At 35.9% G+C, this 72089-nt stretch overlaps 3 protein-coding genes and 1 non-coding gene across 8 annotated transcripts; 2 read left to right on the top strand and 2 right to left on the bottom strand.

Moving 5' to 3' along the window:
- The first annotated feature begins 10297 nt into the window (after window positions 1-10297).
- On the top strand, window positions 10298-12557 carry LOC111878500 ((+)-neomenthol dehydrogenase). Its single transcript, XM_023875009.3, has 5 exons — window positions 10298-10456; window positions 10986-11232; window positions 11310-11375; window positions 11509-11688; window positions 11765-12557. Exons 1-5 carry the CDS (start codon window positions 10434-10436, stop codon window positions 12140-12142), a joined length of 894 nt encoding a protein of 297 aa, XP_023730777.1. The 5' UTR covers window positions 10298-10433; the 3' UTR covers window positions 12143-12557.
- Window positions 12558-36902: 24345 nt separating this feature from the next.
- Window positions 36903-46127, top strand: LOC111878504 (uncharacterized). 4 transcript variants are annotated; one of them, XR_002845814.3, is made up of 5 exons: window positions 36903-37111; window positions 37663-38744; window positions 38837-38964; window positions 39495-39555; window positions 46055-46127. It is a non-coding gene; the product is annotated as an uncharacterized LOC111878504 (transcript). The 4 variants fall into 4 exon arrangements; XR_006190319.2 differs by lacking the exon at window positions 46055-46127 and adding an exon at window positions 44640-44658; XR_002845810.3 differs by lacking the exon at window positions 46055-46127 and adding an exon at window positions 39963-41262 and having other exon boundaries at window positions 36904-37111.
- Window positions 45849-49889, bottom strand: LOC111878502 (putative threonine aspartase). Of its 2 annotated transcripts, XM_023875012.3 has the most exons (12): window positions 49668-49889; window positions 49081-49131; window positions 48785-48905; window positions 48562-48646; window positions 48395-48476; window positions 48151-48274; window positions 47773-47873; window positions 47556-47695; window positions 47370-47481; window positions 47199-47303; window positions 47026-47135; window positions 45849-46124 (listed from the first exon to the last, which is right to left on the bottom strand). In XM_023875012.3, exons 1-11 carry the CDS (start codon window positions 49812-49814, stop codon window positions 47037-47039), a joined length of 1167 nt encoding a protein of 388 aa, XP_023730780.1. In that variant the 5' UTR covers window positions 49815-49889; the 3' UTR covers window positions 45849-46124; window positions 47026-47036. The 2 variants fall into 2 exon arrangements, with proteins under 2 accessions (XP_023730780.1, XP_023730779.1); XM_023875011.2 differs by lacking the exon at window positions 45849-46124 and having other exon boundaries at window positions 46927-47135; window positions 49668-49888.
- Window positions 49890-52646: 2757 nt separating this feature from the next.
- On the bottom strand, window positions 52647-55211 carry LOC111878501 (uncharacterized). The gene is made up of 5 exons (XM_023875010.3): window positions 54625-55211; window positions 54068-54266; window positions 53879-53943; window positions 53520-53730; window positions 52647-53153 (listed from the first exon to the last, which is right to left on the bottom strand). The coding sequence occupies exons 1-5, from the start codon at window positions 55152-55154 to the stop codon at window positions 52791-52793; spliced, it is 1368 nt and encodes a 455-aa protein (XP_023730778.1). The 5' UTR covers window positions 55155-55211; the 3' UTR covers window positions 52647-52790.
- Window positions 55212-72089: the final 16878 nt, after the last annotated feature.

Below are 72089 nucleotides of genomic sequence, written 5' to 3'. Positions count from 1 at the left end.
GTGCTTCATTGAGGCTTGAACAAGTCATAGCTCGATTATTTACTCCACAACATCCTGGATACATAAATAATAATACAAACTTCAGCAAGGTTGTATGTAGTACAAAGCGACGATTTGTTTATTTAAATAAAATAAATACTTTATATTGCAACTCATGAAAAGATGTTGGTCATCAGTTATGTATTATAAGTAAGTTAACATAAATAATTAGACCGATTTACAATTATACAATTTCATGATAATTACACTAGTAATATTTTTGGGTTAAACATCTTTTTGCAAATACTCCAAATTTTATCTGTATATTTTATATAAAATTCACTAAGTCAAAATCTGTGGAACTCACCAACAGATTTTGTTGACGTATTTTAAATGTGTATTCTCATGTAACTAAGAAGTTGGAGGTGAACCATCGATTTCAAGGAGATCGTAGTTCCTTTCATTATTATGAATTTGGTCTATTTTAATGTTTTGTATTTGAATAATTACTATATTGTAACAATGTTTACAAAAACAAAGTTCGTAATATAATAATTTATGAATGTTCAATATATGTGGTTGACTGTGGTTCCAATTGTAAACGTCGCAACCCCGACATTTCCGCCGTCGGTCGGGGTGTGACAGATTGGTATCAGAGCTAAAGACTATAGAGAACTAAGTATTTTTCCTAAAAATACAACTATAGTCTAGGGCTTACAGTTTGTTGGTTGTTTCAGGTACTTTAGGATCTAAGGGCAAGACCCCGAGAGGCTCAGGTTGAGGCTATGAAGAAAGAGCACCGGAAGAGTGAGTGTATAGTGGGTCAGGTGGCTTCCATCGATTATGATAGTCAGGGGTTATTGACTCTCCATCTGAGGGTGTGGGTTCCTTACTGGGGTGGTGCGCGAAAGTTTTTGATGGAGGAGGCGCTCAAATCGAGATTCTCTAATCATCCCGGGTTGACAAAGATGTATAGAGATATCCATCCCGATTATTGGTGGCCGTGTATGAAGAGGGATGTAGCTTGGTATGTGGAGAGGTGCTTGACTTCCAGGAAACTCAAGTCCGAACATCAGCGACCTCACGGAAAGATGCAACCATTAGACATTCCCATTTGGAAATCAGAAGAGATTACCATAGATTTCATTACGAAGTTACCTCAGACAGCACGTGGAGTGGATTCGATTTGGGTCATCGTGGATGGATTAACCAAGAGCGCACATTTTATTCCAATTCAGGAGAGTATCTCTGCAGAGAAGTTGGCCGACATATACATCAAGGAGGTTGTGGCACGACATGGGGTTCCGGTTTCAAACAGGGACGTTCGGTTTACTTCCAGGTCTGGAAGAGGTTTCACGAGGAGTTGGGTACTCGTCTGCACTTCAGCCCGACTTTCCACCTGCAGACTGACAGACAAAGTGAGTGAACTATCCAGATCTTAGAGGATATGCTATGGGCGTGTGTATTGGATTTCAGTGGGAGTTGGGATACGTATCTCCTTTTGGCATAGTTTTCGTATAACACCAATTATGACGCCAACATCGATCGACCTCCTTTTGAGATGCTCTGTGAGAGGAAATACCAGACCCTGATATGCTGGGGCGAGGCCGGTCAGCGAGTCATAGGGAGTACTGAAGTGGTACTCAAGACTACTAAGTTGATTCAACAGGTTCAGGGTAGACTTCAGACAACTCAGAGTCGGCAGAAGAGCTATACTGACAAGCACCGAACATATTTCGAGTTCCAAGTTGGGGACATGGTTCCTCCTAAAGGTGTCACCTTGGAGAGGTGTCATCCAATTCAGGAAGAGGGTCAAGTTGGGCCCCAGGTACATCGGTCCTTTCAGGATTTTAGCACTGGTGGGCTGGGTAGCTTATTTCTTGGATCTTCCCGAGGAGCTTAGTCAGATCCATAACACGTTTCACGTATCTCGGTTTCAGAAGTGTTTGGTGGATAATTTTGTGGTAGTTCCACTGGAGGATATTTAAGTGGATAATCGCCTAAATTATATCGAGAGACCGGTGGAGATCTTTGATGGGAAGATGAAAACCTTGAGGAACAAGGTTATTGAGTTGGTGAAAGTCCAGTGGCAGCACCACAAGGGTTCAGAATAAACGTGGGAGCCTAAGGATATGATGATGGAGCATTACCCATATCTATTTGTGGTAGCGGACTTCAAGGACGAAGTTTGATTTCAAGTAGGGGATAATTGTAACATTCACAATTTAGGGTTATGTTCCTTTTAATACATATGTGTAAATTATTTTCATTATTGGTCCCTATCTGAGTACGTTGAGCATACCGGCTCGAAGTATGGATGTAGAGGCACCCACGTACGTTGGGCATACATGGGAGTACGTTAGGCGTACGCTAAGCAGGGGAAAACACTAATTTTTAGGGTTTGTTCCCTATTTAAGCAACTTATGTTGCCTTGGGTGCATCTTATGGTCAACCTCCACTTATCCAAACCCTAAGAACAAAACTATAATCTTCATTGAGTGATTGTGAGCCTTTGTGTGATTTTTGTGGTGTTTTTGTACCCCTTGAAGGAAATGAAGCTTGGTGGTGAGGCTTTGGTGGACTTGGAGCTTGAAGATCCAGGATCTTCATCACCTTTGCAAGCTATTTGAGGTATGAAGATCCTAACTTGATGGTTCCTTATGCTAGATCTAGTTTAGGACTTTATTTGTGCACTTTTGGGTCCTTTAAGCCTTGTTTGGGAGTATGGGCTACTCTACCAACTTAAGGTGATAGATCTAGGATTTTCTGAGGTCCCTTGTATATAAAAATGATAACTTGAAGGGTTTATCTCAATCATGCAAGGTTAATGTTCTTCTTAATGGAGTTAACATGCTAGAATTGGACTGTGGGGTGTTTTTAGCCATGCAAAGGCTTAAAGTCTTCGACTTTATGGTTTAGGACCTTAATATGATGTTAGTTTGAGGGTTGGATGTTAAGATCTTAAGTGGTTAAGACTTTTGCCCAATAATTTGGAATCAGGCCAATACGCGAGGCAGACTCCTAAGTATGCTGAGCATACTAGGTGCGAGCCCTATCTCCGGATCAATCAGATATATAAGGCATATGCGCCTAGTACGTCGAGCGTATGCTAATAAGTAGGTCGATGGAGTTGTGGGCTTGGTTTATTTGGGCTTTGATTTGATTTGGCTTGGACCCTTAACTTCCTTGAATCATTTCTGGACTTTGGGCCTTCTTGGATTGGGCAATAATGGGCTTTGAATGTCATTTAGGAATTTAGCCTTTTGGAGCTATTAGGTTAGGCCTTATCTATTGGGCCAAGTGAGGAAGGGGTAAAATGGTCTTTTACCCAGGACTTTGGACTGATAAATGAGATTCATATCTTGGTTTATGGCCCAACTTACTAATTGGGTTTTTTATTAGTTAACGCGCAGATTTTCTGGATCGGTAGTCCGAGCTTTTATTTGTGATGTTCGGCAGCTTGAGGTGAGTTTCCTCATTGTGCTTAATGGTTCGAAGGCACCAATTCCAGCCCATGGTTTGTTACGGATAGGATGCTAGTTGTTTGCGAGACTCCTGCATGTGTTGTATGTGATATGTATACCGGGGGAGGCCCGATGTCAGGTGGGACCTGATGAATGTATTGTATGTTATTTGTCTTAGTGATTATTGCATGTTTTTATGTGTCTATATGTTACCGGGCGGGGCCCATCACATGATATTAAGGGCTCGATGTTAGGCGGGGCCCGATGGGTGTTGGGCAATGGCCTGTTGTATGTTAGATATGTATGGTATGTGGCATTTTGGGGAACTCGCTAAGCTTTGTGCTTACAGTTTTTAGTTTATGTTTAAGGTACTTCCGGATACAAGGGGAAAAGCTTGGGGTGATAGAATCGCATACACTATATTGTTCCACATTTTATTTGACTATGATGTATTTGGATGTTTTGGTCATACTCTAATTCTGTTATGGTTTATGAACACATTTTGAATGATGGTTTTATTATACCAAAAATTCAAATTTCTGGTCTTAATTTTTGGGACGTTTACAAAATCAATTTTTTGTAATGGCCCGATGGGTGTTGGGCAATGGCTCGTTGTATGTTAGATATGTATGGTATGTGGTGTTTTGGGAAACTCACTAAGCTTTGTGCTTACAGTTTTTAGTTTGTGTTTCAGGTACTTCCGGATCCAAGGGGAAGAGCTTGGGGTGATCGAATCACATACACTATATTGTTCCACATTTTATTTGACTATGATGTATTTGGATGTTTTGGTCATACTCTAATTCTGTTATGGTTTATGAACACATTTTGAATGATGGTTTTATTATACCAAAAATTCAAATTTCTGGTCTTAATTTTTGAGACGTTTACAAAATCGATTTTTTCAGACTGTAAAAATAGGGATGTCACGGTAACAAAGGTCAAAGAGTGTGTCTGTGTGCTTTGAGTTGCATGTATTTGTGAGGTTTTTGGTAAATTTAAGAAGATGGGAGGGATTTGGGGGATTCTAGCATCTATGAAGCCAATAATATCAGGTTTTGTTTGGTTGAAAGCTGTGAGCTCCAATGTTTAATCGTAGCCTGAGACGACTGAAGCAATGGTGAAAACCATTTTTATGGAGATGATTTGCAGGTCCCAAAATTTTGAAGATATATATATATATATATATATATATATATATATATATATATATATATATATATATATATATATATATATATATATATATATATATATATATATATATATATATATATATAGAGAGAGAGAGAGAGACATGAGTCTTTGGTGTCAATTTCTTGATGGTATATCCCATACGCCTTTGTTCTTTATAGAATTTTGATACCTGGCCTGCTAATTGATTGAGAAAAGAAAAGGTGGGTCTCGATTTATTTCTCTTTTTTGCTACCAGATTACCCAAACAATGAGACCCTTAAATAGAGAAAAAAGAATCAGCAGCAGACCGTAAACATATTCTTTATGGACGCTTTATTCTGTCTCTGCTTATGAAAGGTCAAGCAGAAAAAATTGGCATTACTATGCGAAGAGCTTGGCTTCGAGAAATCGAAGGAACATGTATCACACTTGTAAAATCTGAGAAATATCACACAATTATTCTAGCATAATGAGTATTCAAGAATCAGTACATGAAATTTTAATGAATGTGAAAGAAGTCATATTGAGAAATAATCTCTATGGAACTTGTGAGGCGTCTATTTGTGTCAGGGCCCTGGATATGTAACTGCTCAAGATATCATCTTACCGTCTTATGTAGAGAATCCTCGATAATAACAACATATAGCTAGCTTGACGGGACCCATTGAATTGGTTATTGGATAACAAATACAGAAGAATCGTGAATATCTTATAAAAGCGCCAAATACCTTTCAAGAGGGAAGTTATCCTATAGATCATGTATTCATGCATGTTCGAAATGCGATCATAATATTCAGTTATGAAAATTGTAACAAAGAGATACTATTTCTCGAAATATAAACAAATGGAAGTTTATGAAGCCTTCTGGAATTCGATTGATTTATTAATTCCTTTTTTACATACCAAAGAAGAAAAATTAAATTTAGAGAGAAATCAACACATGGTTCCTTTACCATTTTTTACCTTTTATGATAAATTAGGGGTGAGTCTTATTCTTTTGTTTTCATTTTTAATTAATAAATTATTAAAGAAAATATAAAAAAAATACAAAAAATAAATTAAAATGGCAAAATCATCATTTCATGTTTTCCAAGGATCAAGACCACGAGAATTTCTTAATTTTGGGAGCAAAACCATGAAATTTTTTTGATTTTGGACCTTTCATGCAAGTCGGAAACTTTTTGAAACCTATCCACAGATTTTTGCAAACCACAAGGATCAAATTTACATTTTTTATACTTGTCTGATTCCTATATTGTTGTCATTCTCAAAGCATGAAAGACCAAATTAAATCGACTTGAAATGGGCTTACAAAATGAACTTGAACATAGTTAGTTGTTGGACTTGTAAACTCTTGCAATTTGATCTTCAATTTAAAACAAACACTCACTGAATTTTGTTTGAAATTGATGAAAAATTATTTTAACTCTTCAGCGCATCTTTAACAAAACTTGTACATTTCAAACATGAAAAACACCAATGATCAAACTAGTGCATGTGAACCATATTTGTCAATTCATTATAAAGGTAAATTGCACTTCATAAAACGAATACCACCACACCGTCAATTCCTTATAAACTGTAGATGTCATAATAAGAAGTCAAATTCCTATCAAAACCAGTGGGGAACCCGTAAAATATAAGTTGCACTTGCAATAACAATTGAAATAAAAATCGCCAATTCAATTAGAAAACACATCATTTTATATTTTAATTTTCATAAAAGAAAACCAACTCCCACCAAACTCATTGAATAGGCGGAGGGAAACCCATGGGACTCGGGTTACATTTGTGATGACAAGTGGTGATGCAACCCGTCAATTCATATCAAGTAACTTGTAAAAAGCTATATTTGAATTTCGTGAGATGAAAACCAACTTCCACCAATATTCGTCGCATAGGCGGTGGATATCTAAGAAACTTAGGTGAACTTGTAAAAACAAGTTATAAAGTCGTCAATCCCTTAAGAACTTTGGACTTTGTAAATGGAAGTCCAACTCTCATCAACATATCGAATAGACGATGAGGAACTCACCAATACATATCAGTTCTAACTGAATGAGAATGAGAAACATAACTAGGAGATTTGAAATCCATTACAAAATTTAATGTAAATTCGCCTTTTTAAACTCAAAAATCATATAAAAATTTTAAAATTAAGGATAAAGATAAGATTTTTAAATCATTTAGTAAATGAAAAAGCGAACACTACAAAATAAGTTTTTATTAAATTAAACGTAATTGATTGGCAATCCTTTGTTTATACCGATTGCATCACAATTCACAAGTAGCGGCTATGACTTTTCGACATAGTATGGCTTGTATTTATTACACATCTTTTGCAAATGCCATTTTATTACGATAGCTTGTCATGTCTCACAATGATGTGTGTAACACTTATATGTACTATATATTTGTGTTAATTACTTTTTATAACATATGTGTGTAATGCTCAAGAATGACATTAATTTTTTTTATTAATTAAATTTAGGGATGAGCATATGGATCGGGGAACCTGCCGGAACCGGAACCCGATGGAACTGGTCGGACCGGGACCGAGACGTTATTTTTGTGAATTTTTGGAACCGAGAACCGGTAGGAACCGGAACCGATATAACCGGCAAAAACCGGAACCGTATGATGATATTTTTCAAGGATGGGTTCCAACATTTGAAGACACGATAAGAACCTGTAAAACCTGGAACCGGTAGAACCGCTGGGCCAGTTTGGTTCTTGATTTTGGCCGAAGCCGGTTCCCGGGTCCGGTCCGGTTTGGTCCTTTTGCTCATCCCTACTTAAATCAAAACGATTAAATAACATTGCAATCTATGACATTATATTGATTACAAACTTAATTTTATATCCGTAATATCATGAAATTATAACTAATACATTACTTTTTTACGACTAATAAAACATCTTTTAATTCTTGTAACATCTACAAGATGATTATATTTTGACATAAGCATGTCAATCTCCTTATCCATACCACCAATCCACTTGTATGCATCTTTTTAGTTTTTTTAATGGCATCGACCATTCTTCATTTTCTTCCATATTTGATAAGAGAATAGTTGCACATTTGTATCATACTTTTTTCGAAGTACTTTTTGTTGGCATCTTCGGCTAGTCTCATCGTTTTGAATATGTAATCGGACATTTTAGTTGGTAGCATTTTATTTGGGTCATCGACAAATGGATTTATATCGTAACAAATATAACGATCTTTTTATTCACAATGTCAAATATCAACTTTAACTTTAGATTAACTAGAATGTTAGGATTAGCATTTTATAAAGTATTCAAATAAGGTGATAGTTGGAAGTAATGTTGTTAATTGTATTTAGAAATAAGATGGGATATTGAAAGTAAAAAATTATATAATTAATTGTAATTGTACTAAAAAAATCATATTTTTTGTTTATTTGGTAGTAGCACCTAAAATGGTCATCAAACATTTTGCAATGGTACATATATCATCTATGAAATTAATTGATGGTTGTTTTTAATTTTAAACATGGGTTGGTTTAGGAGGTTTTGGGGTAAACCCGAACCTAAATTAAAAATTTTGATTTTTTGTTTTTGAACCCATTAGGTGTAGGTTTTGGTTTCTTGGGTCGGTTTTTCGATTTTAACCATGGGTTTCGGTTTTTGGGTTTCAACTTATGGGTTATTCGGTTTCAAGTCAATAAGTAGATAGACAGTAACTATTAATAATATATTAAATGTACCAACTAATGGTTAATCCCTGACTTATCTTCTAGTTCTAATTCTAACAAAGTAATATAACAATTATTAATAGTATATTAAATGTATTAAAAAAGTATAATGTATGAGTCGGCTTCGATTCCTTGGGTCGGTTTGTGGCTTGTTAACTTTGTTTTACATATCGAGCCGGTTACAAAGGACCAAACCGAATAACAAACCAAATTTTTCGGTTTTACAAAATTCAAACCCAAACCTGAAACGACGGTTTCGGTTTCGATGATAGAAATAATATTTGCTCGATGGAATTATAAATATTTATCAAAAGACTCTTTTTGCCAAACGGTATTAGATGTCTTGACATCAATGGTCGGATATAAATAGAATTACGAGTAGTCAAGTCAAATTTTAGATTAGCCTTTGCAAAAACTTTTAGTTGAAATTATAATAAGGGATAATGACTTAAAAGGGTAATATACTTTTTTATTTGTACACATTTGATCATTGAGTTTTTTTTTCGTCCACATTTGCCCCTTCAACTTTTTTAACTGTACATTTAGTCCTTATGTCCGGTTACTCCAAGTAAGCCGGAAAAAAATGACTTAATAGGGTAATATATTTATCACTTTGTACACATTTAGTCCTTATTTTTTTTTGCATATTCAGTCCTTAATATTTTTCTTGTTGCAAAATAAGTCCTTGTTTTTGTACGCATTCAATACTTATGAAAGGTTTCTTTAGGTTTTTCTCACGACATCCTACATAGGACAAGTGTTCAGGGTTGTTCATGTTTAGGGCAACTGCGACCTCGAGTACTTGGTGCTTAGGTCTTGTGTTTTGAACATCGAATTTCTTCATACGATCTTAGATTTTAACGATTTTTATATCAATCCATTCATATTTGAGTTTACGTCAATTTTCTTTTAAATTACTCACGTTAAAAATTAATATATTTTTACTTACGATATTATAAAAAAAAATGTTCGTACATATATTCATAAAAAACACATGTGTATAAAGATCGTAAGTAAAAATATATTACTTTTTAACTGGAGCGATATAAACAAAAGTTGCAGTAGACTTAAATATAAACACGTGGATATAAGGATCGTTAAAATCCGAGATTGTATGAAGAAGTTACAACGTTCAGAATACAAAACCTAAACCAAAATACAAAACCTAAACAACCAAACAGCTTAGATTAGTCATGTTAAAATCTGAGTCGCGGCAACCATAAGTATGAACAGCTTCAAAAACATCATTAATGATTGTCCCACGTAAGATGTCGTGAGAAAAACCTAAAGAAATCAATCATAAGTATTAAATGTGTATAATAACAACAAATATTTATTTTGCAACAAAAAAATATTAAAGACTAAATATACAAAAAAATATTAATGATTAAATGTATACAAAGTGATAAATATGTTATCATATTAAGTCATTTTTTTCGATTTACCTGAAGTAATAAATTAAAAGACAAATACGAAAGAAAAAAAATAATAACTAAACGTGTATAGTTAAATATAGGGATGAGCATATGGACCGGGGAACCGGCCGGAACCGGAACCGGCACCGACACCGGAACTAGAACCCGATGGAACCGGTCGGATCGGGACCGGGACGTTGTTTTTGTGGATTTTTGGAACCGGGAACCAGTAGGAATCGGAACCGGTAGAACCAGCAAAAACCAGAACCGTATGATGTTATTTTTCAAGGACGAGTTCCAACATTTGAAGACACGACAATAACCGGTAGAACCGCCGGGCCGGTTCGGTTCTTGATTTTGGCCGAAGTCGGTTACCGGGTCCGGTCCGGTTCGGGCCGGTTCGGTCCTTTTGCTCATCCCTAGTTAAATAAGTTAAAAGACAAATATGAAAGAAAAAAAAAAATAATAACTAAATACGTATAAATCAAAAATATATTCACCCTTTCGATCATCTTATAAATATTTCTGTTATTTTATTCTTAATAACTTTTCCGGAGACTTCTCATTGACCAAAATTGTAAATCAATTGAAGGTCATCATGATAAATCAATCGAAGGACAAATATGAAAGGTCATCATTCTCGTTCATAAACGATAGCCGCCGAGAAATTCAAGCAAAAAATGGCAGAATCTGCGGGAAACAGGTAACTGCTATTACAGTGATTGTTTATCGACCAAGTGTAGTTCTTAATTTTGATCTAATCCATCATTAGCATTTGTACCATCTGTTGACTGTTCATAATTAGAATCTTGATCTTCAAACTTCAAACCTAATCGGCTAACATTCTATAAATCAAATATGTCGTCAAACTTTTCTGTTTTTTTAGCTTTGCAGCTGTCCCACAAGATTTTTTTCTTCCTAATTTGATGTTCTTATTAATTTTTCTAGTAATTAGTTACTATTTTATTGTGTAGTAGATAAGATCTATTTGACAGTAAAACGTCAAATTTATATCTAATTAACGAAGTTCAGGTTCTCGGAAGTTAGAATCCTGAATTTTCGAAGTTTAAACCTACTTTTCGTTTCAAATCATAAAATTTATTAAGTCTCTCAGTTTTCGTTTAGGTTAAACTTGTTCAATAGTAATTTCGTTTAACTATTAAATCTTTCCTAATCAAAAAATCAATTTAGCAAAGAATTGATGGTAAATGTGGGTGTGGGTGTGTATGTAGATGTGCAGTGGTAACAGGGGCAAACAAAGGGATAGGATTTGAAATTTGCAAGCAATTGGCTTCAAATGGAGTGAAAGTTGTGTTGACTTCTAGAGATGAAAAAAGAGGGATCGATGCTCTTGACAAATTCAAAGGAACTCATCTTTCTGATCTTGTTATATTTCATCAGCTTGATGTTACAGATCCTGCAAGTGTAGCTTCCTTAGCTCAATTTGTGAAAAACCAATTTGGAAAGCTTGATATCTTGGTATTATTCAAAACCCTATTACCAAATATGTAGAAGCAATAAGATTTTACTTTTCATGTGAATTAAATCATGTACAGGTGAATAATTCTGGGATTGGTGGAGTTATGAGAGATGAAGAAGCTTTTAAAGCTTCAAGTACCAAGGTAAGTGGTTTAACATCTTTTGTTTCATAGTTTGTGTAAACCATTTTATCATCTGTAAATATAATAGTTTTATCAAAGAAAAAAAAACTGTAAGTTGGAATATTTTTATGATTAAATATTTTCTTGAATATAGGGAGCCGGAAGTCAAACTGATTTGATAAAGACACTCATCGAGTCTAATGAGTTGGCTGTAGAATGTCTGGAAACAAACTACTATGGAGCAAAAAGAATGGTTGAACATTTCATTCCACTTTTAGAATTATCAGATTCACCAAGGATTGTGAATGTCTCCTCCTCCATGGGAAAGTTAAAGGTAAAAGTTTTTTGGGAGCTTAAATTTATAGCGTACTTAAATAACATAATTTAAAAGAAAAACATGTGTGTCTCAGGATTTGAAGAATGAATGGGCTAAAGGGATACTGAGTGATGTTGAGAACTTAACAGAAGAGAAAATAGATGAAGTGCTTAATCAGTATCTGAATGATTTCAAAGAGGGATTGCTGGAAACCAAAGGGTGGCCTACTACATTGTCAGCATATATGATTTCAAAAATAGCCATGAATGGTTATACGAGAATATTGGCCAAAAAACACACAAGTTTTTGCATCAATTGTGTGTGTCCAGGTTATGTTAAGACAGATATTAACTATAATAATGGCATATTAAGTACTGAAGAAGGTGCTAAAACCCCGGTTAAGGTTGCATTGTTTCCGGATGATGGTCCTTCTGGATGCTTCTTTGATAGAAATGGTGTCACATCCTTCTAATGAAAAGGTAACCCTAGATATACATAAGGGTAAATTACAACTTTGGTCCTTGGGTATAGCTGGTTTTTTGCAATTTTAGTCCCAAAAGGTTTTCACTTGCAATTTTGGTCGGTGCTTCAAGTGTTTGTAATTTTTTTTTTGTGTGTGTTTTCCAAGCAAAATGACTATTTGTGGTCCCTGAATATAACTGTTTTTGGTCACAGAAATATTGTTGTTTTTATGTGGAATAGGACCAAAAATGTTAAAGGAAACTTTATGGGATCAGAACTGAAACAATTGGCCATGCTCAGGGACCACATATGTAGTATACTCCACACATATGTAATGTACTCCACACATATCATGAATTAAACTGTATTCTTATTCTACCATTGCTTGATGCTTGATAGTGATGAACAGTGGTTGTTTGCATCTATTCTTTTGGGTATATATACTACAATAAGGGTTGTTTGTTTGGATGGATCGGTTCAATCTGATCCACTCAAGTGGATCCAAATTGATTTTGGTTTTCAAAAAATGGATCCGAATAGTTCAAACTAAATTCAAGTCACATCCAATTAGAATTCAGTTGGATCGGTTTTAAAAAACGAAGCATTTTAAAATTATAATATTACCAAATTTTATAGAAGATGCAAAAACAAATTGTTTGGTTGTGATTTAAAATTTATAAACTACTAATAAGTAGTATTATTGTTTAATATATTGTAGATAAAAAGTCATACTAATAAGTAGTATTATTGTTTAATATATTGTAGATAAAAAGTCATACAGAGAAAATGTATATTAATGTTTTTTATTAGGAGACGTTTTTTGAACCTATTTGAAAAAATAAATTACACGTAATTGGAAAAAGCCTTAATATTTTTTTTATTATTGTTATGGTCATAACTTTCTCGCAGAATTAACACTCTAGCCCACTTAACGAGTTTCATTGTTAACTTTGTTAACTTTTTTGTAAAATCAATCATAAAATTGAGTTTAAAGTTCAAATTTGGTTTCTCAGGTTTGCAAAAAGTTACACCATATGGTTTTAAATTTTATATTTTCGTTTTTTGTATACTTTATTTATTTCTTTATTTAATTTTATATATAAATTTTTTATTTTCGTTTTTTTATATATACTTTATTTATTTTTATTTTTTAACTTTATTTTTCAACAATTTGATTTTTTTTACCTTTTTACCTTTTGTTTTCTGTTTTAGTTATTTATGGTTTTTCTAATGTTTTTATTTATTTTGATTCAAGTAAATGAACTTGAATTCAGTATAAAATACTATAACAAGTTTTTTTAGAGGCCGACTATTATTATTTCTTTTGTTCTTTCTTTTTGTCTATTATCAAATAGAAAAATAATATCTTGAATTTAAACTATTGATATCATATATAGCAATATGATTTAATTTGCAGGTTATATCACACGTTGAAACATTAATTCTCAATAAACAAGCTATTTTTTAAAATTTTCATTTTTTCGTAACATAAGTATAATAGTCTAAATTCTTCTATTTTCTTAAACATTCCACGTATTAACCGCGAAGTATAGGTCCAGAAATATGTACCCCATGCAAACCTGGTCCAATCATCTATATTATCAGCAAGCTTGTATACTACCGTGAGAATGCCCGTTTTAACGTCCCGTCCGTGGAGACCTTTCAACATAAAAATAAGCTGGATAAGCATTACAACATCTTCATCCTGAAGTGACAAATAATTCGGAGACATAATGTCGTCTTCTAAATCTTTCCACCACAAACGTGCATCAGAAATGTCTGGGAACAACCGAGCACGAAGATTGAATTTGACCGGCCTTTTTCGTCATAGAGTAAATCCAAGGACCAACTTTTAAACCACAAATGATAATATATTCAGTTTCACCAAAATTCAATTGCATCTCCTGTATATCAAAAAGAAACCTCATTTCAAATATTTGTTGAGACCTTACTTCGTGCACCATCATCAAATGCACAAGTGCAACATCATCAAATGCACAAGTAAGGGATCACCATGTGGGATATGCATTCCTAAGAATATTTCAAACGGCGAAACTTCAAATAATAGTCGTTGTGATTGTGTTAAGCGCGGAAAATAGTCTTTAATAATAGTACCCACCACGCCTTTTAAAGTTAAATCCGCTTTTTGATTGAGATCATCGTGCTACAAAACATAACATTTAATTTTATATAAAACGTTAGTAATTGAAAATAAATAGCAACATATTTTTTAAATATAACTAAATACCTCATATATATAAAGGAATGTAAAAGGGCATATTTTTTTTTTTTGGAAAAAACATTTTTAGGTCATTCCGCGAGCACGCGGAGTGACCTCTAGCCTCCGCGGAGACCCAATTTTGTTGACTTAGATCATTCCGCGGAGGGAATACATCACTCCACGGAGACTCCTCTGCGGACTGGCGTATATCTCTGCGAAAGGGATCTTCCCCAAAATCGAACCTGTGAATCTTTACATCCCAAATTTGAATTTGTATATATATATATATATATATATATATATATATATATATATATATATATATATATATATATATATATATATATATATATATTTCCATGTAATCAATTGGGTTTTCGTAACAATTGAATCACATATGACATTAATCAAAAGAAGGGAATGTGAGAAATACCCGGGAGCCGAATCCATCAGCTAAAATATCGGGGAAATTGCCCTCCATCGGTGCCGGAATTTAACTCGAATATACTACAATCGCCGGCAAATGACGTCGTCTGATGTCGTTGTCTCCGGAATCCTCGATAACTCACAGTCAACGCGGAGGATCGTTTTTGCCAAAGCGGAATCGGGGACCAATGAGGGGGACCAAAGAGGAGGATTGAATTTGTCAACAACATGAGGGTGAAATTACAAAACTACCCCTCTCCGCGGAGGATTCATGGTTTTGCGGAGGGTCCTCCTCGGAACACACGTCTATATCCGGAATTTATATTTTTCATGTCTATATTTTTTAATTTACCCCCATTTTATGCTTATTGGCGGTATTTTCCCAATAATGTTTCCTCTTCAAAAAAAAACGCCTACAATTTACGATGCCGGCTGAGAGCACATTGGATAATGATTGTCTATTGGCTAAAACATTAGTCGTTCTTCCGTAGGAAAGGGTAAAAACTCAAACCCTAGTGTTTTTTTTTCTTCGGTACAGAAACGGCGTATTATATGTATTGCTTCAATATTGGATATACAATTAATTATTGATATGTTAGAATCTATTTTTAATTTTAAAAGAAATTTTTTAGATTGTTTCAATATTTTATGAAAAAAATTTAATTCTTGTTTATTAGTATTTAGATTTGAAAAACTCATGATTATAATTCTATAAGATCATAAATTTATTTTTGTTTGAGAAACGATGGTGATAGTGGCGTTTAATATGTCTATTAAATTTTATGATGAGTATGGAAAATGATATGCATGAATATAATAACATTTATAATGATGCATGATGAATATTTTTTTTTGAATGAAACGGATGAATACTCATATTTATAATAAAGATGATAAGAACGAAACTTAGCTCTGATACCAAAATTAAAGACACAACGGAATAATAAAAAATTAGGATGAAATTATACCTGAATGATGCGTCGGGATGGATTGACGATGGATTGTTTATATTATAAGAATGATTATATGAATAATTTTGGGCATGTTTGGATAGAGCTCTGCTATTCAGAAATAGAACGACTATTTCAACAGAGGAAGAACTTTGAGATCAACTCAAGTCTTAGACACTCAAACTTCACTTGTTTATTCATACAAGCAAAGACCCTATTTATAGGCTCAAGAGAGTCGGTTACATAATTGAGTTGCAATCGTTTGATTGCAATACGACATATATATTTACAATATAGCCCCTAGACTATTGACGGTTACACACTTTATTTCATATCCTAGACACTACTTTATATCAAATTTTCTATCGACAATAATAATCATACAAAGAAAAATTACAAATAATTATAATGACAAATAATTACAATTCCTTCCACAATGAAAGGTTGTGTGTCTTCAATAATTTCTTCAATACATCATTGCTTTCGTCATTCCTCCCGCCACCGAAAGGACATATATTTTTGAATGATGTGTGCTTTGGTCATTGTTGACGTTAGTCTTCCATGAACGGTGTTTATTCCATATTCGAGTAAGGATGTTTTTAGTTGTTGTGCTATGATGGCTTCCATTCTCTTGTCAATGTGTTTGCTATATGATTGTTGGCACTTTTGATATACTTGAGGTATGGATGAAATTGATGTAATTGTAATTGCCAACGAATCAATCGTCCTCGACAATAATCTTCTTGTAATTTATATCGTCAAAAGTGCCAAGTAGATACTTAGAATCAATCGTCCTCTTTCAAAAAAATATCGTCAAAAGCCAAGTAGATACTTAGAATCTATGCGTAATTCAAATCTGGTTTGAAGTAGCTCGACTTTCCATTTTTTCAATGTTCTGAGACATGCTAGTGTTTCTCGTTCATGTATGCTATAATTTTGCTCCGTTTGGGAAAATGTTCCCAATATATACTTGCATAGTTTTTGCTCATATTTATTTGTTTTTAATACTTCAGATGATACATCCGTATCAGTGTATGCTTTTGGTGATATTTTCATATCGTTGTATACTTTATCATTGTTTACTTCGGATGGTATTTTCATACCAATGTATGCTTTATCATTGTATACTTTTGATGAGTTAGATATGAGGTTTCCCTCACTATCTAATCTCAATAATACTTTTCCACATATAATTGCTTTTAGGCATCCTGCCCAAGTGTCATGTGATGCATCTATCTCTACAATTAGAAAATCATCGATTTTTGCATTATATAAGGTGGGGAGAACTTGAATTTTTTGTTTTATACTTTGTACCAAAATAGTATTTGTATTGGTCCAAGACCAAGGTATTTTTTATGATATTTTCTTTTGTAAAACTTTTCTTTATTTTGCTAAGTATTTCAAAACCCTTGTTGTGCAATATAATTTAAACAACCAAGAAATCGTTGTATTTGGTTTCTATTTTCAAGTTTATCAGGAAACATATTTAATTTTTCTCGTATATTGTCTGTTAACGATAATTGACCATTTTCTCTAATTTTTAAACCGAGATATTCAACCGTAGATTGAAAAAGTTTTGATTTCTTTTTTGATAAAACTAAACCCTTTTCTTTAATTCTTTGTAAAACCTTGATGTATGCATCAATGTGTGTTTGTTCATTTCCTTTTCTAAAAACAATTATATCATCAATATATGCAAGACAAATATGATCTAAACCATTTAAAGTTCCATCCATGAATCGCTGATATATTGCTGGTGCCTATTTTAAACCGAATGGAAGGACATTCCATTCATAGTGCTTATGAGGAGGGCATGAAAAAGCGGTTAGTGGTTTTGTATTTTCATGAAAGTGTAATTGCCAATATCTAGATTTTGCATCAAATGTACTAAAATGTGTATTTCCTTTTATTTTTTTCTAAAATACTTTTCGTGGTAATTTATATGAGTCTCCTATAGTAGCATCGTTCATTTTTTTATAATTAACTACCATTCTTCATTTTCCCCGTTTTATTTCATTATTATTTTCTACATAGAATGCAGGTGCAGAATGGGGACGTGTGCTAGGTCGAACGATTCCTTTTTCTAGTAGTTCGGTGCATTCTTGTTTAAATTCAGAAACATCTTTTATACTATATGGAATTTTATTTGGAATATTAACTTCATCTTTTGGATTTTTTACTAATATTATTATTTTTTGATTATTTCTATTTTTTAAATGATCTAGCGGGTTTTCACTACATACTTCTTCAAGTTGTTTTTCAGCAATTTCTTTAGCGAACGTTAATAATATACGAAGTTGAAAACCAACTTTTTGTTTGATTATTTTAGTAAGATCAAAATGTTTGATAATTGAAGTTTTTATAATACCTTTTGTTGGGTGATTGAGACTTATATAATCATTTGTTCGTATAAATGGTTGATATAATTTAAGGAAATTATTTCCTATTACTAAATTTATTCCTGAATCATGTTGATATATAGTTGGAGTTTTAAATGGTGCCTTTTCAATTAATATATCTATGTCTCTTCCTACGAACCAAATTTTGTGAATTGATTTATCAGCAATTGTATTTTTTAATGGTTTTTCTATATTTTCCCAAATTTTTAATATCTTTCTTCTTCCGAAACATAAAGTAGCTCATATATCTATATATGAAACTAGTTATTGTTCTTGTATTTTAGTTGTAATAAAGGTATTGTTTGGATTAATATTTGTTTTCTTTACTCATTAGAGTTAGTTTATAAATTTTTATATTTGTGCAAAGTTTCCATATTACCAAGTTGTGTTTGTTAAAATAGTTGAAACATTGCGTATTGTTTTTAAATTATGATTTTGTGATTTTTTGTATTTCTTAATTCCTTCTTGTAATCGAGATATCTTTTTTAATTGATTATTATAGGGCTAATGCCATAAAAACCCTCAAATTTTCAAGAAATGTTCGGTTATATCCTAAGTCCATTTTTATGTTCACAAAAACCGCACATTTGTACAAAAATTGTCATAATTGCCGTATTTTCCGATTTTACCCTTCTATGACATTATGGGATGTTTGGTTCTATGAGTAGAGTGTGTTTGGGCAGCATCCACAAACACCTAGATCACTCCTTCTTCCTTGCAAATCTTTACCAACTCACGAACTGGAATTATGAGGGAGGGAATGGAGGTTATGTGATTAATAATGGCCAACCTAACTTTCCTGTCATAGGCCTTACCCCTTGCCAAACCCTTTCTAAACTCGAAGATTATTTCTTCATTGGACTGAATAGGGAAAAGAAGATGTACCACAATGACGGAGCCATCTGCACATAGGTCACTTAAGCCTCGATGGATTTCTTCATGGCTTGGAAAGCACAATGGATCATGACGATTGTGTCTCCTTTGTGGAAACGACCTTCCGTGAATGCCCATCCGACCTGCTGGAGAACAATGGTTGCGACGGTGGTGGCATTGTGTAACACCCAAAATCAGAAAGGCCAGGAAAGGAAAGAAAACCCTAAGTCAAAGGGGCAACTCGTTGAGTCCAGGGAGGAACTCGACGAGTCGGAGCGGGATCCGGGGGATCGATTAAGTAACCGACTCGGCGAGTCGGCAAAGAGGACTCGGCGAGTCTGATCTGAATAGGGAACCCCTAAATCCGGGACTTTGTGCACTATTTAAGCATCCCATTCTCTCCCTTAGGGTTCCTTATAGCCTTTCTTATCCAGAATACGAAACCCTAAGCCTCCATTGTTGCACATTCAAGCTTTCTTGCCATTTTGGGTGATTTGAAGGAAGAAGGAAGAAGGGAACCATTGGGGATTCAAGTATTGGCAGTAGATCCAGAGTTTGTGGAATTTTCCAGAGCATTTGAAGGTAATGAGTCGCTACCTTCACTCTTTTGCATATAGATCAACCTTTAACATGAGATTTGGGGCTTTTAGGGCAAGTTTAAGAACCATTTCGAGTTAGAAGCCCATATCTGAAGTTGCTACTTCAGATCTAAGTGTATCTTGGCCTAGAGAATCATAAAGCATCAGTCTATGGGTTGATTGTTAAGCTTCTTTGTCTTAAACCCTAGTTTATAGTGTTTTGTTCCTAGATCTCCTTAGCTACACGTAAAGTTTGCCACTTTACGTGAAGAATAGGCTTTAAAAGAGTGGATCTACAGTTTGGATTCCATGCATGACTCAAAAGCCTCTGAATATGTGAAGGACTGAATAGACCCGGCGAGTCCTTCGAGTGGACTCGGCGAGTAGTATGAAGATGGAGATGAACTCGACGAGTTGGATGAACAATTCGGCGAGTCTGTTGAAGATTACCTTGGACTCGGTGAGTCTGTTCTTAGACTCGGCGAGTCAAGTCGCGAAACCCCAAACCCTTCGAGTTAAGACTTGGATCAGTGAATTGAGTGGGGACTCAGTGAGTTGGACAGGATAGGACTCGGAAATCGGTAGACTCGGCGAGTCAGGGGCTGATTCGGCGAGTCGAGTCGTGAATGAAAGGATTCTGAGCGTATGAACTCGGCGAGTCAGTAGGAAGACTCGGCGAGTAGGTTTGACCTAGAAGCTTGGCTTTGACCAGAGTTGACTTAGTTTGACTTCTAGAGTTCAATTTGAAACTAAGTGTTATATTGATATTAGTAGCTTGAGGAGCTAGTGGGGCAGCGGTTCAGAGAGTTGTCGGACAGCAGCCAGAGGTTTATTAGCAAAGTTAAGCAGTGCGAGGTGAGTCTCCTCACTGTTTGTATGGGTCTACGGCCACAATGCCGACCCATGTAGTTTTGTATGATAGGAAGACCCGGGGGTTAGCCCTAGGCATTATGCATGAAAGACCCGGAGGCGGCTCCTGGCACACATTATGTTATAATGTATGATAGGAATACCTGGGGGTTAGCCCTAGGCAATATGTAAGGAAGACCAGGAGGTGGCTCCTGACGCACTATATGCTATTGTGTATGGAAGACCAGGAGGTGGCTCCTGGAACATTATATGCGGAGTAGCCTAGTAGAGTAGTATGTATAGTTGTCTTTGTGATACTTGCAAGAAAGACCAGGGGGTGGCCCTTGGCACTTGTCTGTAAGACCCAGGGAGTGGCCCCAGGCTTGACCAGGAAGACCACGTGCGGCCCATGGCATAACCACAAGACTATGTTTGGCAAGACTATGTTTGGCACATAGCACCTTACTTGATTATGGGTATGTTGGTTATGTATGGCTCTTGGCTATGTATGGCATGTATGGATCAGTTGGTTTGTATGGTATGTGGTATCTGGGGAACTCACTAAGCTTCGTGCTTACGATTTTCAATTTTGGTTTCAGGTATTTTGTTTTCAAGGAAAGGAGTCGGCTCGATCGCAGCGCATCACACTATGTTTTCCGTACATGAGATCTTTAGGATTACACTCTGATATGGTTTTATGATAATATGTTTTGATTACCGACACTTGGTTTGTCACGAGATATTATAATGAATGTTTTTATACTGATGGTTTTATGTAATAACTTATTTAAAAAAATGAAATTTTTGGCCTTGAATTTTGGGATGTTACACATTGTCAATGATTGATACTTCAGAGACGTCAATGGCATTGATAATGTCCTTGATTAGGGTTCGGGAGCGAAGTATTTGGGTATGTAGTTGGTTGAAGAAGAAATCGTCGTCTCCATGGTTTCTAATTTCACCAATTTTCTCTGTATCTTGTTGCTAGGGTTTCATGTGAATGGTCGCGTTGTTTATGTCAATAGAAGAAGTAATAAGGAGCTGTCGGAGCAGCCCCTCTGACCATCGTTATCAACAATGACAGGCACCAACTACCATCTTCCTCTTTTCTTCTTCGAAGCAGGCGATCACCATAGGTGCTTTCCCGATCTACCCCATCGCTGCTTCTTTTGCCCCTCGATTGGTAGTCGTCGACGAAAATAGAAGGACCATGAAGGGTCGCTGGAAGTTGCAGGTCTTAAAGGTCGCAGTTTGATGCAACCCAAGAGATTTATCACAGTTTGTTTTGACATCCCCTAACATGTTTCGATCTATAACCAAACATTCCCTAATGGCATATAAGGGTAAAATCGAAAAAAAGGGCAATTATGACAATGTTTGCTCAAATGTGCGGTTTTTATGGAAATAAAAATAGACTTTGGATATAACCGAACATTTCTTGAAAATATGAGGGTTTTATGGAATTAACCCATTATTATATTCTTCATTTTCTGATTGTAATCTTAACAAATAGTTTTCTTTATATGATAAAGTATTTTCTAAATGTTGAATGATATTAGAGATATTAGAATTTGTTTTCCAATGGTTTTTTAATATATTAGTCCAAAGCATGTTATCTTTTGAAGAATCAATTTGTACTTTTGAATTCATTTTAAATAATTATTAAAGCGTCTGAAAGAAAATTAATTGAATTGTTAATGTTTTTTATTACTATTTTAAAATGATTAATTTGAGTTCTTAATCTTCCAATTTTAATTAATTGATATGCAGTATAATTCTTGCTTTTAGAAATTAGTTCATGTACTTTAGATTCTTTTTCTTTTAAATTTTTTGTAGAATTTTCTAAATCTTTCCATAATTTTTTAAGTAAATTAACTTAATATTTATTATCGAAATTACAATATATTTGGATTTTATTGCTCATTATTTATTTTTACCATGTAAAAGGTGGTTTAATAGTGAGTGATTTTTGTTTAAGTGGTTCTTTTTTAAGTGGTTCTTCTTTAATAGTTTTTATTTTTAAATATTTTTCAAGTAATATTTTCTGTTGAGTTAAACTTAATAGTTCAGAAATTTGTTTTAATACAAGTAAACTTTCTATTTCTATAATATTATTTAACTTTTGACTAATTATATTTAATTTATCTCCTATTGATTTATCTTCTTTAGAACTAAGACCAATATTATATATTGTTCCTTGTGGTAAATTTTGTGGTATTTCTATAATCATTTCTTTATCTGGTATGCATGGTTTTGTATTTTGATATCAACCTTCAAGTGTTTTAAAATATTTTAAAGAATTACTAGATGATTCTGTCATATTCTTAAACTTAATGATCTAATCATTTCTTTAATATCTTCTAATTTTTCATTTTGATTTTCAGTAGATGTTGTAGGTTGACATTCCGAGATGGAGAATCTACCTGGTATAGTTGAAATTGGAGGTTCTATAATTGGATTTCTTTTTATTAACAGAGTAGTTATTATTGGTTGAAAACTAGTTTCATTAAATATTCTATTATTAGTTATATTTGGTGATTCAAGTGATAATAAAGGGGTAAATAATTTATCTATATAAACTCTATCTTCTATTTTAAATGTAATATTATGATGAGAATTTGTTAATGCATAATTTATTTGATATGTAATAGTAAACGGATGATTACCTTTTAACATAAAATTTTGTCTTAATAATTTATATCGTACAGTAATACTATTACTTAGATTTTTATCTTTAAGACTTAATCCTAGTTGAATATTAATATTATTTTTTTTCCAATTAAATTACCTTTTCCTTTTGCAATAATACTTTCTTGATTATTAATTATACGATCATTTCTGATTTCTAATTCTATTGGTGTATCTAAATCGCTAAAAGTACTTTTTAAAATTACTTGAATAGTTGATATATGAATATAAACAATTTTTATTCTATCTACTTCTTTAATATTAGATAATCTATTTCTAATTTGTTGTTTATTTATTATGAGTATAATAATATTTCCTTGAGTTGATTCTATAGGTATTGGTTTTTCTCCTATAATTTTTTCATAATATATAATATTTTTTCTATAAAAGAAATTTTTTAATAGGTTATTTCTAAAATTATGTTTTTCTGATAGTGTAAAATTTGATTTTTTATAACATCTTCATTAATATTATTTTTGTTAATTAAAGCATCAAAAGTGTATCCAGATTCATTTTCTTCGTTATTAATAATGATTGATGAATTTTCTATTTCTTGAGACATATTTAACATATTAGTTTTGTAATTTTATCTTCTAGATTTTTTATTTTTTATTGTTTCCAATTTATACTATTATTTATTATATGTATTGCTTCAATATTGGATATACAATTAATTATTGATATGTTAGAATCTATTTTTAATTTTAAAAGAAATTTTTTAGATTACTTCAATGTTTTACGAAAAAAATTTAATTCTTGTTTATTAGTATTTAGATTTGAAAAACTCATGATTATAATTCTATAAGAACATAAATTTATTTTTGTTTGAAAAATGATGGTGATAGTGGCGTTTAATATGTCTATTAAATTTTATGACGAGTATGACAAATGATATGCATGAATATAATAACATTTATAATGATGCATGATGCATATTTTTCTTTTGAATGAAACGGATGAATACTCTTATTTATAATAAAGATGATAAAAACGAAACTTAACTCGATACCAAAATTAAAGACACGACGAAATTAATAAAAAATTAGGATGAAATTATACCTGAATGATGCGTTAGGATGGATTGACGATGAATTGTTTAAATTATAAGAATGATTATATGAATAATCTTGGGTATGTTTGGATAGAGCTCTACTATTCAGAAATAGAACGACTATTTCAACAGAGGAAGAACTTTGAGATCAACTCAAGTCTTAGACACTCAAACTTCACTTGTTTATTCATACAGGCAAAGACCCTATTTATAGGCTCAATAGAGCCGGTTACATAATTGAGTTGCAATAGTTTGATTGCAATACGACATACATATTTACAATATAGCCCCTAGACTATTGAGGGTCACACATTTTATTTCATATCCTAGACACTACTTTATATCATTTTACCGACAATAATAATCATACAAAGACAAATTACTAATAATTATAATGACAAATAGTTACAATTCCTTCCACAATGAAAGGACACGTGTCTTCAATAATGTCTTATAATTTAAATAATCCATCCTCAATCCACACCAACCACACAGACGTATTCAGATTCCATCCTAATTTTTTAGGACAAATTACACGAATGGTCCCTATGGTTTGGTGTTTGTTACGCGCCTAGTCCCTAACTCCATTTTTAACCCTTCCAATCCTTAACAGTTTGGTTTAGTGCACGCCTGGTCCCTCATCTAACCTTCCATTTGATTTTGGAGTTAAAACCCCTACGTGCCTTGCACGTTGAGGGTTATTTCCGTCATTTTACTTATTCTTCATACCGCCAGTTTAAGAAATCGATGCGTTCAATTAAACGATCATACTCTACATTGTACAACACAATCGTATACCCAAAAAAACACACAACAATGTGCAAAATCCTTACATGAAAACCCTAGTAGCGACGATTGCAAGAACGAAGAATTGCAATGGTTTCTTGGCGCATTCGTGGTGAAATGGCTGAAATCGACGTTGATCAAAGTTATGGTATGTTTGATTGACTTTCGTTTGAATGATATTGACTGTTAAAGGTTTAATTTTGTTAGCTAAAAACGATTCTCTCCTCTACAGTTGGACATTCGACATTGTTTTCAATAAGAATGCACCATGGAGGTGAGTTTACAAGCTTTCCTGGAAGGAAGTATATTCGTGGGAAGCAAACATTTGTTGATTTACTGGACATTGATACCTTTTCCGTTCATTACATTGATGAGATGATGGAAGACCTAGGGTATGCTTCAATAGGTAAACCACTTTACTATCACTTTCAAAGGCCTTTAGGCGATTTAGATTTTGGGTTATTCGCTTTAGCTAGTGATGAAGATGTTCGTTATTTGGGGAGTTTTGTGGCTAAGCATAAGTTAATTGAGGTATATATAGAGCATGAAAAAACTACTTTGCACACCTATTTAATGTCCCCAACCCACAGTAAAGTTCGTATAATGGAGATTACTGAACCTCCATCTTGTTCAAAGAGACTGTTCCTGGAGTGGCATAGCACACCTGCTGTTGACTTGGAGGATGACATGGATCACATGGAGAAAGAATCGGGTAACGATCCTACACCCACTGGTCATCTGGAGAAGGATTTGGGTAATGATGCTACTCTCACTGATCATATGGAGAATGACTTGGTTAATGATGCTAATGACTTTGGTAAGTTTGGTGAGTTAGAGAGTGACAATGATGAAAGTGATTTTTTTGTGGACATTGAAAATGTATTGGATGATATTAATGTGGATATGCAAGACTTTGAAATGAATATCGACAAAGATGTGGAATGGGTTGGAGGGTCGTCTAACACTGTGGTTGATGAAGGCACACAGGATGAAGCTTTAGAGGTGATTGTAACACCCCCTCTGGCACGTATCACGATATTGTCCGCTTTGGGTCACTCGGCACGAGGACTTCCCAGGGGGTCACCCATCCTGGTACTACTCCCGCCCGAGCACGCTTAACTGCAGAGTTCTTATGGGATCTGTTGCCCTCATGGCTTTAAAACGCGTTGTGATAGGGAAGGTATCCACACCCCTTATAAGAAATGCTTAGTTCTCCTTCCCAGCTGATGTGGGATCAGATCTAACCCACTTTCACCCCCCATTATAGGGTTCGACGTCCCCGTCGAACACATCGACCCATGCCCCTAGCTCTGATACCATTTGTAACACCCCCTCTGGCACGTATCACAATATTGTCCGCTTTGGGTCACTCGGCACGAGGACTTCCCAAGGGGTCACCCATCCTGGTACTACTCCCGCCCGAGCACGCTTAACTGTAAAGTTCTTATGGGATCTGCTGCCCTCACGGCTTTAAAACGCGTTGTGATAGGGAAGGTATCCACACCCCTTATAAGAAATGCTTAGTTCTCCTTCCCAGCCGATGTGGGATCAGATCTAACCCACTTTGAATTGTAACGCCCGTAGATCAGGGCTAGTCAATTTAGAGACGATGAGCGTCAAAAAAGACTTTTTGATAGAAGATTATTTAGAATGAATAATCTTAACTAAGTTGTAGTATATGTTACAAGGATTCCGTACATATAAAGAACGCCGAAATCCGAGTTATAACGAAGAAGTTATGACCTGTCGGAGTTTCGCGATAGAACCGGCACGACACAGCGCGACGTAAAAAGTGAATTTACGTTAGAGCGATATTTAGCCTTAGAAATCTAAATGAAAGTTGTAGAATACGTTAAACCGTGAGCGTGCATAAAAAGAACGCCCAAATCTGACTTCGTATGAGGAAGTTATGATTTTTCGAAGTTTCGACTTAGCGGTATGCAGCCTGAAATACTCGATTTGAGATCGAGCGGTTTTTAGCCGAAACAATCTAAACGAGAATCGAAGATCTCGTTGTTGGTAACGAAGAGATGAAAAGTTAGGCGAGAACGGACGTCAAACGAAGAAGTTATGAATTTATAACGAAGTTTTCCTGTCCGGGCCTACTAAAAATAAATAATAAAAATAAAGTCAAAATTAGCCGACGAAGTCGAAACGAAAGTTGTAGAGCACAGTCTCACCTTCGCGTGGATATAAAGAACGTCGAAAACGGAGTTCGTATGAAGAAGATATGAATTTCCGAAGTTTATTAAATATTTAATATTTAAATTTAATTCTAAATATTGGCATTATCCGAAGAGGAGTCATCGGACTCATCCGAAGTACACCCAGCGTACTAGCGTACGCCCCGCGTACAGCGAAGCATGACACGCCTCGCACTCGAGTTCTTCGGATACGTAAGCAATGACGATTCTGAGGCAGTACGCCCCGCGTACTCCGAGGCTCCAGCCTCCTATAAATAAGATGCGAGGGCAGCCGACTCCTTTGCTATTTTTCTCTCTTCTCTCTCCCGTTTTGCATCGATTTGCGTGCCAGAAGTACCCCGAAGCCCCGGTATCATTCCAGAGTCCCGAAGCAAGATCTAAAGCCCCGAGAATCCCGAAGAGCGTGATTCCCGAGCCGAAGCTCTGCCCGCGAGAAGTTCGATTTTTGTGGAGATCTTCCAGATCTACCGAAGAATATTACTTCTATATGCCGTAGTGTTGTCCGATCATCTTCTGATCAAGTGAGTGTGTGGTTACTTTCTTCTGACGCATAAATACGAAGTATTTTATACGAAATATGTGTTATGTGTATATTTTGTTGTTATATGTGTGAATGTATATTCACTTTCTTCTACCGCATAGATATGAAGTATTTGCTATGAAGTACGTGCTAGGTGTTTATACAATGTTTATTTACTTGAGATAGATGTTGAAATAATGTTTTATACATGTTTTAAAAGATTTAAATTGTATATGTGTTTGCATCTACAAATATGTTGGGTAGAACATGGGTAGATGAAATAGTTGATGTGAGACGAAATAATAAGTATTTTTGAACTCAATGTGTTCATTAGGTATTTTTGAACTCTACGTGTTCACTTGGTGTTTGAACTCAATGTGTTCATTAGTTATTTCCGAACTCTATGTGTTCACTTGGTATTTTTGGACTCAATGTGTTCATTAAGTATTTTTGAACTAGATGTGTTCACTTGGCGTTGTTGAACTGAGTGTGTTCACTAAGTGTTTTAGAACTAAGTATTCACCAGATGTTTTGAATTAATTGTTCACTAGGAGTGTTAGAACTAGGTGTTTGTTAACTATGTTGAACTAAGTGTTTACCAATCGTAATTTGTGGACCTTGGCAGTGGTGGACTTTGTGTCAATTCCTTAGGTCAATCCTTAGGAATAAATGGATAAAGGATAGTTGATTCTTAGGGTAAATCCTTAAGAAATAAAGGAGATAATGGGAATGAGTATTTGGGTTGATTGTTTAATAATTCAATATAATAAATGTATTATCATGGGTTGAAAACCCTACATGCTCACCAGGCTCCCAAGCCTGACCTACTCAGTTTTCTTTGCATTACAGGTAATGACACAAGAGTATAAATGGGTGGACTTGACAAGAGATTTTGGATTATAGATCAGTAGTTATAAATAACTGTTGTAAGGTCTATTTTATATTGTTTATGGTTTTGGTCTGTATCAGAACATGACATCCCGAATATTGTTAATTAATGAAAACGCATCTCTTGATGAAATGCTTTGATAAACTTTATTTTATCATATTTTGTTTTGGGAACAAATTCCGCAACTCTTTTAAATCAAAAGGATTTACTCTGAAATTATTTTAAAAGCATAAATGAAAATCGGTCTTTTCTGGCCGTGATTTTGGGGATGTCACAGTGATTAACACTGACTTTTTAGCATCTGATTCATCATCAGATGAGGGGATTAATGGTCAAAGAAAGAAGTCAATAAGAGCAATTCAAAGGGCACATGAGAATGATGAAGCACTTGTTAGTGAACTCTATTAGACCAAAGTGTTGTACCATATATTTAATTGTTTATATTTATTATTTGTGGTGTACCCTTGTAATTATTTATCTATAAATAAAGCATAACCCCATGATCATTGTCATGGAGATTCATCTTTAATCTCATCATTTTCATGGTATCAAGAGCCTCTCTCCCTTCACCTCCCACCCCCTAAAATTCCGATTCTCCTTCTTCTTCCTCCTGTTTCGGTTTCCTGCCACCCTTCTCCTCCTTCCATCGGAAATCTGCCACCACCCCACTGCCCCTCCCATGGCGTCTTCTTCCACTGAAACCACCCTACCCATGAACACAATTCTTCACCTCATTACCATTCGCCTCTCTCCCTCAAACTATCTGCTGTGGGTCAACCAAATGACCCCTCTCCTTACTTATCAGAATCTTTTTGATCATATAGACGGCTCCTCTCAAGCCCCGCCATCCCACCTTGTGGTTGATGGCAAGCCTACTCTCAATCCGGCTCATGCGGAATGGATAGCTGCGGATCAACGGGATGTTATTTTGCTTCAAGCCTCTCTCACCGAGGAGGCCTTCTCAGAAATTGTTGGCCTCACCACCGCTCGTTCCATTTGGTTGGCACTTGAGGCTTCCTTTGGGAATTCCTCCATGGAACGTGTGCATAACCTTCGTGACACTCTTCGCCTCCTTACCAAGGGTTCCGCCTCGGTTTCATATTTTGGTAGGCGTTTCAAGACCATTTGTGATCAATTAGCCGCTATAGGCCACCCCGTTGACGACGAGGACAAAAATCATCATTTTTTGCGAGGACTTGGGGGATCATTTGAGGCCTTCTCCACTGCCATACGTGCCTCCGGGATGTCTCACTCCTTTCGTGACCTTCTTGCAAAGGCCGAGGGCCATGACATGTTCATTTCTTCGCTCCACGGTGGCTCCACCCCACCCGTCGCATTTTCTGCTGCTAGTGCCCCCGGCGCCTCCGCGGCTGCCACTGCCTCTCGTGGTCGTGGTCGTGGTGGTCGGTGTGGTGGTCGTGGCGGGCGTGGTCATGGCCGTCGTCCCCCTCATTGCCAACTTTGTCGGAATAATGGTCACTATGCAAGTCAATGTCCTCAACTCTCTTCTTTTGCATCTTCTCCTCCCGCAAATGATTCGGATTTGGTGAAGGCATTTTTAGCCAAATCTAATGTTTCAACTTCTGGCCCGGATTGGTATGTGGACTCTGGTGCTTCCGATCACATGGTTTCGTCCTCCGCCTCGGTTAATCAACCAGTGCCTTTTGGTGGTGATGGCTCGGTCCATTTTGGGAATGGTAATACCCTTTCTATCTCTTCTATTGGATCCTCTTCTCTTAATAATGGGATTTGTTTGCAGGATGTTTTGGTGGTTCCGCAACTCACCAAAAATTTATTATCGATTAGCAAATTGACATATGATAATAATGTGGATGTTCTTTTTTCAAAATTTTACTGTGATATTCAGGACCGGGAAACGCAACGGGTGCTAGCCCGAGGAAGGCGTGACCATGGATTATACGTTCTCTCCACCAAACCTCCTGCACGTGCTTGTTTTGATAGTCGAGGGTCCAAGGCGTCGTTTGAATTATGGCACTCTCGTTTGGGCCATGTGTCGTTTGACACCATTTTGTTATTAAATAAACTCGGATGTATTTTTGTTACATCTATTTTACCTAAGCTGGTTTTATGCTCTCCGTGCCAATTAGCGAAATCGCATCATTTTCCATTTAATAATAATAATACACGTGCTATTGGAGTTTTGAATTTGGTCCATTGCGATCTTTGGGGCCCATCTCCGGTTACCTCGGTTGATGGTTATCGCTATTATGTTACCTTTGTGGACGATTTTTCTCGTTTTACGTGGTTTTACCCACTTAAAACAAAGGCCAAATTTTGCATGGTGCTTGAGACTTTTATTGTATTTGTGGAGACACAATTTTCGTCCAAAATAAAAATATTTCAAAGTGATGGTGGTATGGAATTTTTAAATAATCGGGTTAAGGACATTTTTCGCGCCCGTGGTATTTTTCACCAAGTCTCATGTCCCTACACCCCTCAACAAAACGGGCGGGTTGAGCGCAAACATCGTCACATAGTCGAAACCGGCCTTGCCATGATGTTCCATGGCCACATTCCGGCCTCTTATTGGGTGCATTCTTTTAGCTTCGGCGGTATATATTATTAATCTTTTGCCTACCAAAGTGTTGGCCACCAAATCACCATTTGAAGTCTTGTTCAATCGAGTTCCGGCTTATGACACTTTTCACCCGTTGGGGTGTCGTGTTTATCCATATTTGCGCGACTATTCGCCCCACAAACTTTCACCCCGGAGCATCCCGTGCATATTTCTTGGTTATCACTCGCAATATAAAGGGTTTCAATGCCTTGATCCGGTGTCCTCTCGCATATTTATCACGCGCCATGCTCGGTTTGATGAGGTTAATTTCCCGCTTGGTGGCCCCACCGTTGCGACACCGCTTGCTTCTCTTCGCTTGCAAGAGTTTTTGTCGGATGTTCCGGTTGTTTCCGCACCTGCTCCGGCTCCGATCACTCCCCCCGCATCTGCTGGGGCTGCTCCCTCCGGCCCGTGTCCAGCCTGCCCTGAGCCTGATCCGCCTAGCATCGACCCGGCTGACCCGGTTGGCCCGGCCGCTGATCCGGCAGCTCCATCTCCTACTCCCGCGCCCCATTCTTCTGATTCGGACTCCTCGAGCAACTCTTCGTCTTCATCTTCTGATGACGAAGGGGCTGCTGACCCGAACACTCCGCCCCCTCCACCTACGTCACCCACGGCTCCATCGCACCCTATGATCACACGGGCCAAAGCGGGTATCTTTAAGCCTCGATACCGGGTTGATCTTGCGCATTTTGAGTCCCATGGCTTACTCTCTGCGGTTCTTTCTACACCCGAGCCGACAAATTATTCTATTGCTATTAAGGATCCTAAATGGCATTCGGCTATGAAGTCCGAAATGCTTGCTTTACAACAAAATCATACATGGTCCTTGGTTCCCCGTCCTAAGTCTTCCAATATCGTTGGTTGTCGTTGGCTATTTCGCACCAAATATCGGGCGGATGGATCCATTGAGCGCTACAAAGCACGCCTTGTGGCACAGGGGTTTAGTCAAGTTTCGGGTCTTGACTACTCTCATACCTTTAGTCCGGTGGTTAAAGCTGCAACTGTTCGAATTGTACTCACTCTTGCTATTATTAACGGTTGGTCTTTGCGGCAACTTGATGTCAATAACGCCTTTTTACATGGCACACTTGGTGACACTGTCTTTATGCAACAACTGCTTGGGTTTGTTGATACTCGGTATCCGGATCATGTTTGCAAGCTTAATAAGGCTATTTATGGCTTGAAACAGGCCCCTCGTGCCTGGTTTCATCGTCTTAGCACGTTTTTGGTCGCCCATGGTTTCTCTTGTAGTCGGGCTGATCCTTCCCTTTTTATATTTCGCAAGGGTAGTTGCCTCCTTTATTTGTTGGTATATGTGGATGATTTGATTCTCACCGGCTCTGACACCTCTGTTATCTCCTCTTTTGTCACTCAGCTTCATGCCGAATTTCGCATCAAAGATCTTGGTCGTTTGAGCTACTTCCTTGGTCTTGAGGCGTCCCATCTTCCCTCCGGCCTGTTTTTGAGTCAGGCTAAGTATGCTCATGACATTGTTTCACGTGCTGGTCTGCTCGATGCCAAACCTATGCCCACTCCGTTGGCTTCGTCTGTTTCCATGGTTCGGGATGGTGTTTTATTTGATGATCCCACTCATTATCGTTCTCTGGTTGGGGCACTTCAGTACCTCACTATTACCAGGCCAGATATTTCTTATGTTGTTAACCAAGTCAGCCAATACCTTGCTGCCCCTACCGTTGATCATTTTCAGGCAGTGAAGCGGCTCATTCGTTATGTCAAAGGCACCATTACTTATGGTCTCACCTTCTCCCGGCCTTCTCGCACAACCATTGTTGGCTACTCTGATGTTGACTGGGCTCGTTGCCTCGATACTCGCCGCTCCACGTATGGGTACTCGATATTCCTGGGGGGTAATCTCGTGTCTTGGAGTGCTAAAAAGCAACCTACGGTTTCCCGCTCCAGTTGCGAGTCTGAATATCGAGCCATGGCCAACACTGCTGTTGAACTTATGTGGGTCACTCATCTGCTTCGGGAGCTTCATGCTCTGCCGCCCGGTTCACCAACTCTCCTGTGTGATAATCAGAGTGCATTATTTCTTACTCAAAACCCGGTGGCTCATAAACGCGCTAAACATATTGATCTTGATTATCATTTTGTTCGTGAGCTTGTGGCTTCCGGCAAACTTGTCACCATGTTTGTTCCTACCAAGCTTCAGGTGGCAGACATATTCACAAAGAGTCTCTCTCGACACCAATTTGAAGAGTTTCGTCATATGCTTCGTCTCGGTCCACCACCTTAAGCTTGAGGGGAAGTATTAGACCAAAGTGTTGTGCCATATATTTAATTGTTTATATTTATTATTTGTGGTGTACCCTTGTAATTATTTATCTATAAATAAAGCATAACCCCATGATCATTGTCATGGAGAGTCATCTTTAATCTCATCATTTTCAAACCCTTCTATATTTTTCAAAAACTTGGTTAAGCAAAGGAGTTTAAGGATAAGGTAAAACTCCATGCCATAGAGACTAGAAGGGAGCTGGCCCTTGAAAAAAATGACAAGAATAGAGTGAGATGGGTTTGTAAGGGAACAATACCAAAGCTTGGGCCTAATGTAGAAGTCAACGATGAAAAAGAAATATGTCCTTGGGTCTTATTAGCTAGTAAATGGAAAAAAGATGTCAACTAGACAGTTAAAACGTACAACAAAGTCCATAAATGTCTTCAAACTAGAACAGTAAAAGCATGTACGTATAAATTCCTCTCTTCTAACATTGTTGAACAGGTTGAAAGTAACCCTACTATTCCAATTAGGGCTTTGCAAGAACAACTACAACGGAGGTTTAAGGTAGATCTTTCTAGGATGAAAACATTTAGGGCAAAATCTGAGGCTCTAAACCTTGTGCAAGGAGATTTCGTTACTCAGTATAGTTTACTCAGAGATTACATTGTTGAGTTGCAAACTCGTAACCCAGATACGACTGTTAGGGTTGATGTTGAAAGCGAAGGAAATCCAGACAGTGAAACGAGGACATTCAGATGCATTTACATATGCTTAGGAGCTTTAAAGAAAGGCTTCGCAGCTGGAAAGAGGGATTTTCTTGGCTTTGATGGTGCTTTCATGAAGGGTCCATTTCCAGGACAAATTCTTTCAACCGTGGTAAGTTTTAGTTATTGTTCTTTTACTTATTGTTATACATAAAAATAAGTAAAAATCTATTCATGATTGTTATTTATCATAAAATGCAGGGACTAGATGGTAATAATGGCACATATCCATTGGCATATGCGGTGGTTGAAACAGAGAACATCAGTTCATGGACTTGGTTTTTGAGTTGTCTTGGGGAGGATCTTGGCTTGAATACTAATTCTAATTTCACTTTTATAACAGACAGACAAAAGGTACTAAAATCATATATTTTTTTACTTTATTTCTAAATTGTTTACTAACAAAATCTATGTATGATTGTTAGGGTATTCTAAATGCAATTGCAACCTTGTTTCCTTGTGCTGAAAATCGTTACTGTGTTCGTCACATTCGGGATAACATGAGGAAGCAATGGAGGGGTAAACCTTTCGAAGACCTCTTATGGACATGTGCAACTGCAACACATGTACAACAGTTTAACAAAGGCATGGAAGAGCTAAAGAAATTAAACAAGGATTGTTATGAGTGGCTTAAGAAGATACCACCTCAGCACTGGTCTAGGTCCCATTTCACTGGTATAACATTTCACTCTAATAACATTCTTTATGTTTTCCTGGTTTGTATAGTTTTTCAGAATTGACTTTAAGTGATGTGATTGGATAGGGAGAGCACATTCTGATGTGATTCTTAATAACTTGTGTGAAACATTCAATGGAAAACTGAATGAGGGTCGTGATAAACCAATTATTACTTGCCTAGAGTTCATTAGGGAATATCTAATGAAGAAGATTGTGAATGTAGAAAAGGCCATTGGGAAATGTACCGGTCCTTTGACACCTACAGCTATGCAGACTTTGAAAAATATAAAAAAAGGCAGAAGATTATAGATCTGTATTTTGTGGAAATGGTAAGTATCAGGTAAGTGGCCCTTGGATGGAACAATGCGCGGTGGATGTGGTTCAACAAACATGCTCCTGCAGGAAATGGGAACTCACTGGGATGCCATGCAAACATGTTGTTGCTACTATATGGGAGATGAGGAAGAATAGTAAGGATGTTGGAATACCAGAAACTTAGGTGCATGAGGTATATTGGCTAAAAACTTGGAAACAGATGTACTCATTCAAAATTGAGCCCATTAATGGGAGAAGCATGTGGGAAAAGTCTGTGTGTCCAACAACTTCGGTTCCTCCTAAACATCGTGTCACAATAGGTAGACCAAAGAAGAAACGCAGAAAATCAGCTTATGAAATTGATGACATGGTGAAGGGTAATAGTGCATCAAGAATCCTTCAGTCGGTTACTTGTTCAAAGTGCAACAACATTGGTCATAATGCAAGGAGTTGTAAGGGACAAAAAGCTAGTGCTCCTGGTGGTTCTGGTAAGGGAAAAGGAAAAGCTGGTTGAGGGAAAGGGACTTGATCTATTAGTGAAAGTTTGTTTTGTTGGTTAATCAGTTCTTTTGGTTAAACTGTGTCTTTTTGGTAAAACTGTGTCCTTATGGTTAATACTTTTGGGTAAATTATGTTTCTTTTGGTTAACCATTTTGTTGATGTATGAAACTATTAACCATTTTGTTGATGTATGAAACTATGTTATGGAAAGTATGGAAACTAAATTACCCTTTATTAAATCCCACTTGTGCTATTGGTTGTTTATGTCGATTGTTAGCATATGTTATTGGTTGTTTTTGTCAATTGTTAGTGTTTACTTTTCCAAATAAATTCCAGAAACACTTGATGAAAATACATGGCTCATAGAAGTCAAAATAAGCTCCAAAAACACTTAATCAAACACCTAAACCAAAATATTATCAAATTCACAAACACTTAATCAAAATACATTCCAGAAACACTTCAAAACACTTCAAATTCACATACAACAACCAACTAGATGGATCATAGAAGTCAAAATAAGTTCAAAAAAGACAAACATCATACATAGCATACTAGTTGGATCTTCTTAAGCACTACAACTTGTAAATAATGATTCCTATGAACACCCAACTTAAAATAATGATTATCTTCAGCAGCCGATTCTCAGCTTCAACTTTGTTCTTAGCCTTCAAAAGCCCTGGAATTATCCTAGTACATCGTCCACATCCTTCCTCATCAACCCATCCAATAAACTTACATTTAGGTCCCTGTCAAGTTCAAATCCAACAGATTTGCGGTCATTGTCACACAAAAGCTTGAGTTAGAATCAAAACGACCTTACCTTCTTTGGTGCAACCATAAAACTTTCTTCTGGGGTTGTCGTCGGTCCATGATGTCAGTATAACACTTGGTTGCCCGCAATTACATTTCATCATTGTTGATTTTTTGTCCATTAAAGAAACGAGAGATGAAATGAGAGAACAAACGTAGAGGAAGAAAAGGGGGATGAATAAGTAAAATGACGGAAATAACCCTCAACGTGCAAGACACGTGGGGGTTTTAACTCCAAAATCAAACGGAAGGTTAGATGAGGGACCACGCGTGCACTAAACCAAACTATTAAGGATTGGCAGGGTTAAAAAATGGAGTTAGGGACTAGACGCGTAACAAACACCAAACCATAGGGACCATTCGTGTAATTTGTCCAATTTTTTATTAATTTCGTTATCTCTTCGATTTGAGCACATTGGATGCTGATTGTCTATTGGCTTGTTAAAAAAGGAATAACACATTAGTCGTTCTTATGTACTTCTGTAGGAAAGGGTAAAAACTCAAACCCTAGTGCCTTTTTTTTTTCTTCGGTACGGGAAAGGCGAAGTGACGGAGAGAACGACTATAATCGAAATAATCGTCAAAATCAAAGGAATCGACATGAGCGAGTGGAACAGCCGACGAAGAACAACTCAGACCTCCATTAATTGTGTAAGTTTTGCGTTTTTTGGGGTTCCAATCGGGAAGGAATAACAAACCGAGTAGAATTTTTTTTGGGTTTCTTTGGATTACAATGTAAAAACTATTTCGTTTTTTAGGAATGTTTCTGTGTACGTGACTTGAATCTGGCTACTTTTTGTTGGATATGGTTTGGATTGTCTATCTATATTGGACAATTACGTGTTGAATCACAATTAGCAAAGCCATAATTTCCAGACATTTAATCTTGCCTATTCTATTCACAGGTTTTGTCATTTTCCCAGTTTTTTTATGTCAAATCGAATTTGCACATGATTTTGGTTGGTTGATGTAGCAAGTGAACATCAATGGAATGCTTTATTTTGCTTTTAGACCTTCATAACGCAAGGTTGACACCTTTCATTTTAAAAAAATGACATGGGTTATGTTACATGTTTGTCACTCGTCTTTTAATCTGTAGTTTTTTTTCTAACTTCATATATATATATATATTCAACATTTTTTTTTCTTTTTAAAATAGAGTTTTATCAAAGTTTCAATCATATGTTGTTATGTTTTTGCAGGTTATATTTTCTGAAGTCATTGAATTTCAAACCTATTTCATCAGATATATATCAGTTGACATGAAGCAGTTTTAAATCTATCTTTCAAGATTTTAGAGATTTCAATTCATTGAATAGTGTCTGCAGCAGTAACATATTCAACTCAAGGCTTGCAATGTGCATCTACAAGTCAACATTTGGAGAGTAGATTGGTTGCTTTGACTTTAGTCAAGCCAGAAAAGATCTCCTTGATATATTTATATTTACTACCCTTCTGACAACTTCAAGAGATAGAATGCTTTTCTCGAGTCCAAGGGCGATTTCGTCACTTTCGAACAGTTGGTGGATACTTTAAGACCACATTATCTCGTTTTCAGTAATTCTGAAAGTCCCACAGGTTGTTTCCTTTCTATTTGTTAGTTGGATTTGATAATGGTGATGACAACTTGTAATAAACTGGAGAATCTTGGTTAGTATGTTGATCAGGTCTTTGTAGTTTGACCAGTTGACTTTGTTCTCTCAGAGCAAGTTACTGTGGTTCACTTCTGTTATGTTCTTGTAAAGAGAGTTGCTTCAACTTTGTTAATGGTGGATGCATGAATCAACTGTGTGACATTTTCTCAAAGCTTCTTGGAGTTATAGATTCAGCAGAAATTGATGAATTAATTTCAGTTCAATAGTTGAATATTGCTTGTTCTTGGTGAAACAGATGGTTTGTTTATTGTCATACAAAGCTACTATTTAGTTCATCAAATTGTTGGTTTCTAAATTGGGATATACTAACACCTCCTTTTTCTTCTTAAGGCATGTTTTTATTAATCTTTTTTTTATCGTTATATTTCAAGATTTTAGTAATTTTGCCATACAGGAAAGTGGTTTTCTTCGTTCTATCATCTTCTATACACTGTTATGACATCTTTATTTGTTTATTAACCAGGGTTAATGTTTGTTGTGAGCTCTCAACTACGGTTGTTCTTGCGATCTGCTTCGAGGGTACAAGAGTCAATTCCTCTTCGTTATGCATCTCCAAAGGCTTTATTTTTGTAGTCCACGTGAAATTGGAGTAGTTTTGAAGACACATTTGAGAGTGGTTAGCATAATATGTAAGTTGAAAACATGTTCTTTTTGCTTGACATGTCCTAGTTACTATTTTTTCTCTTTTCACTTTTTTTTTTTAATTATTTTTTTTCTTCAGTTGAATGTGATAGATCGTCTGACTACATCATTCTGAAGAACATGTATTTGGGTTTATGGGAGCTCTGTTGTCTTTCTAGGTCTGATTGTGGATGTTAGGCTTTGTTGGCCATAGGACATTTTCCAGAGGTGAGCCCGTTATGAATACTAAATATTTATTAGGGTTTAGTCATTATTGCAAGGAATAACAATGTGCTTCCATTGATTTCTTTATTAGATGATCATACTTTCACTTCTTCCTATTAGAGCGTTGTACTTAGAAAAATCTACCTAATTATAGCAATGTCATCGTTGCTATAATTGGGTAGATTTTTGAAAGTATAATATCATAATAAGAAAAAAAAACTAAAAGTACAATGTTATAAATAGGTTGATTTTTTGAATTACAATGCCCCAATAAGAAATTTTTTCGAACCACAATGTTATAGTTGGGTAGAATTTTTAGAAGTTGAATTGTCCTAGTAAAAATAAGAAAAAATAAGTACAATGTTATAGTTGGGTGGATTTTTCCAAATTGTAATGTTCTAATAAGAAAAAAAAATAAGAGTACAATGCCATAATAGAAAGAAATGACATCATGCTATAATAAACAAATAAACGAAAGTACATTGCTATTTCTTGCCTAATTCATCAAATGTCCTTACTATATTTTTTTTAAGGTTGTTTCGGGTTCTGATTGTTGCGTTACATTCTGTCAAAGAATTGAACCGGTATTTGGCGGTAATTCCTCTTTTTCCCTTCTCAAACTACTCTTTACACTCATTCTCTAATTTATATTAAATATTAATATCTATGATCCCCAAGAATTTCACCGTTAAACATCATAGACCTCGACACCATATCATCATCATCCTTGGTCTCACGCCAAACAACTTCACATTTGATATTTCATCCTCACCTGGATCTAACATCCAATAGAAAAGACACCCCCAATAGACTTTACTTTTGGAACTAATCGATGGTGGTGTAGTTTGCCTAAAAAAAATGGAGCAATAGGTCTTTTACGATACTATAATAACTAATCAACACATTAGTGAGTCAAACTCCAAATCTAGATATTATAATTGTTAGTCACTCAAAGACCTAACTAACCATCATCATGTCATTGTCCATTGTGCGTTTTACAGGCTGTTGCCATGCCAAAATCTAGGAAAGACAAGCTGGTTGCACAAGCGATACGTAAACTCAAGATGCGTGCAAAATGGTAAATGATATTAGAGATTTTCTTGAGAAAAAGAGTAAATTACTAAAATCATCCCTATGGTTTGGCAAAATTGCACGTTTGGTCCCTAACCTTTTTTTTGCACTCGGATCGTCCCTATGGTTTGATTTTGTTACTAAAATCGTCCCTATGGTTTGGTCAAAATTGCATGTTTGGTCCCTAACTTTATGTATGTAAGGGACGAAAAACGCAACAAAATCAAACCACAGGGACGATCCGAGTGCAAAAAAAAAGTTAGGGACCAAACGTGCAATTTTGACCAAACCATAGGGACGATTTCAGTAATTTACTCTGAGAAAAATGACTTCATGTAGGTAAAGTAAAACCATTTTGTTATTTTCTTTTTTCTTTTTTATGGCTAATTATTATTTGTTATTGAAGTTTGAAATTTCGATGATGGAGTTGATAACCGTTGGGGATCTAAAAAAGCTTGTTGATGGTGGAGTGAAGTGTGGATTTGAGTTTGTAAAAGTGATTACGACCGAAGGGATTGATTGGACAAATATTACCTGTGGATTTTATATGGTTGATGCTGACTATGGTAACTTTATGGAGATAGACTGAAAAATTGTTAAGTGATAAGTTATATATCTTTATTAGTACAAGGATGATTTATTATGTGCTTAGTCCAAACTAAAACTTATTTGAGTTTTGATTCTTGAATCAAGGTTTCTTATGGATTTTTACCATGTTTTGGTGAAACCTATTGAGTTTTGATTCTTGAATTTGTTTGTGACTATATGTGTTTATTTTGGACTAAACACATAACAAATCATCTGTGTACTAATAAATATATATAACTTACTACTTAACAATTCTTTAGTTGTATATCATCTCCATGCACTTACCATAGTCAGCATCAACCATCTAAAATTCATATGTAGTATTTGTCAAATCAATCTTGGTCCTAATGTTTTTTACAAACTCAAATGCACGCTTCACTTAACCATCAACAAGTTTGTTTAGATTCCCAGTAGTAATCAATTCCATCATCGGAATTTTAAACTTCAGTAGCAAATAATAATTAGCCATAGAGAAAAAAGAAAATAAAAAACGGCTTTATTTTATCTCTATGAATTCACGTTTCTCAAGAAAATCTCTAATGTGATTTGCCATTTTTGATCGCATCTTGAGTTTATGTATCACTTTTGAAACCACAGATTGTCTTTCCTAGAATAAAAAATTTAAGGTAATGACATTGAATACCTGAATTTTCTATAGATACACATCACAAACCCACACTAGTGAACATGCCAAATAGTGATAAATACGACAATACAACAAAATTTTACAACTAAAGGTGTATGATAATCAAGTAAAGAGAGTATAAGTTTACATACATACAAGAAACTCTAGTATTAAGACAAATTATATCATGTATGTCTTGGGCTGTTGATTTTTGTATGGCACTAGCATGTAAAAAGCACAATGATATGATGGTTAAGTCTTTGAGTGACAAACAATCACAATATATGGATTTGGAGTTCGAATAATATGTTGATTAGTTATTATTGTTACTATCTATTCTCATGCTAATTACAAAACCACTTTTTTCAAATATCACTGCAACATAAAGTAACATAATTCCTTGTAGCTTGTAGAAGTTAATTTAGTTGCTACCTTGCTATGGAGGTAGTTGCAGTTTTAAAAGCAAACAAGACAGACACGTGTCGTGATATCATTTTCATACTAATATCATTCATCTTCTTAGCAGTTACTGAAACGATGGTAACGACGAACATGAACAAAACAAATTCTACTATTAGTGCCTTAGTAACCTTGTGACTCATCGTGATTCAAGTACAAATCTGGTGCTTCTGGTAGTACGGACCCATACTACCTTTCACACATATTCATACTAATCATAAGAATTGTCTCGCAGTCCCCAAGTTACTACTCCTAAAAATCATAAAAAACAATTTAACACATATAGATGTGTCCAAGTAATCATATACAACAACTTTCCTAGACTCCACTAAGATTTCTTCCATGCGTATCTTCAGTCGTAATTCCACTTTCCAATCCTTGGTATAAATTCTTTCTCGTGTAGTGTTCGGTCTACAAGGCACACAATACCATAATTTATTCTTGACCAACCCATTATGTTGAAATCAAATTTCTTATAGTCACACAGTGAAAAATGTAACATAACTAGAAATTTTATAACTTTTGAAAATGATTACAACATTTTATTCATACTTCATTCCTCTTACGTTGGGCTACACATCCTATTACTATCTATGTGGGATGACTACTTTATGTCTTGAACTTTGGAGAAGTGGCTTCCTTCTCTTGTTTTAGTCATGCGTCATTTGCTTCATCTTTCTCTCTTTGTCTAGGATCATCTGGAATTGCTCGTGCCTTTGGTTTTGGCGGCACATTCTACCTTGCAGCTTCTTTCTTCTTCGGGCAGTCCTTCATGACATTCCCTTCTTCCCTACACTCGAAACACACCCTTCCATCGTACCTACACTCATCAGAATAGTGACCAAGTCTTCCACACCTGTAGCTGTAGCAGGTCACTTATCCTTTGCATTGCCTAGCATGCTTCTTCTTGCATTTATTGCACCAGTTTGCCTCATTATTACCCCCCAGATCTCTTGTCGTTGGGGTCTGACCTTGAGGTTTTACTTTTCTTATCGGACCTTGAGACTCCTTCACCTTTCGTTTTCTCGCCAACTTCAGTTTTGTTGGTAGCTCTCCTTTTGATAATCTCTTTTATTGATCTTGCTACCCAGATGGCTGCCTCAAAAGTATGCACATGCTTAACCGACACATAATACTCCCATGGTATTCCCTTGGAGTACCTATCAATCTTGGATAATTCATCGGGGACCACACGCAAGGCAAATTCCATTTTGTCAGTGAAGGCGTTGGTATATTCATCAATGGACATGCTTCCCTTCTTTAATGTTAGGGGTTGATTCTCTAACTCCAACATATTTTTTGCTGAGCAGAACATGCGCTTGAAGTGGGTAAGAATTCTTCCCATGTGAGTTGTAGCGGCTTGTTAGGACTTAATGTCTTTCCCAACGTATTCCACCAACGGATCGATGCACCCTTGCATTGCCTTACATCGTTGGTGGTCTACAGTTTTCCCGTGCAACCGCAGGTTATGAAGGCCCACTCCACTTTTGAAATCCAATCCATGACTCCTACTAGATCCTATTTCCCACTAAATGATGACGGATTGCAAGTTATGAAGTCCTTATACTTGCAATAGCCTCTTGGTTCATTATTCCTTCGAATATCTGATTCTTCCAGAAGAGGGAGTGGTCCTTGATGACTTTTCGAGTCATCGTTCCCTTACTAAACTGTTGTTGGACGAGAGGGAACTGGTCCATTATTGACTCGTTTAATGACTATTGGTTCGTTGATCACTGGAGCTTCGCCTCTAGCATTTGCTAGCCCTTGAGTTAGGAGATCTATAAACTTGCGCCTTTGTTGGTCCAACATGTTATGCATCATCAATCGAACCTCATCCACTGGGAGATGAGCAGCTCTTGCTACGGCGTTCTAATGTGCTGGACCTCCATCGTTCTTGATGACTCTATCGCTCCTCGTGATCGTCATGATGTTCTATGCTCGTGAGTCGAAGGTACCAATGTCGGCCCACTAGTTTATGTATCATGGTATATAGGATGTTGTTATGCGATAGTGATCTATCGACCTGCCTGTTAGTCTGATGACTGGCTATATGATTATCTGTTTGCTGAATATATGATTATATGTTATATGTCGGCATTAGAGTGGTTGGGTTGAGACTGTACTGCTTTGTGCGGTCGGTCAACAAACCTGGGGCAATCCAACCGGGAGATTGTAGGTCAGGGTAATCCAACTGGGAGGTTATGGACCCAACATAAGAGAAAATAGATGAAGTGCTTAATGAGTATCTGAATGATTTGAAAGAGGGATTGTTGGAATCCAAAGGATGGCTTTCTATATTGCCGACATATATACTTTCAAGGGTGTATTATGTATTATTCTTGTTCTAAATAAATGTTGGGGGCTTACTATGTATTATTGCCCTTCTAAATAAATTTCTGCCATCCTTCAAGTGGTGCGATTCCAAGTGGTGTGATTTCTGGTAGTACAAAGTGAGATTTTACATGTATGTAATTTAGGGTTTTTTTTACATCATAATTTAGGGTTGTTGACTTCGTTGAAGAGAAAAATTGATGGGTTTCTGAGTTCATTTTCTTCACTAATTTTAAAATTTATCAAGTTTTGAGCTCATTTTTCTTCACTTATTTTAGGATTGATCACGTTTAAAGTTCTGAATTTTCTTCATTAATGTTAGTCACTGGGTTCATATTATTAGTTTCTTATGAGGTTTTTGTTTTCAAAATTAGCAGAATGTATCAAATTGGTTCCTCACAATTGACATTAACTATGATGGAGCGTTTGTGCCAAACCCCTAACCTATAATGTTGGAGTTATTGAAACTCTAACTAATATTGATTTTGCATCTATGAGTTTACTGAATTTCTTGTTATTCTTAGAAAGTTGACTCCTAGTAAATGCAAAAATGTTTATTTTTTTTAATACCGAAGTTACCTTTTAACTCATGGGTTATGAATAGGGGTGAGCAAAAACTGCACCGGAACTAAAATTAACCGCAAAAACCGCAACCGAAAAACCGCAACCGCAATAAAAACCGATGGTGAGGTTTTCTGTTTTTCAAAAACAGCAAATTCGCGATGCGGTGCGGTTATTAGGTTCAAAAAACCGCAAAAAAACCGCACCGCACCGCATATATTATATACAATTTTTTTTATCAATTATTAGTTTGTTAAATATTAAAAATAAGACAGGTTTCATGAATTGAAGACGTATACATTACTAGAAGACAAAAATGTTGGTTTTTTCTTATGTTTCACTTTGAAAAAGGATGAAATTAGACAATTTTAAGATATTTATTGTTAATTACTATTGATTTGACGTTTTTAAGATATTAGTTGTTTGTGGTTTAAGTTAAATAGTTAATTGTATTATACCTTATGGTTTTTTTTTTTATTACAAGTAATATCTTTGAACTCTTAAAACTATTTGAGCTCTAAACTGTGGTTAAAGACCACACAAAATAACTGCACCAAATCCATGCGGTTAATAACCGCAACACATAAAAAACAAAACTGCACCGCAAAAATAACCGCCTAACCGCACCGCAAAAATAACCGCACCATGCGGTTTTGAAATTGGATTAACCGCATTTGCAGTTAGTGGTGAGGTTTTGGCTAATAACTGCACCGAATCGCACCACGCTCACCCCTAGTTATGAATATTAAATTCCGAAGAAGATTATGTGTCTTCTATTGAGAAAGGTTATGAAAATGGTAATAGAATTGCTATATATCTTGATCGTTATTCCAAAAATCTGAATGGCTAAGTTGATGAAGAAATAACAGATGATGCTCGTGAAGTAGTTTATTCAGAAAGATATTACCATATAAACTCAAAAACCGAATCAAAACCAAATTAACTGATATAACCGAACCATTTTAACAAAACTATCATTAAAACAGTGATGCAATTTTCTAATTTTGATTAACTGAATACATATGGATTGTTTATGATTTTTTTTATAAAACTGAACCGAACCAATAATATTAATAAATGTTTTTTAATATAATATAATATCAAATATATGGTATGTATTTATATTAAGAATTGAAATTTTAATAGATAATTATTTGGAATTAGATATGATAAGTAATATTCTATCAATACAATTATATATACATAATCATTCACTTTTTATAGCAATGGACTTTATGTTTTTCAAATTTTATAGAAAAATGTTAACCGATATTTAACATTAACCATAACCATTAACCGACTAAACTGTTAACCAAAAACCTATATTAACCATTATTCAATGGCTATCGAAATACATTAACCAAGTGTAATGGTTATGATTTGGTTTTGAGCAATAACAGAACCAAACCTCCACACACACCTCTAAAGATTATGATGTTTTGTCTGATTCGGTCTCAGATGATGCCTTTTGAAGAACATATTTGTTTGGAAAAAGTGTCGACAGAAGTTAAAGAAGAGGACTCTGATTCTGATGAAGAAAAGTAATACAAAATTAGTCTTCATTGAACTAGTTTCAATCCTAAAACTAGCTTAAATAAGTCATAAACTAGTTTTTATTAAATATTTAGAAGGTTTTTTTTTTTACATATGATATATTGTTTACATTTGCTATATCTATAAAATGTGTCTCACAACTTAGGTCCCGTTTGATAGTTTCTGTTCGAAAAAGTGTTGTTTGAGAAAGTGCTGTATGGAAGAGTTTTCTAACTGGGAAAGAAGCTATGTTGTTTGATTGTATATCTGATTGACTGTGCCGAATGATGAAAAATAACAATACTATCCTGCTGTTCTATACTGTGGTGGATGAAGTTGCTGAATAATTATAAAAACATACAAATTGTCATCCAAAATCAAAATAACACAATAATCATTTAAAAATTCAAATAGAATATTGATTAAGTTGATTTTAGTTTATTGTTTTTCAAGTTGATGTTACGTTGTTATTCTTTCTAGCCATTTTTTTTATAACTCAACATGTGTTTCTTGACCCGGTTTGTCCGATAGTGGTTGGATGGATGAAATTTTTTAAAATATATTAGGTTGATGGTGTTGTCCAAAAAAAAATGAATTAATCCAATAAAAATGAATTATAAAATTTAACTAAAAAAATTTAATAATCCAATAAAGTAATATTTATTAGTATATAAATGTTATATATTTATAAATAATATTTATTAATATATAATAATCCAATAAAAAAGAATTAATCCATAAAAAGAAATAAAAAAGAATTATTTAAAAGAAATTAATAACCGAATAAACACTCTAAATAATCAAACATCCAAAATTTATATAAATATGAGTAATTTAAATCTAAAAGAGGTTAGGTAATAATTTTTGCAAGATTTATAAAATTGTACACAAAATACCTGAGACCCAATCAATGATATCTAATGGGAGAAGAGGAGAGGTTAACTAAAGCTGCAAATTGGCATATATCTCTTGTATTGTCTTGTTTTGTACTCCTCAAAATGGAAACCTGCAAAAGTTTCATTTTTTTTAAAGATTTTTTATTAAAAGTTTCATCAAAAGAGTTCCATACCTTTGGGTGGTCCATGGAATTACCAAAATACCCTATTCCAAAAGACAAACTAGTAAACCCAGCAGCTATTTCAACAGCTTTCAGCTCTCGTGATGATCCAGGACCCTAACAAAATTAATTCAAAATTATCAACGTTTAATACATAAAAATTAATAACAAATTTATACTCACCACCAAAGGAGCCTCAGCTTGCACAAGCAAAAATCCAGCACTTGTATCACTATTGTCTTCAATTACAGACTCTAAAACCTTTGAGCATGCGGCTACTGGTCCAGCATGTGATCTTCAATAAATAATATACATAATCACTATTTTAATATTTTTTTAAAATATAAAATATATATGAGTAAATCATACAGTAATGGAGATATGCAGCATTGGTGAGCAGCAAAAAGTTTCATTAGGCATTCACCAGCACCACTAACACAACAACCAACATTTGAAGATGCCCAACAGCCACAACCGTATGTCGCTGCTAATCCTACACGCCCACTCACCTAATTTTGAATTTTTTTTTAAATATTAAAAAAAATGGTAAAATATGGTTATTAATGAAGATGTAAATAAATATTACTTTTAGTGCAATGCCACCACTAGAAGCTCCGGAAGCTATGTTTCCTTGTTTATCAATACATATAACTCCTACTGTATCCATGATGTTGTCTTCTCCTTTATCTGATTGTGGAATAAATACAGAATTCATTAATTTTTGAATTTGATAGAATGGTAAAACAAAGGAATGGAACGAGTCATTCAAATGTGGTTTTTAAAACAAATATTTTTTTATTAAGATAAACTTTAGATATAATTAGAAAATGCTCATGATTTTTTCATTTTATTGTAGTGCTTCATTCCATTCCCTCTTTGATTACTGGTTGCCAAACACTACTTAGTTCACTCGAGTTTAAATGAATTAATATTCTTGGAAAAAAAAATTGTTTATCAGTCATACCCGATGAATTGTCAATCTGTTGATGACTAGATGATGATTTCACCAAAGTAATTTCAGCTTTGGCATCATCAAGCATTGCTTTATATTTCTTCCACTGTTCTTTTGCCTTTCTTGTTATAAGCCACTATAAAAGGATATAACAAAGGCCAGTTAAGCAGAAAATATGTGGTCACGATGATATTTAGGTATTAAATTAGGAAAAACTGTGATAATAACTTAATCCTAGTAAAATTTAATATATTACCTCATTGGCCTTTTCAATGGTTTCAAAAATATTAATCCCCTTGGAATTTGCCCAAACACGGGCACCCTCACCAACCAAAAACCTGAGTAAATTAAATATTAATAATAAGTTTTTATGTAACATGTAAAGTTCCAGTGATAAATTGGATGCAAAAGAAGTTTGATTACATGGGAGGAATTCGACCCAACAGTGATGAACCCAAGATTTGCTCCTTCACCAGCAAAGCTGCAATCTTAATGGGATTTCTTACACCTGGTAATCATTTGCTTCAAAGAAAGGTAGAATATATAATATATTAGAATAAAAAGCCTCAAATAATATAAGCAAACCCAAGAAATAGATGAAATGAAAGTCTTTAGAGATAATGAAATATATATTATATGGATATACCTGGCACTGCTCCAACAGCACCAAATGCTCCAGAGCTACCATCCATGATACTTGCATCACATTCAACATCACCATCTTCTGTCAAATTTGACCCTCTTCCAGCATTTGTGCATGGATCATTCTGCACTTCATCATTCAAGAAATGAGGTTTACACAATTTTTTAAGATTGTTGTAACACAAAGCAAAAGGAATTTTATGCTCTGACAGAGAGTCTAATCATACTATGAGCAAAAGTAGAGTTGGAAAAGGAGAAGGCTGATCATATGTATACACAGCAAAAGTAGTCTAATCATACCTCCAAGGTCTCAATGGCTGCTGACACAGCATCTGCACATCCTCCAGAGCCCTATAACAAAGCAAATGAGCATGAAAACTATACAAAAAACAATCAACTAATGAATTATCTTTTAAATAGATATCTGCAGCTGTTTCAACGATTCTAAGTTAAGCTTCAAATCATCAAGCCAAATTCTCTTTCCTATTTAGTAGCCAACATTATCAACAGTAACAGTAAGTTAACAAGCTTCATAATCACATACATTCCCTCCCTTCCATGGAAATTAGACTTCCTGTTGATTTTCAATGATATGGAAACCTAATACGTTTGAGAAACAAATGGATTCAAATTCGTTGTAATTTAACACATATTATTCGCCTATGCATAAAGTTCAATAAAGTGAAAAATCATTCTCGGAAACTTTAAAACCATATGAACTTTAAAGGTGAAAAGTAACTATAGATTCAAAACTCTGAAGCTCCTATTCGTGAACGAGGGAATAAACATCATTGAAAACTCAAAAGCCGATATACTAATAACAAAATTAAACATATGCAAAGCTACAAACGTTTATCGAGATATGTATATAGAGACAGAGGAGAGACCGTTCGTAGAACAGATGCGGCGGCGAGACAGGCAGTTTTCATTGCAGATCGGAGAGCCTTTTCGTTAACCGGTGAGTGGTAACCAGCGCCGACGTGGACGGCGACGAAGAATCTCTGGTTGATATGATCAGAAACTTCGCCGGCCATCACTTTACCGGTTTCGAAATACGTCCGTTAACGTCAAATGGGACTGTGAAAAGGAGGTTAGTGGGCCGTAGTCAGCCGTGGTGCAAAACTACATGAATGAGAAGTGTTCACTTTGCACCTCAATGTTTACAACTTTGTTAATTCCTACCCCCAAATATAACTATCGATTTTTTTTTAGGATTATACTTTTAACTTGTGTAAATTGTCAATTCTTATTTTAATAAATAAATAGTTTTAATCTTTTTTTTTTTTCATACAACTTTTCATTAATATTATGTCATATGTCATGTAAATATATTACGCAACTCATTTCAAAATTCAAATTTACATTTTCTAATTATATATTAAATTTGAAGTTATAATAACTTTAAAATTTTGATATATCTTTTAATTAATAATTTATTAAATGACTTATTTAAATTAATTGATTAAGAATTATAAATTTTTATTATAAAAATATAACTATTTTTTAACCATGGTTGCCACGGGTTATAAACTAGTGATACGTAAATTTATATCTTCTTAGTTTTTGTTTGCATCTTATTATTGTATGTATTAATCTAAACCTTAATCTAGGGGGTGTGAGGTAAAGTTAAAAAAATGAAATCTCGATTATTTTTTGCACTGATGTTAATTGTCTTTAATTAGTTTTTGTTTTCTACCAATGAAAAATTAATTATACACCTTGTTAATTAATTATATGTCGACTACCATTCCAACATGCATACAAATATTTATACATCAAAACAAAGTATGTGATTATCGTTTTATTGAAGGAATAGGTCAAAACTTGAGAAAAAACCACCTTGTTTCTCTCCATGAGTATCGGATTATTGCCTCAAAATTATTAGGATCTCCACTCAGGTGTCATTATTTCACTAAATCAATCCTAACTCGGCCTCTAATCCATCACAAAAAACAGAAAATTAAGATGAAATATATTGTCAAATACAAACAAGGAATTCTTTTTCCTTTGATCTTCAATTAATTAAATATTTGACAACCCAATTTTGTTGGGTGCCTTTCCTCTTGTTGGGATTTTTTTTATTTTTTTCAGAAAAAAATTGAGAAGAAAATAAGAAGGAAAAAAGATGTCTTTCACAGGAACTTTGGATAAATGCAAAACTTGCGATAAGACTGTTTATTTTGTTGATTTATTGACTGCCGATGGAGTTACTTATCATAAAGCGTGCTTTAGATGCACCCATTGCAAAGGCACTCTCTCGGTTTGTTTCCTAAATCTTCTTTTCTTTCTTTCTTTCTTTCTGGTTTTGTTGCTTTTCTTTGCCTCAATGTGATAAGAATCGCTTGTTTTTTGCCCATTTAATTGCACAAACGATTGACTATTTTGGTTTTTCTTTTTAACCTCAAGGAAACGTTTGATTTTGGTAGGTTTCTGATAAAATTTAGTGTTAGAATTCATCATTACAGACATATTCCAAGAATTCATCAAGTTGTTTTATATAGTATTATTTACAATCATCTTTGATATAAATTTTATTGCAGATGAGCAACTACTCCTCAATGGATGGAGTTCTTTACTGCAGGCATCATTTCGAACAACTCTTCAAGGAATCTGGAAATTTCAGCAAGAATTTTCATGCAAGTAAGATTTAATGTAATATAATTTCGTGTTAATTGTTTTCCCATTTACTATGAGAATTTTTGTTATCAATTTCGTATCCAAATTCTACAGCAAAAGAAAAAGAAAAAGCGCCTCCGAGCAAAGTCTCGTCTATATTCACCGGTACGCAAGATAAATGTAGACAATGTAGCAAGACTGTGTATCCTCTCGAAAAGGTTCGTACACTGCTTCTTATAAATTACTATAAATTAGTTGTTGATATGATGTAGAAACTACTTTCGAAAAATAATGTATGTAATTACATTGATAATTACAAAAGCTGACATGATGCAATAAAATATACTTTTTTTGTTTAAGCACAAGATTGGATGCACTTATTTCTAATCATATTCGATTTTTTTACGAGCATTATAGATCACAATGGAAGGAGAACCATACCACAAATCATGCTTCAAATGTGCTCATGGAGGGTGTCCTCTTACACACTCATCATATGCTGCCCTTGATGGTATTCTTTATTGCAAACATCATTTTGCTCAACTCTTCATGGAGAAAGGAAATTACACTCATGTCCTCGAGGCTGCAAATAGAAGGAGCAATGCAAAGCCGGAGGATGTAGTTGAGCCAGCCGGGGAGGAGGAAGGTGAAGGAGGAGGAGGGGATGATGAGGATGGCCAAGCGGAACCACCAGCTGAGGAGGAGAAACCACCGGAAGAGGACTAATCCTAAACATATATATTCAAATACTTTATATATACATACATACATATCTTGGTTTCTTTGTTAATGTAATCTTTTGAAGACCCCTTTTTTCTATTTCATTTTGTTGGACCATTGAATAGTCAGTGGTTTGACTTTTGAAATTATCCTCTATATTTTATTTTCAGTTGGTGACTATAATGTATAACCTTTTACAATTCAAATATAAATCAAGTAACTCTCTTGAGGGTATGTCATAAGTAGTTGTTACGTAAATCTTCTGTAATAAAATATGTTAGTGGCACATTGAGCAACACGTTAAAATGAGTAGCGGGTTGGATTACGTTAATCAGTCTAGCATGTTTTCAACTATTTTTATTATTTCATAAATTATTTAATAATATATAAATGTGTTATAAAAAAATTTCTTCTAATGATCCAGCTTTTTAAATAAGACAATTTACTTATGTGTAAACATGAAGGTAGGAGACTGTGGACGACTTTTAGATCATTTTTGACCTGTTGGACTCCCTTCTATGTTAATTGTTTTTTGAATTTTACTTATTTCACAACATAATATAATTCATTTTTACTTACATATTCAAATATCGTCTCTACATGCTTAATACTTGTATAGTAATGATACTACTAGAACCTAAAGCAATTTTACGACCGAGTACAACAAGGTTTGGTCATTTGTTGAAGTTGTGAGTCTTCCAAAATTCATCTTCCCACATTTCAACTTGTTTTATTGCTCTTGTGTTGTTGTCAATGATAGATTTAATGGTGGAGGGATCATAGGGTGGAGGCATAGTACATGGAGTTGTATCTGAAGGGTAGCGCACGAGGGATTCTTCCATGAACTCCCTCCACTTTCCATCTGCAAAGCATGCCATCGATTCTGAACATAGCTCCATTGCATTTGGAGGGATAATAGGTTTGAACTTCAAGAGCTTAGCGTATTCCGTCAATAAATGTAACATATAGTCATAAACATATTCCATCTTCACATCCTCTTGAATGAACTGGCTCGATGCCTTACCTATCTCTTGTGCCTAGCAGGGTCGTACAATTAAAACACATAGCACATACCCTTAGGTTATGTTTGTTACATAGGATATGATTGAACGAAATTGGACAAGCTCAATTGGATTACTTTCAAAGTTAAGAATGAAATGATATTTACGTCTTTTGCAAAAACAATAGAGTAGTAGTTAGTCCTTGTTCCTCCATTTTGTGTGGGACAAATGTAACTTTCATCTCATTGATGATGTATTCATGTTATTCTCATTTTTAGTTCAATGCAAACGAAACAAAGTACAAATACAAGATTGCCATGTCACGTCAGGGTCATGTCATGTGTTGTCCTACATAACAAACAAGACTTCAATAAAAAAAATGTTTGTGAAATGTGAACTTACCTTGGAAGTGTGATTGTTGCCCCATTCGACACCAAATTTAAGAGATCTACATTTATTAGTTTCCCGAATAGGCCAAAAATGCTCTAGGGGTGTCATCCCTCTTGAAAAGAATGTGTAGTAATGCGGGTTTATGTATAATGTTGGCGAGTCACACGCCAATATGTATTTCTCGCTAACCGACCATGCCCATCCTTCAACATATATCTTATACCTATTCATGAAATCGTGTTGAATAATATTTTGTCAATAATTTCAAGGGAGTGTAATAAAATATGATGTTATAGTACACAAATAAATGAAAATGTATTTTTATGTTTTTCTACATTTAATCCTATCTTGTATTCACAATTATTCTCTACCTGTAAGTACATTGATCTTCAATATTCGACTGCTTGTATCCATTTGCAGATTCATTGGTCCAATTCTATCCAAGTGTTAAACCACCAATAAAATTATATAAGTTTATCATCCAAAGAGTTATCAGAAAATTTACTCACATCTTAACATTTAAAAATATATTATAAGTTCAAAACTGAAGGTTAATGTACCTGAAAAAATAAACGGGTATTCCAGTCAACATGGGAAGTTTGGTTGACATTGCACTTGACAAGATCACTCCTAACAGGGGACACCCCAGGGTTACCCTTCCAATACGCGTAGGGTACCCTTTCCTTCCATTTGACCCTCTTGTTTCCTTCTTTAATGTCCTTCAATGTAATTTCCCATGGCTTTTGGTTTGTCTCAGGCCTATTACAATACAAATGTACAATCACATTATTCATTTATTCATTTGTTTTTTGGATTTAAAATTTGAATTAGATTCATTAGTTTGTTTCATTTAGATTGATGATTTAATTCTTTTTGTTATAAGATGAGAAAAATGTAAACATTTCAACTAAAGTTCCCAAAATGGAAGGAGTGGTTATTACTTATTAGACAGAGAAAACAATTTATATATTTTGATGGTTTTGTTATATATAAGAAAAAAAATAATAATTATATACCTTAAAATCATATGAGATTTAACTATGAACACCTTCATGTTAAAATATCATCCAAATAAAAAACAAAAAAAGAGAGACGAGTTAATGGAGAGAATAATTACCATCCCCAAAAGGACCAATCGGGTGAAACGATATCCAAGCTCCACGGATCAGAACAATACTTGAACAATGGAGGAGGCCCAGGATTGGGTCTCCTAAAATATTGTTTTGCATTAAACACCGGCCGATCATCACAATCAAATATAAGTTCAAGGTCAGGAACCCTACCAGGGTACCTTCTTAACAATTGTTGAAACCCCCATAGCGTGAACAAATCTCGAGTTTGAATTGATTTTCTAAATCTTTCTACATATGCTTTTCCATCAAGGATTACTAGTCTGAAATGTGCATTCCACTTTGCTCTCTCCACCATGTCTCTTGTGATCCCTGTCCCTCTCCAATGTCGTAGATCTTCGTGGATCCAACGAAAGTAATCCGGACATGTCTTGTTCGACGAACGGTCTAGATTTTTATGGGTTGTTGGATAGTTTTTTGGACATGTTGGTGTTTGATTCCATGTACGACAATCAAGAGGGAAGTCATGTTCTTCTTTCGTTATTTTAGTTTGCAGGATTGATCGACCTGAAAACATAGACTATATACATGTACAAGTTAGATCAACACATTAAACTACCAAAGTCCAAATACATTATTTGCATAAAAGATATCACTATATGTGATATGTGATCAACAATTAGCTGCCAAAAAGGACTTATATAAATGATATGTTTAAGGGGTTTAAAGTTTGGTTGTTACCATGTGTTCATTGTGTTGACTGGCAAAATTTTAACTATGGTTTAATTTTCCATTTAATATATCTTAGTGTAGGGGATGATGACTACTTTTGCATTTACAGAGCAGTCAATTTTACTATATAGGTTTAAAAATAATTTTATTTTCATTAAAAAGTTAATTAAGAGACCTATATGTGTGACCACAACACAATCAACAAGTATATAATAAAGCAAACAAAGGTCAGAATAATGAGCCACAAAATACAAACTGATACAACATGATTCCGACAACGACCAGGTTTTGGTCTTAGCCTGTATATAAGCTCTTCATATTGCTAATTAAGTTGTTGAATATGTTATTTGTCTATATATATATGCGCAATGTATCACGTTTTTAGATAGAGTGTTTTTCTTTTTCCTTTTTTTTTTTTTGGGTGTGTGTGTGGGTGGGGGGGGGGGGGGGGGGGGGGGATGTTTGTAGCCATATGGAGTCAAATGTGGAAATAAGCAATAATTATAATTAAGTGAAAATTTGGATGAAAATGTAACCAAAACATATCACGAGACATTGTTTAGTTTTTAATATTTACAAAGTATTTTAAAAATCACGTGAGATACACGTCAATGTAGGAAGAAGCATGTGAAACTAGGGATGAGCAAAAGGATCGAACTGGTTGGAACCGGCTTCTGCCAAAATCAAGAACCGAACCGGCCCGACGGTTCTACCGGTTCTTGTCGTGTCTTCAAATGTTTAAACCGGTCCTTGAAAAATAGCATCATACGGTTCCGGTTTTTGCCGGTTCTACCGGTTTTTGCCGGTTATATCGGTTCCGGTTCCTACCGGTTTCCGGTTCCAAAAATCCACATAAATAACATCTCGGTCCCGGCCTGACCGGTTCCATCGGGTTCCGGTTCCGGCCGGTTCCCCGGTCCATATGTTCATCCCTATGTGAAACGTAAAAGTGGAAACCAACCGAACGATAAATGTTGATATATCTTTTTTTTATTTGGAAACATAAAAATCACTTAAATATCTATATACTCACTGAAAATAAAATTAAAAAAAAAAATCATTTTTTCAGCCTTAAAAAAAATCATTTTTTTTCAGCCAATATATAGATATATATGAGATTTTAATATTTCTAAAGTTAAAAAAAATAGATATCTCAAAGTATTTTTGTTTCTATATATTTCTATTGACCCTTTCCTTGCCAAATATCTAAAAGGTAACTACAACCAGTATTAAGGTGGTCTAATGATGATCATTAGTGATTTAAACATTCCAAAATTGGATTAATTCAACCCTGGGATGAACTTCTATTTAAAAAAAAAAAAAAAAAAACTATTGTATGCATGTTCATTATCTTACAAGCAAAAATACAAATATATATCTTCTTATTGAAGGTAGTCGAGTTTAATGGATACTTACAAGGTCCAACCAAAATGCAGCTATGAAGAGGACAAAAATAAAAGCAAATGCCACGACCATAAGCCAATGTTTATGCGTTGCTTTAACATGGTTGTGATGAATGAATGCTGGCCTTAACCAATATATCTTCTTACACTTCTCTTTATACAAGTTCTCCATATTTTTTAAGTTCTTGAAAATGGTTTCACTCATTCTATCTTATATGGAGTATGCACAATATATTACATTTCAGTGGAGCCGGGGTGGGAGATGATCCATGTTTGAGACCATGAAGTTACATGTGAAAACACGCATTGGCCATGAATCTAATTGTGAGGACTTTGTGATCTAAGTAAGTTTAATCATGTGGAAAAAGATTAAGTTTATAATGATTTCCACAAGGATAAAAAAACGTGGCCAAGACATTGAAATATCGTGAGACCTTCTTACACTTGTACCTCATGCAGTCCAACTAATACCATAGAAATCATAATCATTTGTCTTTTTGATAAATTGCAAAGCTAATTTTTTTTTTTTTTTTGCCTATGTCCCTTATTTCTATTGTTTTTTTTATAGAGAAAGTTTCTTGGAAAATGATTGCAAACGATGCAATTTGTTCCCTGTCTTTCGTTTAGGTTTGTTAAGGTTATCTCCCTATACTAATAAAAGAGTAGTTCTTTTGTCATGTGTCACCATGTTAGACATTGTAATTAATATCATAACACTTGTCAATCTATTGATACTTGTAATTAATATCATGACAATTGTCAATCTATTAATTATCCATTTCAAATTTAAAATTTCAAAATTTAAATAACATTTTAATTACATTAAATTAATAATATTAGAATAAAAATAAAATAAAATTTATACCAATTATAATAAAATAAAATTTATACAAATTATAAGATGATATATTTTACTTATTTATTTGAATCAACGATTATAATTTTATATATAACTAAAAAAATATCTTTTAATTAATAAGTTATTTAAAATTATTAATTAATAGTTTTGAGTTTTTACTTAAAAAGTTTAATTAATTTTCTGACCGTGGTTTCCACGGATTATAAACTAGTATACTATATACAAAGATAGCATCCCAAAATTGATATTTCTACGAGTTTAATATATCTTGCAAAATCTAGGTTTAAATTGTAGATTGTGTTTTAGTATTTGTTGATATTGATTTATCTGCACGCATTTATCTCCTCTTCCATTTAGCTATCTTTCTATAGTCTTTTGTCCTTATCTTTATTTGGATTATTTTATTGTTATGTGTATCTAGATGTAACACTCAATTTAGGTATGAGTTAATGTTTTGTATGGTTAAAGTTTTAATTTGGACTTTGAGAATTTTTCTTTCCCGCGACACGGTGGTTGGAATACCATGGCATGGTATTGCACGTGTACACGACTCGGTGGTCATTTAATGGTTGCGACACAACACCTCATTGTGCATAAAACCTTCTATTTCAGAAAGTTTCAAGCTTGGACTTAACGCATTGTGTAAACCCTATAAATCCATTAGTGAGCCTTGAAACCTTCTAGAAAGTTTCAGGCTTGGACTTAAGGGATTAAGGACTTAAAGAAAAAGTTGTTCTGCTAGACAAACCGTGACGCGGTCAAGGGCTGACCATGACACGGTGGAAAAGGGAGTCTGAAGACTATTTTTTCGGGACTAGACCACGGCGGGGACAAGAGTTTGCTACCACACAATGAACCGTTAACTTTTTGATCAGTTTGACTTTTTGTCAAATGTTAGTAAAAGTATGTTTAGATCATTGATTAAGGGCAAAATGGTCTTTTCCCCCCTAAGAAGAAGATTAGAAAGGGAAAGACTCGTTAGGGAGGAAAGTTAGATATTATACCTTAATTATTGAATTAGGGTTAAATATTATGTAGTGGTTCAAGGCAGTATCGGTACCGCTTAACTCACCATGTGGATTACCTTATTAGTCATTCGGGTGAGTCCTTATGAACTTATTTATCATATAAACATTGTGTTTTATTAGAAGGATGTACGAGCATGATAGACCTCTAAGAGGGAAGTGGTCAATATTAGGTCAACTAGAGATATACATCTTGGAAGGCATCTAGCCTGTAGGGGTTAGTTATGCTAGCATGTTATTGTATGTGTGCAGTTATATGTGTTTACTATTTGATGTTTATGTGAAATGTATATGATCTATATATGGTTGAGTGTTATGATTACTCACTAAGCCCTAGGCTTACAGTTGCTACTTTGTGTTTTAGCTGCAGATCCTTCAGATTTGAAGGGCAAGGAGCTGACTTGTTTAGGATATTTGGACACTCTCAGGGGAATGACATCCATTTATGTTTATCTTTTGTGTTTTGTTTTCAAAACAAGAACCTAGCTTCCACATTTGACGATGCTTTTTTGATACTATGATTTATGTTGTTTTGGATGGAACCTTGATTTTTGGAAATGTCATACTTCGAGTTTGAAAATTTTTAAAGTAGGTTTTTGGGATGTTACAAGTTGGTATCAAAGCAATGGTTTGAGAGAATTAAACATACTTCCTAGTGTGTTTAGACTCGAAACACTACGGATTTTCACAAAATTAATGTTTTTATAAGTAAAATTAAGTAAACGGACCAATTTTAAAAATATAAGTGAAGGGAAATGCCATATGCCTCGAATAAGAGTGCAGATCGTCCAATCATCCGAGCTCCACGGTTAGTCAATATGTTTCAGTGATACGATATATGATGAAATTGACTTACTTGCTTATGTGATGATTATATGCAATCAATATATGCTTATATGTTATGATCTAATTGTCCATATAGATAATTAGTGATTTGTATCTCACGATTACGCATGATTAGAATTATATAGGCTTAGAACTCTTGATTTGGCTTTACTTCTTGTTCCATGTTTGGTTGTAGACTTAGGGTAGAATCAATCTTTCGAATTCATATCTAGTCTACAAATTATATGTTGTCATGTTGGATGGTAGATTTCGGTAGGGAAAGGGTGGCATAGTTTATGAATATGCATGTAAGTAATAATTACCAAACACTTAGTTAAGTAGGGAAACTTCGAGTGATCTTTAGGGGAAATTACTCATAGGTATGAATGATGGTATGGGACCATACCATCTGAAGCACAAGATGGATAGTTAGATCTAGAGGAATTGTGAATGAGCCCAAAGTACTAGTGGGATGTGATATAGGATGGAATACCATCTTAATTGATATACTAGCATGTGATCTTTCTTGATGTTAATCATACATTTTTGTGTTCAGTTATGGTTACCACTAGGGGTAGGTCGGTAGGCAAACCAGGGGACCCTGTAGTGAATGAGGCTTCAGACTTCAGGGATGCGATTGCTAGCGAGGTCAGGGAGGAACTTCAACAACTACTCCATGGATTGTTCACTCAAATCAGGACCGAATTGTTGGAGAGTGTGACACAAAGGATTGTTGCGGCTACTCATGGATCAAGTGCAGGACAATCTCGAGGAGAAAGCTATCGAGACTTCTTTTCATGCCATCCACAAAAGTTTGAGGGAGAGAAGGATCTCGCTGCTATTATGAGGTGGATTACGGATATTGAGGTTACTTTCCATACCAGTTACTTCCTTGAGGAGGCCAAGGTTCGCTATGCTACAAGCCTTCTGAGAGATACGACCAAGGATTGGGTGAAGTTATCGGTAACACTCGTTAATTTTCCTGTTGAGATTGTGGTTATGATCTGGCATGAGTTCTCGACATTGTTCGTGGAGGAGTTTGTTCCAATTGTGGGGGTCTAACAACTCACTGAGGAGTTCATCGTCGTGAGACAAACTACAAAATCTGCAAATGAGATCACCACACCGTTTTATGAGAAGTCGGTTTCCTATCTAGATTATGTGGCTATTGAGGCCATGAAGATGTCTAAGTATTGTTCTATTTTGAGGGATGAGATCCGAGAGTGTATGTCCATTTCCAGGTGCCAAACTCACTATGAGATGATTCGGGTAGCTCGTCTTCGTGAGATTGAGTTGGAGATGCATACGAAGCTAAAGAGGTCAACCCCTAATCAGATGACCAGCCAGCCATAGAAGAAGTTCAAGATGTTTAGGGGGAAAGGGGTGATAAGAGGACTTATCCAAAGTGCAACAAGTGTGGAAAGAGTCATGTTGGCAGGTGTAAGTTTGGGCAAACAGTATGTTACAAGTGTGGGAAACCTGCACATTTCAGCAAGGATTACAAGGGACCCTCGAAGCTATGCTTCAGATGCAACCAGTTTGGGCACATCAGGTCATAATTTTTGAATTGGACCGGTTAGCGAGTCATGGCTTTTACTCTTACCAACCCGAGGATCACTGATAGCGGGAATAAAGATCTTGAAGACTCAAGTGTCCGTGGGTGGGCATTTCTGATGGGTTTTACATGTATTGACGTAGATAAATCCTTAACTCTTAAGGGTGCATGTAACCTAAAGATCTATGTCATAACACTATTGATGTAACATTCAATTGAACAACAAAACGCACTAACACAAGGTATAATCGAAATTTCCTATAGAATGGTTTAAGATAACATACCTTTGTTGTTATTGTAGCAAATAACAAAGAACACATTCTTATTGATCCTTTGGAAGCAAACACCACAATTGTCATGCCTCTAATGGAATCACACCTAACACAAGCAAGAGGATGAGAAGAGAAGGGAGAAGATTTCGTCCAAAGCTTCTCAAGAGAAGGAGTGTTAGCCGAAAAAATAAAGGAATAGGTGCTTTATATAGATGAGGTAGCTTGGTGCCAAAGTTAGGGTTTAAGGAGGAAACCCTAAATCCCTTTGCTTGGTGACCAATCAGCCCATTCCCCTCATTCAAGGGGATTGGACGAAAACTCCTTGGGCTTGCCCAAGTTATCTTCGTCCACCTCAGCCAATGAGGTCCTTAGGCTTCTTTCCTCAAATTTCAATAAGTTACCAAGCAGTCCCTGCACTTTTAATTAATCCAATTAATCCCAAAATTGATTCCAATTAATTTCTGATTAATTATTAATTAAAGACAAAATTTCAAAAATGGTCCCTGTGGTATGCATTTTTTTGGGGTTTTAGTCTAAACCACGACTTTTTTGGATTGGTGGTCCTTTTGAGCTAGTTATGTTGCGTTTTGGTCCCTCTGAATTGTGAAATGACTTTAATACCCTTGGTATATTTATTTTCCATTTTTCTTTCATTTATTTTAAATCTAATACTGATTTATTTATTTTAATAATTAAAAAAATAAAAAGGGTCTCTCTCTCTCTCTCTCTCTCTCTCTCTTAATCATCACCTTCGTCTCACCATCCCCCACAATTCACCTCACTAACAGGTAATGCTTCAATGGTGTCTTCACCCCCAAAACCCACTCTGATTCTCGATGTCAATTTTTGTTTTGCCATTCTTCAATGATGAAATCAAGTCTTCGAAGAATCTGATTAAACATATCCATCTTTGTCGTCATCTGAAACCCATCTCAGATATGTTCATTTCAAGCCCTAGGTGAAGAAATCAACTCTGTAAGACTCACAATCGATGGATTCAGTAAGTCTCAGATATGTTTATATCAAGCCCTGTGCATCTTAATTGTCAAAATTAGGTTTTCAGAAAGTGAGACAACAGTAAATAGTGAGCAAATAGAGGAGAAAAGGGATAAGGAGCTCCGACAAGCTCCTCCTTGGTCTATTTGTTCGTCATCGATGGTCCAATTAAGGGGAAGTAGAACAAAATGACAACAAACAGTGAGAGGGTGACTGCAATCGGTGGAAGAAGGAAGAGCATTCGGTTCTTCCGGTGAGCTCCTTCTCTCGGTACTCCAACCTTCGATGGTGCAACTATCATACGGGGTGATTGCGGTGGTGTTTAATCAGTTGTGAGGAGGGCTTATCCGGCAGAAGATTATTGCCCTGTTTCGATGACCTTTGTTGGTCCTTTTTCTCTTCTTCGGTAATCACAAACGCAGGGAAGCAGAGCAGCAGTAGTTACGCCGGACAGGATGTATTTGGTAGCCGGAGTTGATGAAATTGAAGGGAAGGGGAGGAGGGTTGTCATCGTTGGTGAAGGTCACCGGTTTTTCTTCTTCTTTGGCCAGAGGTTAAGAGACGAGAAAGAGAGAGAGAGAGAGAGAGAGAGAGAGAGAGAGAGAGGCACTCTAATTTTTTAATAATTAAAATGAATAAATAATAATTAAATTTTAAAAAAATGAATTTAAAAATAGAAAATAAATACCCAAGGGTATTAAAGCCATTTCAGTTTACCGAGGGACCAAAAACGTAACAGAACTAGCTCAAAAGGACCACCAATCCAAAAAAGTCGTGGTTTGGACTAAAACCCCAAAAAAATGTATAGCATAGGGACCATTTTTGCAGTTTTGTCTTAATTAAATAATATGATTGCTAATTAATATATTATTTTCATAATATATTAATAAATCAATTATTTCAATTTATTACTCAAATAATAAATCAACCTCTCTTTCTCCAAAATTATCATGTCTAGTTGCTTGGTTTGAGGGCAACCCAAAAGGACTGTGCTACTATCAATTCAAATATATATCAATTATAGTTATGAGTTTAGACACCTAAGCCAACAGTCTCCCACTTGTATAATTCTAATAACTATAATTTTCAATATAACTTCTAAACCGATCAGCAAATTGTAGCTTCCAAAAGCCAATGTCGAACTCGGACTCTGAGTCTTACTTAGTTTGGAATTACTCTGTATAGGCAGTTCTCATTTCTTGGAATTTTCCATACTAAAACGTTTTAGCACATTTTCCGTGTATGTACTCGGACTAAGTCTAATTAGTCTTTTACTCCTGTCTAAGTCTAATTAGTCTTTTACTCCTGTCTCTCATAATTCTTATCCCTTGAATACAAGCAGCCTCTCCCAGATCCTTCATAGCGAAACACTTTCCAAGCCAAGACTTAACCTCTTGAAAAGTTGGAATGTTGTTTCCTATAAGAAGTATGTCATCAACATACAACACCAGGAAGGTTACTATAGTCTCACTAGCTTTGACATATACACAAGATTCATCTTCACTTTTAGAGAAGCCAAACTCTTTGACCTTCTCATCAAGGCAAAGATTCCATCTGCGAGAAGCTTGTTTTAATCCATAGATTGATTTCTCAAGCTTACACACTTTATTGGGAAACTTTGCATGAACAAAACCCTCTGGCTGACTCATGTAAACATCCTCAGCCAACTTCCCATTAAGGAAAGCGGTTTTGACATCCATCTGCCAAATTTCATAGTCATGAAATGCAGCTATGGAAAGCATTATCCTGGTACATTTTATCTTAGCCACTGGTAAGAAGGTTCCATCATAGTCAACCCCTAGGGTTTGAGTAAAGCCATTCGCAACCAGTCGAGACTTGAAAGTGTGCAACTATCCATCCATGTTGGTATTCTTCTTAAAGATCCATTTACACCCAACTGTCTTACGACTTGGTACATTATCGACCAAATTCCAAACTTGGTTGTCATACAAGGACTTGATCTCACTTTCCATTTCCTCTTGCCATTTGGCTGCCTCAGGGCCTGCCATTGCTTCCTTGTAGTTAGCTGGTTCATCCAAATTTACCAATATACTATCACTGATAAACGTATCACCTTCTGCATTAATATGGAAACCAAATAAATCGGGTTGCATTCTAACTCTAGTGAAAAGCCTAAGAGGTAATGACTCGTCAATTAGTTCAACTGGAATTTCTTCATCTGGTTGAACCCTAGTGTCTTCAGAGGTTCCTTCATCGTTTGATTCTTCAATCTATTCAAGATCAATGGTACTCCTATTGTCCTCTTTGCATATGATCTCTCTCTCTCTCTCTCTCTCTCTCTCTCTCTCTCTCTTTCTCTCTCTCTCTCTCTCTCTCTCTCATGAAAGACTCCCCTTCGTGCTACAAATACCACATTCTCACTAGGTATGTAGATGCAACGCTCTAAAAATTCCAACCAATTTAAACTTTTCAAAAACAACCCAGTTTCATTAAGTTATTACAAAAAGGTTTTCAGTACAATTATTATCAGAGTCTTCCCAGAACCATATTATAAAACATAATCATGAGGAGCGGTACGATCACGCCTTTGCCTTGCCACGGTCTGCTGAAGTACCTGAAACATTTAAACCACAACTATAAGCCCGAAAGCTTAGTGAGATACCCCCAAAATACCAACCACATATACCACACATAACATATCATAACCGAACAGAACAGCCATACACTTCGGGTCTACTGTGTGACTGGTCCGCCGCACCGGGCCTTCAGTCCACCTGGTCCACCCTCCGAGTCTAGCCATATCCATCGAGTCTGCAGTGTGGTTGGTCCGCCCGCACTGGGCCTTCAACCCACCTGGTCCACTCTTTGAGTCTACAGTATGACTGGTCCGCCCGCACCGGGCCTTCAATCGGCCTGGTCCACTCTCCGAGCCTCGGCACGTCTGGTCCGCCCTCGTGGGGCCTTCAGCCTATCCGGACCGCTCGTTGAGCCTTCGGGATAACCAGTCTGCCCTAGGTATGTTGGCCTACAACACAAAGCAGGACCCGACTCAACCCAACCCCAGTCCAACAACCATGTGCACATAAACATACAATCATATAACAGTACACATCCAATCAAACCGATCTAGAAGATCACATAACATAACATCATCCTAACCAGGATACCGACCTAACCGGTCACTAGCATAACATCATCCTAAATACTAGGATACCGACCTTAACCAGGTCTCTAACATATACCATCTTAACTACCAGGATGCAAACATAGCAAAGCGATAACATAACAACGATACCCGGATTACAATCCAATAAAGGGCCGGCCTTGGTGCCTTAGACCCTGTTGATATAGTGAGGATAACTTACCTCGCAACTGCCGACTGAAGAGATAAGATCACGCTGCTCCAACCTCTGACGTGAACTTCACCACTGATCAATAACCAAAACACTGAACTCAATAAATACCAAAATACCCCTGGAAGACAACTAGTCAACACAAGACTATCTCTACTCGCCGAGTCACCCCACTGACTCGTCGAGTCCCTATGCTCTAAAACTCCCATAACACAACTCAACTCGCCGAGTCGCCCCAAGACTCATCGAGTCCCACAACTCTGAGTCTAATCGCACTCAACTCACTGAGTCATCCCTTGACTCACCGATTCACAGCTCAACCAGGAAAGGTTAGGACCTTACGACCAAACTCGCCGAGTCCAAGAACAGACTCGCCGAGTTGCTGCCTATCTTCAAGCAACTCGCCGAGTACACCCATGTGACTCGCCGAGTACCACTAGCTCTAAACCCATACAGAGGCTTTCCAAGCCATGCAGAGTCTCCAATCCATAGATCTAATCTTATACAGGCCATCCATCATGTAAAGTGGCAAACTTTACGTGAATCCAAGGAGATCTAAGCATAATACACTCTAGGGCTAGGGTTTAGGACAAAAAGGCTTCATCAACAACTCTTGAGCAGGGACTTTATGCTCTTTTGGATCATCGTTACACTAGATCTGAGGTAGCAACCTCAGATCCAACCTCCAAACTCAAGATAGCACTAGATATATTCCCAAAAATCTTACAAATGATAGATCTAGATGGATAACAGCTCAAACAACGAATCATTACCTCAAGAGAAGACTCCAACGGAAGAATAAGCCAAAGCCTTGCAAATCCCCTTGCTCCAAGCCTCTTAATCTTCAAAGATCCCTTCAACAACACTCCTTCAAGATCCAAATGCTCTCTAATTCTCTCACAAACGAATATTAGGGTTTCTGGACTTCAAGGGAGGGTAAAGAGGCTGGGGAGAGGGTATTATGTCCTTTATATAGGGCTCAACCCCCGGAATTAGGGTTTTCTCCACACAGCACCAACTCGTCGAGTCTAGCCACTGACTCGTTGAGCTGGCCACTTAACATGCGACCAGAATCGCAACCCTACTCGCCGAGTCTACCCATGGACTCGCCGAGTTGACCATCCACATTTTCACTTTGAACCCTAAACTTGCACTCCTGAACTCGGGATGTTACAATTATCCCCCACTTAAATTAGGCTTCGCCCTCGAAGCCTGCGACAACATAACTCCAGAAACTACTCTAGCAATGCACCACCTGTCATTAACCAAACCAGGTTCCTCAAAACACTACTACCGAAACCCAAAACCCAAGTCTTCCCCTGCGGTGTCCTGACCACCGCCTCAAGCCGGCCACCGGCTTCATCCTCTGATAACCACACTTATCAACCGAGTACCACTCCATGACACTTCACTCGTTCCAGATCATAACAATCACTTGACTCTTACGAGCTAGATATAACCCTGAACCACCGGGATCCCGACCCGGTACCACACTGTGTCACACCCCAAAACCAAGAACGGCGGAAACGTTCTGGGGCGGAGAACGTCATGTATAGTATCAACAACAATGCAAAGTAGTAAACAAGCAACAACATCATCCATTGCATTAATAATATAATTATTATACAATTGTATTCTGTCAATTTTTGATAAACACTAAAGCATAAATCAAAATGAAAGATAAGTCTTGAATAAGCTTCATCTTCCTTTCTCCTTGCATCGGTACCTGTCTATGATGACATGAGGATACAAGTAATTTTGAAAGCGAGTATCAGCTATAAAGCTGGTGAGATCATAAGTATTAATGTGTCTTAATTTGTGAAAACTTATAATTTCTAAGACTTGACATTGCTTTGAAAGAAAGCTAGTTTAAGTATGAAAATGTTTGTAACTCAACTGAAAATGTTTGAAAATCCCTAGAAATCCCTATGATTCCTATTAGTAACAAAAAGGAGTCTTCTACCAAGACTTAACTGTTTTGTATGTAGTCTTCTACCAAGACCTAACTGTTCTGAATGTAGTCATCTACCAAGACCTAACTGTTCTGAATGTAGTCTTCTACCAAGACCTGACTGTTCTGAATGTAGTCTTCTACCAAGACCTGACTGTTTTGAATATTACCCTTTTGTACTAGGGTAACTATCATTGTTAACTTTAAGCCATCCATAGATGTACTCTTACCTCTGTTGCTAACAGCTGGGTATAGGAATAGTCAATCCCTTAATTGTGTACCTGTAATGGTACCAACCGTTTGACATCCATGGATGTACTTTTACCTCTGTAGCTAACAGAGATTCTAGGAATGGTCAATCCCTCAATACGTATCCTTGGGTACTAGGATAATAATCCATTCTATCTCGTCGATTATGTGATTTTATCACAAGGTAAAGATAAGAACACGGATTTGATAACAGAGTCGATACATATAAAATGTAATAGGACTCCTACTGATATATCTATGCACAAGTACTCCTATAAGTATAATAATGTAAATATTATAGTAGAGTACGGTAAGGTTCTACGTGTGCTAGCTAGAATGTGTGTTCTCCATATCTAGCAAGTATAGTAATGTAAACGTTCTAGTATAATTGTACATGTAATGTATAGCAATGTTCTAGAAAGTATTGACTCATGAATGAACTGACTCATTGTATGATATCGCGTTCTAGTAATGGTTCTAGTATCTTCCTAAACTACCCCTATGGTAGCTTTCTAGTAATCTAAGTGGTACGTATGGACGTGGATGTATACCCTTACTACCCAAGGGCATAGGATGAACTGGAAAGACCCTTTATGACTATATATGTACACATGATATATAACAAATCTTTAAACGACCTTCGGACGAATACCCAATGTCCCACCAGACCACATCTCAAGGCGCGAAAAGGAAATAGGGTGGATAGTCTTCCTAAGTCTTTTAAACATTCCTTATATAACTCTACATATAGAGGCATGCAATTTATAATAAAATAAAAGCATAAGTAAGTTTTGTAAAACATTTGAAACAGGAATATTATTTTAAGAGAAGATCGACTTGATGTCAATCCATAAAGCAATTTGAAGGAATAAGTATAATAAAATGGTTTGGAGTATAAAGAACATTTGTTTGATAAAACAGTATAAGTACAAAGAACACTTGTTTGAAAACATAGTTGTAAATGAGTTTGAAATATGATGACAGAGTAAGAAGTACAGTGTAATAAGTAGTTGAAAACATATAAAATGTTTATAAAAATCTTTTGAAGGAAAACTATTTGGTAAAACGGCTAATGAGTAGCCAAATCTTTTGAATGCTGTATATTAATCACATGTGATTGATGTAATAAGTAACATGATTCTACTTACTAATCACATGTGATTGACATAATAAGTAGCATGATTCTACTTGTATCCCCCCCCATAAAATATTTGAAATAGTTTAAAACATTAGTTAAGGGGTATGAACTCACCTGCAGTATGACTGGAAATGAACGGGCTGTTATCGTACGAAAGGATCGGACAAGTGCTTGGTGTCAAGTGATGACTTAGACACACACAATGATCCTAATTACATATGAAGACATATGTATATAAATAATTAGTGATTATAACACTAATTACACAAGTAATAACATTTAAGCGCGAGGACAACACTTTTGGACAAGTGCTAGGAGGCAAATGGGTTGCAATAAAGGAGTGCAATGCCCCTAATGGAAGTTTAAGGTCAAAAGACCATAATCATTAGAGTTTACGGCCCAGGGGAGTAAGCTCCTGGCCGTAAACTCTCAAACAAGCCATGAAATGGAGTTTAGAAGTACTACAACTTTAGAGGGGAATTGTTTCAAGGCTAGGCAAGAGTTTAAGGCACCATATTGACTCCTAAGGGGAGTTTACGGCCCAAAGACCCTTTTCCCTTGGAGTTTACGGCCGTAAACTCCCTTGGGAGGGTTCTTATTGTCTTTTCAAGTGTCTAACAATTCTAGGAACAAGTCTAGGCTTCAATACTTGGATTAAGGGAGGTTTAAGGCACTAAATGGGACCATTTGATGGAGTTTACGGCCATAGAACTCTTTGGGCCGTAAACTCCCTCACACATGAGGTCCTAAGAATTTTAACTAGTCCATATCACCTCTAAGTACTTGCCCTAAAAGTTTCTTTGCCTATGGAAGTGTTTAGGGTGTCCTTTGACCCCATTTAAGGAGTTTACGGCCCAAGAAATACTCTTGGCCGTAAACTCTCAAACACTTATACTTTTTATGTGTTTTCTAGGTCTTAAACACATTAAGGTACATGCCAAAAATGAATACTAAGCCTTAGGAAGAGTTTAAAGGCATTTTGGAACCTAAAACTTGGAGTTTACGGCCCAAGGAGTTTCTTGGCCGTAAACTCCCTTATAGAAATGATTTCTAAGGGTTTTGATAGCATAAATCATGAGTGTAAAGCTTCTAGGTGTTTGTTCTAAGGCTAGGGATCACAAGGCACTCATTTGTGCCCTTTACTTGGAGTTTACGGCCCAAGAGGTGGTTCCTTGGCCGTAAACTCCTCTAACCAAGTGATTTTGCTTTGCTTCTAGCCTCTAATGATCATTCATAAAGTCCCTAGTTAGATGCCTAACACGGAAATGGGACTATGTGGCGGCCTTTAGGCTTGATTTTGGAGTTTACTCCCCAAGAACGTTCTTGGGCGGTAAACTCCCGGATCTTGTGTTTTGGACATGAAATCAATGTTATAAAGCATATAACAAGTATTAAAACACATTTAGGGAAGTAGACTCACAATCTGGGATGAAAACCCGAAGATCCGTGAGAGAGTATTTGGCTTTTCTCTAATTGGAAATCAAATAATGAACCAATTTGGTTCAGAATTCTATTTATAGTCCAGAGATTTTTGGCAGAAAATATTTCTATTCTCGGAATGGATTCTAATGACTTAGAGTAATGGATTTACAGTGTTGCACAAAATCCTAGTGCAACCACTCTCCTAATAACTCCTTAGGGGTAAAACCCTAAAACTGCCAAACTTATTCCAAAAGTTTGAATTCTCACTGAAACTGCTCTACTTCTATTGGATTGGTGTGGTTTGATTTGAATGGAAAATTTCGGGTTGTCACATCATCCCCCTGTTAAAGGGAATTCCGTCCCGAAATTAGAATTTAGGCATGGAAGTATACACGAATGATCGAGACGTGAGGAGGAAACTTCCTAATCGATTGGTTCTAGCGCACTTAAGTGAAATCAGGCTCTCGGTTGGTATCCCAACGAACCTTCACTAATTGGCGATGGCGTTTGCTTCGTCCGCTTGACCTCTCGGTCGAGGGTCACTACGGTTCTGATACGAAGGCAAGGATCTCGACGAATGGACTTGGAAGAGTTCAAACAGAAAGGTATGGTTTCACGATCGAGATGCGAAAAGTAGAAAGTACGTTACTGAGTTCGCGGAGTAGGTCTAGTTTGCGCGAGGCGCAGGACAGATTCTGATAAGAATCCCGGAGGTCCTGTCCAAATTAGCTTTTCACGCTTTATGCAGCGTATTAAGCCATTCTCAGAGTGAGTTATCCTAAAGGACTTGGTCACTCACTCGGAAACTCAAAGGTTCCTTTTCTTGCGTAACTTCCCAGTCAAAGGCCATCCCTTGCTGGGTCAAAGTCGTACGAGTTTCTAAAGCTTGCGAGGAGTTATGAATGAACTAAGGCGGTAGGTCGGTAAGACCTAACATTTGGCGAAAGCTGTCGGCTTCTCTGGTGTCGATGAATACTCAATGTTTTTGGCAAACTGAAAGAGTACTCAAAATTTCTCACATTACTAACAGTGTGTCCTAGAAATTTGACTCTTCAATTTCAAAACTCAAGCCTATAGAACTTTGCTAAAAGTTCCACTGTAGGAAATGTTTTTATCGGTTCTCTTCTTACTACGAGGGTAGATAAGTAAGTCATTTCATGGAGAGACGACGAATCGATCCTAAGTAAGAAAAACGTAACCCTATTCATTTAGCTCATGAAAACCATGGGCGTACTGGTCCTATCCGAAAGGTATCACTACGGACTCGAGACGTCCGCATCGAATTCGGAAGATAGTCTTCCAGACATCCTTCCCTAACACATCGAACTGGTGATATTCGGATCTTTGGTCTATTCCTAGAAGTAGTTTCTTTCCTTACGTGTGCTCAACCATTTTGTCTATGTGAGGCAGAGATAATGATTTCTATAAAAATCTTGACGGATTCCTCGATAACCGAGGCACATACGATGCGATCCATCGATCTCTGGAAGAATCTGACCGGGGTTCTATAGGGTGAGAAACCTAGTCTTCTAATTCTATTTCTGTGTAATTCGCCAAGTTGTTCGTATTGTTCTTGCATCTCCGTGGGTGTTTAAACTATAGGGTGATCTGTTTTCAGAAGTCGTACTGGGTTCTAAGTTTATTCCCATGACGATGTGATTACTCGCATACTTAGGCAGTTTCTCCGTCCTGAAGTCCATTTTAGAATTCATACAGGGCTTCACGATCACAATTTCGTGTATACGAGTCGTATATAATTAAGATTGAAAAG

Source organism: Lactuca sativa, chromosome 4 (assembly GCF_002870075.4).
Source record: "Lactuca sativa cultivar Salinas chromosome 4, Lsat_Salinas_v11, whole genome shotgun sequence".
Lineage (NCBI taxonomy): Eukaryota > Viridiplantae > Streptophyta > Magnoliopsida > Asterales > Asteraceae > Lactuca > Lactuca sativa.
The sequence above is the reverse complement of the archived record's forward strand: the minus strand, read 5'-3'. Positions and strand labels throughout refer to the sequence as shown.

Bases quoted from the DNA above. Each gene is read 5' to 3' on its own strand.
- LOC111878500 (XM_023875009.3), top strand. From the start codon at position 10,434: ATGGCAGAATCTGCGGGAAACAG. The intron at 10,457-10,985 runs GTAACTGCTATT...GTGTGTATGTAG, and splicing joins GCAGAATCTGCGGGAAACAG to ATGTGCAGTGGTAACAGGGG. The intron at 11,376-11,508 runs GTAAGTGGTTTA...TCTTGAATATAG, and splicing joins TTAAAGCTTCAAGTACCAAG to GGAGCCGGAAGTCAAACTGA.
- LOC111878502 (XM_023875012.3), bottom strand. From the start codon at position 49,814: ATGGCCGGCGAAGTTTCTGATCATATCAACCAGAGATTCTTCGTCGCC. The intron at 49,132-49,667 runs GTCTCTCCTCTG...GCTTTGTTATAG, and splicing joins CCGCATCTGTTCTACGAACG to GGCTCTGGAGGATGTGCAGA. The intron at 47,136-47,198 runs GTATGGAACTCT...AAACTTTTGCAG, and splicing joins ATTCCATGGACCACCCAAAG to GTTTCCATTTTGAGGAGTAC.
- LOC111878501 (XM_023875010.3), bottom strand. From the start codon at position 55,154: ATGTTTTCAGGTCGATCAATCCTGCAAACTAAAATAACGAAAGAAGAA. The intron at 53,944-54,067 runs GTACATTAACCT...ACACTTGGATAG, and splicing joins ATACCCGTTTATTTTTTCAG to AATTGGACCAATGAATCTGC. The intron at 53,154-53,519 runs GTAAGTTCACAT...CGACCCTGCTAG, and splicing joins GCAACAATCACACTTCCAAG to GCACAAGAGATAGGTAAGGC.